The following is a 72,089-nucleotide window of genomic DNA, read 5'->3' as shown; positions in this document are numbered from 1 at the left end:
AAATTTATTTTGCAAAATCTTTCAACAGATCTTCATGAAATTTACAGCGTTGTTTTATTATATCATAAAGTTTTTCTGGGGGAAATAGGAAGGCCCTTAGTGCAGCTTAAATGGTTGAAAAACATAAAATGCGAATACTTGCTTTTTTTATTGTTTTTTCGCAATTATTGCTATTTTGCAACAAGGATGATAATTTTTAAAATTCTTAACTAATGCTATATTGTAGGAAATTTAATTACACAACTTTTATGTTAGTGCAACTTTTCTGGGAAATGAACACTTTTAGAGTTATAATCAAAAGACGAAAAAAAATCGAATTTTTGCTTCATTTTTTGATATTTTGATTATTTAAACAATGTTCTGGGCCTTTTTGAGTGAAAGGATAACTCAAATATTATTATATGAGTTATTTTCAAGCAATTTCTACAAAAAATATAAGTAACCTTTCAACATCCAAATGTACAAATATTTTTACAGATGCGCCATGGTCTAAATATGGAACTTTCGAAAAAAATGCTATAAATCACAACAGAACATAGTTTAAAATATATATATCAAAGAAAAAAAGTTGTTTTTGTCTTTAGTTTTTCCCCTAAAAACCATTAAAATCGAGAGAAAATTAAAAATTGTAGCAGTCAGCTAAAAACGTAACCTCATTGGTCGTGACGCCATATCATTACAATGTTTGAGGTCCTTGGCATTAATTCATTACGTCTGATATTCGCAGTTTTATAAATCTTTAGATACTTGCTGTGAACTATATTTATAGGTATTTCATAATATTTGAGTGTTTTGTTAAAACAATTTTTGTAAAATGACCGAAGAGGGTTTTTCTAAAGGGCAGTATGGTAACTTACCCATTATGAACATAAATCTTTAGTATTATGATAGTTTATTTTAATTTTGTAGTAAAATTAGTTCCAGAAAAATATTGTAGAGGTAAATGTTCAATATGTAATGTACATCTACCAAAATATACCAAAAGTTATATTTTCTTCTTGTTCAAAATACAATTAATTTATTAAAAAAAGCTATTAAGCAGACAACAGACATTAAATACTTGCAATGGTTATATTTGTGCTGGTGGAAACATCAGCTGTGTAAATGATACAGAGGATCGAACCAAGTACTCTCCTTTGGAGTACGCCAGACCTTATTTGGTGTAGAGTTGTGTGTTTGTCTTGATACTTTACATGAAAGTGTCTATTTTGAAGGTAAAATTTGAGGATAAGGAAAATGTTGTTCGGTAAACTTTTTCTAATTTTGTATAATATTTCATCGTGCTAAACTTTGTGAAGGCTTGGGCGATGTGTTCAAAGGCAGCAGAGCAGTATTCTTCATTTTCAAAGGATTTATATAAATATCTATTTTTTATAACTTAGTGCACTTGTTCGATGGGGCATGTTTCGCTCTAAATCAAAACTAATGCTTAGGAATTAATTGATTTGATTTCAGAACTGGTTTTATATTTTCTCTAAAAGTAATTTTTCTAGTAATTTTGCCATAGCAATTGCTTATAGGCTGTAGGATGTTGTTTGCTACAAGTTTTCTTAGATTAGAGATTAGCATAATTTGTGCTACCTTCCACAAAATCAAAAAGTTCGTTGACCTTAGAGTACGGTCAGACAAGCGATAATTTACAGCGTTTTAAGAGCAGTAAAATGAAGCGCGAAAAATGGGTCCCGTCCCATCCTATGTTGCTATGTTGCGGCGCGATATTTTACAGCTCAGTCCGGTCATCCACTACACTCACCGTGGGACCTATTTTTGCCGCTTTATTTTACTGCTCTTACAGCGCTGTAAATTGTCGCTTGTCTTCCCATAGCCTAAAACATCATTGTATATTTGTGTCAAATAAATACCTCAGTCCCTTTTACGAAAGTTCTTTCAGAATTGTAGCACTAATTATTAAGTCCTGCAAATTTTTTTGGGTTCAACATAGTATAGATCTTGGATAGTGGATAGACTAATTTAAATAGTGGATATACTTGCCAAGGGTGCTACTACAACAGGGGAAACGATAGAAGAACCATTAATGCTAGTCACTGATCTACAACAATGGTTTAAGGAAAAACAAATGGAGCAATGGCAACAGGAATATGATACATCTCTTAAAGGTATAAGATTTCATGATATCCAACCAAAAATTTATAGAAAACCGTGGTTTAGCGATACTACAAATCGGCACTACATTAAAACCTTAAATAGAGCAAGGAAAAAACATGGTTTATATCCAGTCCACAAAAATAAACTAGGGTTGGCCACTTATCAAAACTGCACTTAAGGGGAGTTGGGTACATTAGAGCATATGACTTTCGATTGCGCAAACTTCCAGGTGCTGAATCAACAGTTGTACAAGAATCTAAAAAGAGTAGGTGTTACTCTCCCCACCAATTTAAATTCCATTCTATGTACACGAAATATAAATTTGTATAAAAATGTTTTTAATTACTTAGAAAATATATAAATTAATATTAAAAAGAATATAAAAAAAATCCAAAAATATATATATAAAAAAAATAAAAAAACAAAAAAAAAATCACAAAAAAAGCAAAAAAAAAATCACAAAGAAGGCCTAAACCTCCGAGGTGTTAAATCGGGTTTAGGTCTTAGCGCTAAAAAAAAATATTTTAATATCCATTAGTGGTCTAGTATAAGTATTTAGTAATAGTATTTAATATTAGTATATATTTTTAATGTAATGTATGTAATATTTGTATGTATTTATTAGAAAATATAATGTATATCAGTTAAAATTAGGAAATTGTGACTATGAAAAAGATAATATAAAAAAAATTGAGCAGGACAATTGGTTCAAACCAAGGTCATACATCTAAACACAGACACACACACATAGTATAGATCTTATGACATGGTTACTGGTAAAAGTTTGAATAGGTAGTTCCAGCTGTTATGAAATCCAATATTTTTATTATTTACAAATTTTTTGTCGATAAATTTAAATTAAAACTACACACTATAATGAAATGGAAGTTAGGTTATAATTTAGCTATGGCTAATCTTTTTCCTATGTATAATAATATATTTTTTCTAGGACAATTTGTGGAATAAATCTGAAGCCCTGGATAATCTAGTGAAAATGCTTAAACAACCTGGTACCTGTGAAAACTTAGAACCGGGACCGGCCGCATTATTATTTGAAGCTTTGTTTGCCTGCCAAAATTTTGACAAACTTCACTTTTTAGCTGATGTGAGTATTAAACTTAACTCGTTCTCTGAACGAACTGAACAATCTGTTGTTTCGTTTTTCAACGAAATGTTTATTTATTTATATTAGTGTTCCTCCTATCTGAATATGCAAGAAAATTTTTCGTTGGAATTTTACCGCGCTGGACAGGCGAGAAGTGAGATGCAACCTTTGGATCTCCCTCGGCTTTCTTTGCTCCAACAATTCGTTGGTTTGCAAATTTTAGAAACCACGAATGTGTTTTCTGAAAATTGGTCCCAATAAAGTTTTATTTTTAATATTATTTTAATTTTATTAAAAAGAAAACTTTCGCTTGTAAAAGTAAACTCTTATCACTTCCAAATATACTTTTTTGTTAATGTTTGCGTTGGTATTACTGACAACAAAGTACAAAAATCCACAAGGAAGAATTTCCTGTAGCAGGCTGTATACTATTAATTACAAAAATTGAAGAAAAATCTTCCGTGTAAAAGGTATATTTATTTTAAAAAACCCCAAAAAGGGCTACAAATACAAAACATAACGTTTTCGCAGGAAGGTGAAAGCCAACTGGCTCTGAGAAAGACAGAGAATTCGACTCAACAACCCACGTGCATCGTGGAAACTTAAATAATGCCTTAGGGTATCCTTATTAATTTCATCAATCGTCAAGATTTAGCATATAACATTTTAACCCATGTATTTTTGGTGGCTTAGCATGTAGAGCTTGCAAAGAACACTGATGATGCTCTCTTTAGAGCGAAAACGTTCTGTTTTGTATTTGTAGCCCTTTTTTGGGGTTTTTTAAATAAATATACAGTGGAACCTCGATAACTCAGATTAATCGGGACCGCGGCCGGTCCAGGTTATCGAAAATCCGGGTTAGCCGAAGAATATGGTAAATTTCATAAAATACGGTATACTTATAGATAAACTCCGTTATAATTGAAATAACATGAAATATATATGCACAGTACACATCGAAATTACTAAAAACACGCAAACACCAACCTAATCAAACGGAAGCGAACAATACAAGACTGCACTACACACAATACAGTCACAATCGGAACGATATTATGTTATTTAAGAACAGTGATCTTACTTTTGTTTAAGTCTAAGACCATTGTTTAAAAAAGAATTTTTTAAATATTCTTTTTAGTCTTTTTTAAACAATGCTAAGACAGTTTGAAATAAATACTTAAAGGAAACAGGTGCCTATTGTTTCCGATTTCCGAGGCAATGAATGTCGCTCTGCCATGAGTCATTTTTACTATTGCACAGTTCAAATTACACAAATACACATTATCTCTCAAATATTATATTACAAAATATGTACATTTTTATGGTTAAAATGGTTAAAAGGTTATCAGGTTATCGGGGGCTGACTTATCGGGGTTCCACTGTACCTTTTACGCAGAAGATTTTTTTTTCAATTTTTGTAAGTATAAAAAGGCTCATATGAATTTGAATGAAAATGAAATGTCTAGCTCAAATTATTTGGACCATTTTCAATGGGAAGGTTAGGAAAAGTGTATGAACGTAATAGGAAATTTTTAGATATAAATTGTCACTCAGCAATAATAGGAAGTATACAAGTTAGCTGTGTTTACCCTAATATTGTAATATTACCTCCCTGTAAAATATATAAAATCGAAAAAGGTATTAGATGAAAAAAATAAAAAAAAGCAAAAATGTAATATTAAAATAAAGGAGAAAAACATGGTATTAAAAACAAGAAAAATGAGGTAAACAAAGGTAATAACAATTTAAAAAAAAATAAAGAGGGCCTAAACCTCCCAGGTGTAGAACCGGGTTTATGTCTGCGTGGTGACAAAAAATTAATATTTTAATATTTATTAGTGTTTATTGTATGATATTGTGTTTATTATCTATTGCAGCTGAATGGCTCAAGCAATCCAAAGCCATTACATAAATAAATAATTGGACCATGACCCAATCAGTGATAAATATTTTTAATTATCAAATAAAATTTTTTTCTGATAATTATATGATCAAGTCTGTATTTATTTAATGAATAATTTATGATGTTGGATGGGTGACTTAATTTAGTAACTTGTCAAAATGGTTCCCGGAAAGTGTTTATCTAGGTTTAGTGTTTATCTAGTAGAGTGTTTATCGGAAAGGGTTGTCTGCACATAAAATTACTCAAAATTTTAGCATTTCCCAAGGAAATGTGAGAAATATAATTTCATCTTAAATATTCAAACCTATACATACGTATCTCTTTAAGCCAAGAAATACCACACTACTTCTTACAAATAAACAAAATAAACAGTTTTTATGAGCAAAAAAGCATCGAAACTGGCTTCAAAATCAACAGGATTCAGTTATTTGGAGTGATGAATCTAAGTTTAAGGTATGTGCTGAAGATACCTTGGACAGCAAGAAAAACTAATGAAGAAATACTAAGGAGGGTCAACAAAGATAGAGAACTGCTAAAGACTGTTAAACATCGAAAAATGTCTTATCTGGGACATATAGTGAGGGGAAGTCGATATAAAATATTACAACTGATCCTTAAAGGCAAAATAGGGGGCCGTAGAGGTGTAGCAAGAAAGCAAGTTTCTTGGTTAAAAAACATTCGTGAATGGACTCAGATATCAAACGCAGGACAATCATTCAATATTGCAGAAGATCTTGAAGCCTTCGCAATGGTGATGGCCAACGTCGGATAATTCTGATATGGCACGTGAAGAAGAAGTTAGAGATACATGAAGTAGAGTAATTCGATCAGAGAAAGAATATCACAATTTCAATAATCAATAATATCACAAATAAGAATTGTTCTTGCCTCAAAGGGAAGGTTAAGTTCCCGGTATCTGTGATAGTCTGAGGATTTATGTCCCCTTAATGAGTTGGACATCTCCTTCTCATTGACGACACTGTCAATGATGATAAGCGATGTAAAACTACTGAAAAGTATTTTACAAGAAGAAATAGTGACTTCCATTAATAAAATTCAACTGTTATATGGGGGATTTGAGAGTCACACAGAGAAGAATGCAGTGGTCCATGTTAGGAATAACATGCGAGATAGAATAAAAACCGATGAGATCAGGAGAAGAACCAAGGTGACTGACGTCATTGAAATGATACCCAGACTAAAATGGAGGTGGGCATAACACATAGCCAGAATGACAGATGGCCGATGGACAAAGAGGTTATTGTAATGAAGATCAAGGGAAGAAAAGAGAAGCGTCAGTCGACCGCCGACAAGATGGAGCGACGATTTAATAAGGCTAAATAAAAACTGGATGAGGGCGGCGCAAGATAGATAGGGTTGGAAATAGAAGGAAGATGCCTATGTTCAACAGCGGACCTTTGAAGCTGGATGATAATGGGGGAATTATATTTCAACAAGATGACGAAGCCTGACATACAGCGAAATCCGAACATTATGATTGCAGAAAACGAATATTCGTTTTCGAGACTCTTTGGCATCTTCGAACTACACTAATTCGCAGAATTCCTTAATTAAAGGGTAAAGTTCAGGAAGCTTCAGGATAACTTTCAACCAGATGTGTGCCAAACATTAGTAGGTACTGTGCCACAAAGAATTGATGACCGTTTAAAACGTAAGGGTGACCATACAGAGTGGTAAAGCTGACTAAATATTTGACCCAAATTTTTTTGCCACACATTATTTTTGCCTTTTTGTTTATTTTTTAGTTAGTGTATTAGTATACCAAGAATTGGTGAGCCAATATTAACGCTCGTAGAATAACAAATAATTCTAACTTAAAAACATTTCTAGATAGATCATAGTGTTCTTAAAGTTATGATAAATATAATGCCTTCTGTGATTTGCTGTATATACATCTAATTAGCTATAAACATGAACTAGGTACTTCTTTTTATTTTTTTTTCTCTATTTTCGCAATTTTAATCCATAATGGCCAGGCATGTATTTTTAAATCATTTTGATAGGATTTTCTTGTGATTCTTATTAAATTATCTCCAATGTATACCAATGCTGGGTATAAAAAATAATGGAAATATTTGTCCCTTAACGAAAAATTATACACGATAATATAGTATATTGTAAGTGATTCCACTTTTCAGAAAATATAGACTGTAAACAATGATTGCCAAATAAAAAGCGTTGTCGTAGAAAACTTTTAATGTTGGTAAGATGATGTTGGTAAGATTACAGCTAATATATTTAATTTATGAGTTTACTTTCACGTAGAAATACATTAGTTTTTGAACTTAATACATAAATGCATTTGAACCCATACGTTAACCTAGTAAATTTCGTATATTTGTAAAAATAGAATTTTGTATATTTTTAAATAGAATATGAAAATGTGCGGGATCATTTTCATATACCAACTCTTAATTTATTAAAAAAATGTACTCGTATCTACCATCATTATCAAACATGCTTTGAATATTATAATTAAGGCTATCAGAGCAATAATAGTGGCCTAACCCACAACCCACAATTTTACCAAAACGCTTTTATTACATTAAAGTTTTCCCTTATATAAGTATTTTCAGATGCAGAGTGGCACAAGCATTGGTTGCTTACTGAATCTACTTTAACATCCTATACTAAATTTACAATCAAGATTCAGTAGAAAGAAAGAAACCAAGACACGTTAGATAGGTACTAGTAGAAGCACTCCCGAATCATAATTTACAAAGTATAATCTTTGGAAATCATTATTTAGGATCTAGAATGTATATATATTGTAATTAATGACTCGGGAGTGCTCCTAGTATCATTTAACTTGTCTTAGTTTGTTTATTTCTACTGCATCTTGAATAGACGGAGACACAGATCATTACTTAGTCAGAGCAAAAGTCAAATCCAGAATATCTAGCCACAAATACAACAAAACAACAATGAACTCACAATGGAACATGGGCGAAATGCAGAACACAGAGAAACATCAAAAATATATAGAACAACTTCAACAAACCTTGAACTCTGAAACAGTTTACAATGATATAGAAAAGCTGTGGGAAACGACTACCGAAATAATAACCAAGACAGCTAACAAGATCTTTGGAAGGAGTAGGCAGAAGAGGGCAAAAACATCGTATGAGGATGAATGTCGGAAACAGCTGAAAAAAAGACAAACAGTAAAGAAGGCATGGATACAACTACAAACAGACAAAAGTAAAAAGGAATACGACGACTGCCGAAAAGAAACTATGAAGAGAAATATGAAGCTATGGAGAGAAACCGACCCAAACCAGGCTCCAGAGAATTCTATAAAGCAATATCCACTGAGAAAAGAGGACATAGAACCAATTATATCCATACACTGAAAGACAGGTTATATGATAAATACAAGGCCATATGATAATATCGACGATAAAGAACTAACAGAAGAATGGAAAGGGTATTTCAGGGACCTTCTAAACATCATACAGAAAGAACAGCACAAAGAAGAGATCTATATAACAGCAGACATGCCCGTGGAAAATTCCTCTTTTGACGAAACCCGAGAGGCCTTAACTAAGCTGAAAAATCACAAAGCGCCGGGTACGGACGAGATACCAGCAGAATTTCTGAAATGTGGTGGAGAAACACAACATCGCCAAATCCACCAATTAATAACACAGATATAGTTAGAAGAAAGGATACCAGCAAGATGAAGGGAAAACATCATAGTGCCCATCCACAAAAAGGGGACAAAACAAAATGCGCGAATTACAGAGGAATTTCACTCTTAAACACGGCATATAAAATCCTCTCAAACATCATTCTTAGTAGACTAACCCCTTATGCTTAAAATGTCCTAGGAGAATATCAAGCCGGTTTTAGGGCAAACAGATCCACAATAGATCAACTATTCACGCTGAGACAGCTTCTAGAAAAGGGATGGGACTATAACAGACCCATACACAATCTCTTCATAGCTTACGACAGGCATATGACAGCGTAGAAAGAAGCCAAGTATGGAATGCCATGGCGGAGTTCTCAATACCAAAGAAACTCATTCGGATGACTAAAGTCTGTATGGAGGGTGAAATATCAAAAGTACGTGTAAATAATAAACTGTATGGCAGCTTCGAACTCAACAGTGGACTCAAACAGGGTGATGCGTTATCTCCATTACTTTTTAACCTTGTATTAGGTTCCGGGGAGAAAATCAAGAGGACGATCACCAACTAGATGGTCTGACCAAATAAAGCATTCAGCTGGAAACTCATTCTGCGAAGCTCTTAGAGTAGCTGAAGATGAACCAATGGAGAAACATTGTTAGGAATATTGGAAGAAATCACGATCCTCAGTAATGGGGAAACGACAAAAGAGAGAGATTAGGGAAAGCCATGAGGTCGGCCGAAATAAAAAGAGAACTGCTATTGGTTCAAAGTCCCAAGTTATTACTAGCATACGCAGATGGCATTGATCTCGTTGGAGACTCCATCCTATCCAAAAAAGCCATTTTCAACAAGGTGGAAGAAGCAACAAGCGAAGTAGGGCTGAGGATTAATGAAGAGAAGACGAAATATATGTGTATAAATAGAACGACACGAAGAGAGAGGATAGGACAAAATGTGACGGTCAACACCTTCAATTTCGAAAGATTACAACGTTTTAAGTATCTGGGAGCCGTAATCACAGCTGAAAACGATGTTAATGAAGAAATAAAAGACAGAATCCAATCAGCAAATCGCTGTCTATTCGCACAAGATAAGCTTATAAAATCAAAAAATCTTACAAGAAGTTCCAAGATCAAAATCTATAAATCCATCGTCAGACCTGTACTAACATATGGTTGCGAAACGTGGACCGTGACCAAATCAAACAAAGAAAAGCTCAGACGTTTTGAACGAAAAATACTTATAAAAATTTTCGGACCTCACCACGACATTAACACAAACCAGTATAGGATTAGAACCAACTTCGTGACATCGATATTGTCCAAGAAATTAGATCACAGCGACTAAGATGGGCAGGCCACATGCACAGAGTTCATAACGAGAGACTTGTAAGACTTGTATGGGAGCAGATTCCTACGCAGAAGACCACTCGGACGTCCCAGAATGCGATGGAGAGATAACATCCAAGCAGATCTCCGAAAAATGAACATCCCATTTGACACTAGGTTGATGGAACATCAGAAAAATTGGAAGAAATTTATACAGTTAGCCAGGACCCATCCAGGGTTGTAGCGCTACGTGATGATGATGATGATGATCCTGATTGTAAATTTAGTATAGTTTAATTGTGTTGATGAGTTTGTACTATCTACGGGTGCATTTATCATAATTCGTGATGAATTCACATGTACCCTGTTTCAACACAGCACAGATTTTCCTGCTATAACACATTTTAATCATACAAAAATTATTTTTTTATTAATTTTTTAGGATGCTCTAACTTTAATGGTAAAAAATATCAGACCTGAAGTTCTCGAGCAATGTCTTGGACGAATAAGTTTGGGTATATGTAAAATAGGTGCACCTTCAGGGATAAATCTCTCAATGGAAATAATGAAAAAATGTCCACCCAAACGATTTTTGTCTGAAGTTATAGATAGATGTTTCGCCCATAAAACAAGAGAAGGTAAGTTATCACAGTTTGAAAGTATTTTGAAAAATTGGTTCATAATAATATGTAGTATGCCACACTGATCTAACCTGACGCCGGTATATTTTGAGATTTTCGCGATTCTTACCAAATCTCTCTTTCATATACATAAAGAATGTATTAACCACAGACCAATCCCACGCTACTGCTAACTCAATCACACTATTTCCTTCATCTCCATGAACTCTTCCTCTTAACGGCATTTCTCTACCAGTAAGCCCATTTAAATCACCTCCAAAAAAGTACTTTTCGTCTACAGGAATTTTGAGCATCCGCAATTAAGGGCACTTCAGAATTATTTATTTTCCTGTTCTTTACATCCTACCTGAGGGGCGTGGGTACATAATATGCTATTTACGTTTTTGCCTGCATTATTTATTACTTTTCTTACTCATTATCCTTTCACTTCTGCTTACTCTTGCAAAATGTTCCTTCCACTCGTTGTTCAAAATAATACCCACTCCATTTCTGAAAAACAAAAACAAAACAAAAGAACCGTATATCGCACCAAACTATTTTCTATTTTATTTAGGTAGTAATTTGGGTACCTGTCAAAACAACGTTCAGTAATTGATATCATGCTTGTTTGGTTTTACGCTATACTCGGTGCAGAGTACAAAATGATAGCGGTTTACATGGGTAAACTGCTGATTCTTTAGTTGAATAGATTCGTAGCATCATCCGATGGCATTAATACGCGTCAGAATCACAGTTAACTTTAATCGTTATCGACACTCACTTCATCTTTCCTCGTTCTTCTTCTTCTTTAGGTGCCGTGTCTGTATTCAGACGTTGGCCGTCATCATGTTTACAATTTCCTGAAAACTCTCTCTATCGGCTGCTGCGCGAAATAATTCTTCTACTGTGCAGCCACACCATTGTCTAATATTACGCAGCCATGAAAGTTTCTTTCGACCAATCCATCTCTTTCCCTCCACTTTTCCTTGTATTAAAAGGCGAAGCAGATGATATTTAGGTCCTCGAATTATATGGCCGAAGTATTCTGTTTTTCTCCTCTTTATGATGCTTATGAACAGAGGTTCTAAATTCATCATTTAAAGAACATCTTTATTGGAAGTTTACGAAACCCACGATATTTTTAGGATTCGTCGATAGCACCACAATTCGAATGCTTCTATTTAGTTTAGCATTGTGATTTTTAACGTCCATGTCTCACAACCATACAATAGGATAGACCACACATAACATTTCAGGACCTTCTTTCGAATATTCATCGACAGGTTTCTGTTATATAAAACTGGTTTCCAGGTCATAAAAGCCTTCGGTGATATTTCGATCCTAGTTATTATCTCTTCATCAGAGTCACAATTTACATTTAACCGGCTGCAAAGGTACTTGAAATGATTCACCCGTTCTAACTCCTCTCCATCAAGAGAAAGCCGACCTTGATCTATATTAATCTTTCCAACTACCATCCACTTTGTTTTTGAAATGTTAATTTTACGGCCTCTCCGATAACTTGCTTTACTGACTAGATTTAGTAGTGTCTGAAGATCTTGTAAATTCTCAGCGAGAATGGCTTTATCGTCAGCGTATCTAATATTGTTGATTACTTCTCCGCCTAGCCTTACTCCCTCTTGTCTGTCATCCAAAGCCTCCCTAAAGAGTTCTTCAGAGTACAGATTAAAAAGGGTGGGTGATAAAACACAACCTTGTCGTACTCCACGTTTTATCGGTAGTTTTTCAGTACGACTGTCTCCAATTTGGATAGAGGCTACTTGATTGTAATATAAGTATTTCAGCAGTCTTATATCGTAGTGGTCAAGTCCTGCTGCCTGCAGGCAATCGAAAAGTGTATCATGTTGTACTCGGTCGAATGCCTTCTCGAAGTCGATGAAACCAACATACACGTTCTTTCGGAATTCAGAACTTTTTTGTAAGAGAACGCGCATAAAAAATAGTGCTTCTCTAGTTCCTAAGACCATTTCTAAATCCAAATTGCTTATTACCCATTCTAGTTTCGCACAGAAGGAATACTCGGTTTTGTATAATACGTAAAAGTATCTTAAGTGTGTGACTCATCAAACTGATTAGTCTAAAATCGCTACATTTGGTGGGCCTGCTTTTCTTTGGTAATGTTATAAGCAGTGACTCCAACCAATCATCTAGTATTTTTCCTTCGTTGTAAATTTTGTTGAAGACAGTAGTCAACTATGTAATGTTTTCCTCATCTTAAAGTTTAAGTAGCTCAACAAGGATTTGATCTGGTCCAGGTGCTTTACTGTGTTTGGCTTGTTGTATTGCTTTTATGACTTCCGACTTCAGTATACTGGGACCTCTGTCTAATTGGTTGTCACAGGTAGAAGCATCGTCAAAAAGGTCACTGATGTGTCTCTCCCATTCTTTGCACTGTTGTTCGTGATCACAAATTTTTCCGTCTCGGTTTTCAGTACTTGAGCACTTTTCTGTTTTCTAATTCCGGAGATATATTTAAGTTTCTTGTGGAGGTTGAAACTGTCATGCTTTTTTTGAGGTCTTCTATTTCTTTACATGAATTCTCGAGCCAGGATTCTTTGGCCTGTTTAATTTTTCTTTTTATAAGTTTGTTGGTTTTACGGTACATATTTGATAATATTTCTATTTTTGTATTTTCGTCGAACTTCCATCAGGTAATCAGGTCTAGTAGGTCTGGATCCCGCATAAGAAAAAAAGTTGATTAATAGCAAACTGAAAATTTGTTCATAGCTTAACGGTGTCTAGTCGGACAAACTTTGATATATGGGAACACTGGAACAGGGGAAGTTTTAATGGTGGAACAGGTTAAAAATTTGGAACGTCAGACTATGAAAACTGGAGATGTATTTTGTCGGATAGAGCTTCCAATTGATTCGTTGCCCTTTCATTAAACTCTCATGCAAAAATCAGACTGGTGTGTATCACCAACTGGGCATTTTAATGAGTGGAACACGAAGAATCAAAAGACAGAAATCATCTTGGTTAGTAATAACAGTCTGATTTTTTCATAAGAGTATAATGAAAGGGTTACAAATCAATTGGAAGTTCTGTCGGACAAAATACATCTGACGTTTCCGTAGTCTGACGTTCGAAATTTTAACCTGTTTGACAATTAAAACTTCCCCTGTTCCAGTGTTCCAATATATAAAAGTTTGTCTGACTAGACACCCTTAAGCTATTAACAAATTTTCAGCTTGCTATTAATCAACTTTTTTTTGTTACGCGGGATGCAGAGCTATAGAATTTCTTGGTTCATCCAGTCATTTTTTGCCAACATTGTAGGTGTTTTTAGATTCCCTTACATCCTCTAAAATCGAGTTTTGAATATCGTACCAACATTCGTTAATAGTTCTGTTTTCGTTTGGTATATTTGATATTCTTGCATTTTACTATTTATCTGCTGTGATATGTGTTCGCGCGTTTGGGGGTTTTCAACGTGGTCGAATATCTTACTTGGCTTAGTTGGCTTTGTTAGTTTCTTTAATTTGATTTGTATTTTGGAGCAGAGTAAATTATGATTCGAGTTTATATCGGCGAAGGGGTAAGTTTTTACATCTCTAATATTGTTCCGAAATCGGTGGTTTATTAGGATGTAGTCTATTTGATTCCGCAATATTCTACCTTGATGTCCATCTTGAGGGGATTTCCACGTGTAAAGACGCCTTTCTGGAGAAGTTGAAACCCGGTATTTGTAATGACGAAGTCATTTTCTTGGCAGAAGTCTATTACACGCTCACCTCTTTGATTTCTCTCTCCCAAGCCAAACTTTCCGGTGATGTTTTGTGTCATCTTTTGTCCAACTTTAGCGTTAAAGTATCCCATAATTATTGTTGTTTCGTGTTTCTTTGTTGTTTTTAGCACTTCTTCTATTTGATGGTAGATTCTTCAATTTTCTGTTCATCTGCATCTGTACTGGGAGCATAAACTTGGATGATATTTATATTTACAGGTTCAGCATTTAGCTGTATTAAAATTACTCTGTCTGACATTGGGATGACGTTAGTCACATATTTACTATTTTGCTGTTTCATAATTATTGCTACTCCGTTTCGATGTATATGGTCTTGATTTCCAGAAAAATAAACGGCGTATCCGTTTGCTAAGAAATTTCCTGTGTTTGGCCATCTTGTTTCACTCACCCCCATGATAGTAATGTTTAGTCTGTCCATTTCAGAGAGTAGATTTCTCAGCTTACCGGCTTCATATAAAGTTGTTACATTCCATGTAGTTATTTTATACGGATTCTTCATTTTCATCTTATGGATGGTGATGTTTTGTTCACAGGGATTTCGCTGGCCAGCGACCTTTCCTCATTAGAGGTCGCTAAAGGCACACGTTGGTAGAATATTTAAATATATCTACCACCTAGTCGGTGCATTTTGATTTAGCTAAGTCTTCTTACAAAGCCTCTTTAATAACGGATAAACCTAGAAACACGTGTCAGAGATGGTAAGAGACTTGAATTGAATCAAAACGAAACCGTATATTTTTATTTGGTTTCACGCTATACTCGGTGCAGAGTACAAAATGATAGCGGTTTAGATAAGTAAACTGCTAATGCTTTAGTGCAGCGTTTCCCAACCAGTGGGTCGTGACCCACTAGTGGGTCGCGGGTGGATTTCAGGTGGGTCGCGGCGTGGCTCTTACAATAGCTGAGTAGCGTACAATGACCGTGCACAATCTGTCAAGTGTCAAGTGAGCCAGTCCGACCGGTTTTCTCCCAGACTTCAGTTCTTGTTCTCAGAGTGCAATCTACTGGCGATGACTTTAAAGTGCCTCCAGTATTTTCAAACGTGAAGAAAATATTGTTCTGAATACCTTCAATATGGATTCACGTTCATAGGTACGGAAGAAAAACCTATATCCCAATGCGTACTTTGTTTCGAAACCTTGGCTAACGAAAGTATGAACCCTTCAAAACATCAGATGCACATTTCAACTAAACATCCAGAAACCTTGAACAAACCTTTGATGTTTCTTCAAAGTATGAAAAAAAATAACTGATTTCGACTCGGTCGAATATGGAGACCGTGGCGTCGGATTCAAGATAATAAAAAAATTACCATGGTCTCTTTGCTAGCAAAAAATAGCGATCCGCTCATAGCAGGTGATGACCGTATTTTGCCCGTGGCAGAAATAACTTCGTCACTTCTGCTTGATGAAAAAGCATGTCAACAGATATGTAAAATAACCCTATCCAACACTACATTAAAACGTCGAATTGAGGAAATATCTGCTATGAAAGAAACTGACTCTTATTCTTTACAATTAGACGAAAGTACAGATATTGCTGACAAATTTAATTTGTTATGCTTTGTAAGGTTTAATTTCAATGGAACAGATGAAGAAAAAATGTTATTTTACCACACACTGAACACCACTATAACTATCCAAGACATTTTCGATTTCTCGGATAGTTTTATTCGCGAAAATGGAATTAATTGGTCCAATTCTGTCGGATTTCAAAGTAAAGTCAAGGAAGTAGCTCCGATAGTTGAGTGTACCCACTGCAGCATCCATACAGAGGTATTGGCTCTTAAGGAAATGAATCCAGACCTCAAAAGCAAACGCACTTTTGATTATGCCCTAAAGATTATGAACTTAGTAAAAGTACAATCCAAATACTCTCGGATGTTCACTGTAATGTGAAAAGGGAAAAGACCATAAGAAGTTATTTCTCCATTGTGAAGTGCGTTGGTTGTCACGTGGACATGTATTTTCATCGGTGAGGGATGGGTTGCGAATATGAGAAAGCATCAGAAGGTGGGTCGCCAGACATAAAAGGTTGGGAACCACTGCTTTAGTGGAATAGATTCCTAGCATCTCTTGATGGCATAGATATGTCTCAGGTTCACAGTTTACTTTAATCGTTATCGACACTCACTTCATATTTCCTCGTTAGAGGTCGCTAAAGGCACACGTTGGTAGAATATTTAAATATATTTTTTAACCCGTCGAAGCATTTTGATTCAGCTCAGTCTCCTTACAAAGCCTCTTTGATAACGGGTAAACCTAAAAACACGTGTGAGAGGATGGTAACAGACTCGAATTGGACTAAAACGAAATCGTTTATTTTTATTTTTATTATCCAAAACACATAACACGAATAAATACATAAAATACGTTGTTTGCAAGGTCAGTGGAGGATCTACGGGGAGGGAAAAAGGGGAAATTTCTCCCCTAACAAGGTCCAAAATTAAAGAAAAAATTGTTGAAACGTAAAAATATATTGGCTAACATGAAATTTAAGCCACAGACAGACAAATTAAACCAAATAAACATGCTAGTTAGGAAAATCAAGGAAACTTAATGCATATAAGTTATCATTTATGTCGTTTAAGTACTTTGCCTTTATCTTTTTTATGTCTTTTGGTTGGTGTTTCATTGAAAGTCCCCCCCCCTTCCAAGACAAGTGTCTAAATCCGCCACTGTGCAAGGTAAAAAAATGGATGAACAATAAATCAAAAGATTGAAACTTTATTATTATGATTTTGAAAATGGCTTCCGATTTAAAATCCAAAAAGTTAAATAGATATTACGTTTTCTTCTTATTATTTATTATGCGTATAATAAGCAAAAAGTTTTCAACATCTAAATGATACGGATAAACAGCCCTATAAATAATATATTGATTTTCATGAGGATATCTCCTTAAACTGATTTGGAGAACTTGAATGATCGATCTACCTATTTTAAACTTTTTCTATTTTAAATTTTTTATTATCATACGTATAGTACAAATGTATAAAAAATGATTATATATTATTTAGGTGCCCTGCAAGTATTAATGGCTTCAGCGAGACTTCTTCCCAGAAGTGATTTAGAAATCGTTAAAATGACGGAGTTTTCTTCAGCGACTTTAAGAGATCGAAGGCGAAAAGTTAGACATGCAGCACTCGAAACTCTAGCATCACTAGCTCAACTTTGTTCGAATACTGAAGTTTTAGATATTGTCGAACGGGTCACAAAAGCTGCCCCGGATCATTTGTATCTTGTGAGAGTGGTAAGAACAAGGTAAGTAAAAAAGTAAGTAGTTTTAATTTTATTAGATACCTTTAGTGGGATCAAATTATTCAGATCACGCTTAGACAAATAGTTATCCGAAAATTAAAAAAATACTACATAATATATAATGTTATATTGTCGCTGGTGTACCTACATAATGACCAGGATGAACTAATAACGAACCCTAGCGATATACTTAATACCTGGAAAATGTACACAGTTAATTTGTTCAACGATCTTCTTCTTCATCGTATTCAGATGTTGGCCGTCATCATGTTTACAAGTTCCTGAAACCTCTCTCTATCGCCTGCTGTACGAAATAAATCTTCTACCGTGGAACCACACCATTGCCTAATATTACGCAACCATGAGAGTTTCTTTCGACCAATCCATCCCTTTCCCTCCACTTTTCCTTGTATTATAAGGCCAAATAGATGGTATTTAGGTCCTCTAATCACGTTCAACGATCACAAGACACAAAAGCTACAACAACCGAGAGACCATTTGTATGGCCCAAGTATTTTCAAAAGGTGAGGTGGTATACGCTATCAAACTATTCAAATGTACAAAGCCCCAGGACCAGATTTGATGATATACAGTGGAATCTCGATAAGTCGGATTAATCGGGACCGCGGCCGATCCGGGTTATCGAAAATCCGGGTTAGCCGGAGACTATGGTAAAAATTAATAAAATGCGGTATACTTCCAGATAAACTCCATTATAATTCCAAAAACATGAAATACATATGCACAATACATCTAAATTACTTACAATATACTGTATTGTTCGTTTATTGGTAAAAAACTCGATCAAATTGAAAAAAAGTTTTTTTTGTCTGATAAAAATCGGTTCGGGTTATCCGGACATCCGGGTTATCGGAGGCCGACTTATCGGGGTTCCACTGTATATGCAAAAACATCCAGTTACTTAATGAAGAAAATCTAGACGTTATTGTGAAGCTCTTTAACCAGATCTAGGATACGGGCCAGATTCCAAAAGATTGCCTTCGCTTTACATTATTAATTTATCACCCTACCCAAAACAGCACGTGCGAACTTCAACAAGGACCATCATCTAAAAAGCCTAATGAGCCACTTTTTATAACTTTTCTTGAGAAAACTACATACATACATACTACACAACATAGCTCATAGGCTTAGTCTTGTCGCCAGTGGGGGTACAACGGCCTCCTTAATTCTGATGGACTTACCCAAGTTTTTTTTATGTATTTTGACCCGTAGAACACAAATTTTTTGGGTAACAGTCGATCCGGATGTCGATAAGATTGTTATAAACAAAGAACTTGAGGAATCACATAACAGCTATTTTTCGCAAAACAAAACAATTTTTTGCATTTTTTGGGTCATTCTAGGCAAAAAATGTTTTTGCAAGTTTTTTCGTAGGATGCATAGTTTTCGACATAAACGCGGTTGAACTTTCAACAAAAAAATTGCAATATTTGAACCCGAATAACTTTTGAATGAAAAATAAAATAGCAATTCTGCTTACCGCATTTGAAAGTTATAGTCCAATTTTGTCGGTTTCGAATACTTTCGTTGCTAAAAATTAATTTTTTTATTGTTAAACAAAGCTATGAACACATAGTGATTGAATGATGTTTTCAATGCATTTCTTATTTGAAATCGAACGAGTAGGCGCGCATACAGACAATTTCTACGTAGATTACGTAAATTAAAACGCTTGCATTGGGCACGGGAGACACTATGTATTTATGGCTTTTTTTAACAAATAAAAACTTAATTTTTAGCAATGCAAATAATCCAAACCGATAGAATTTGACTTGAACTTTCAAATGCAATAAGCAGAATTGCTATTTTATAGAATTGCTATTTTATTTTTTAGTCAAAAGTTATTCGGGTTCAAAAATTGCACTTTTTCGATTTTTTGAAAGTTTTCCGCGTTTATCTCGAAAACTATGCATCCTACGAAAAAACTTGTAAGACCATTTTTTGCTGAGAATCACCCAACAAATACAAAAAAATGTTTTGTTTTGCGAAAAATCGCCGTTATGTAATTCCTCAAGTTCTTTGTTTATAACAATCTTATCGACATCCGGATCAACTGTTACCCAAAAAATTCGTGTTCTACGGGTCAAAATACATAAAAAACTTGGGTAAGTCCATCTGAATTAAGGAGGCCGTTGTACCCCCCCTGGCGACAGAACTAGCTATTGATTATGTTCAAAATAAGAGAGCTAAAAGGAACTACAACGTTAACGGGATTTTTTTGTCTCATATGGTCAATGGACCTCTAAATTTGAAAAACCGTGGAGTGCTACAATTTAAACGGGTGCGTTTTTGAGAAAGGGGTGAATTAATCCCTAGGCACAGGGTGAATTTGGGTGAGTTCTATGCACTTTTGGTACAAACACGTCTACAGGAAAATTATTCCAGGTTAAAATTTACTATCGAAATATCTCATTTTAAAGTCAAAAATATTTGTTTTACAAAAATATATTCAAAAAAATCAAGAAAAATACACGAAAGAAAGCAAGTCTATAGACTACAATGTTCTGACTGTGACGCTACTTACATAGGAAGAACTTGCAGATCACTTCTTGCTTCCCGCTCTATTGAACACACCAAAAGAGAGAACACCTCTACCTTTTCTCAACATCTTAAACACAAAAATCATACTTTGAATATACCAGATGATGTCACTCTACTTCACAACATCCCACAGAAAGACTTCTTGAAATTAGACCTTTACGAGGACCTAGAAATAATCAAAGAAAAACAAGAAAATCCGAATTGTGTCAACCGACATGTTTCATTTAATCGTGACTTCCAACCACTCAATCGACAACTTTTTTCTTAACACATTTACAATATTACTTCACTTTGCTTCTACTGCTTAGTTCCGATTCACACTTATAATTCATCTGGTACAAGCCACAATAATCCCTTTTCATCTTCAGCCATCAAACCACTTTTATTTATCCATAACATACATATAAATTACTGATATCATCATCCACAGACATACACATTATATAAATTTTCATCTACATATAACCCATCATCATATTTCTAAATATCACTATTCTCACCCTAGCTCTTCAACCTGTCATTACCAACATATAACACTTATCTATAGTAAAACCAAATCAAAATCCCAATTTTCTTTCTAGGTCCCGTTCATGTTCCTTTCTCATTACCTTCCTCACAGACGTTTCATATCCCCAGCCCCAATTGCCATCATCTTACGACGGTTTTGGTTTTTGGACCCTTAGTGTTCCGGGCAGCCTGCGAAATCTTCAAGAATTGGCGCCTAAGTTTGAGCTTGTGCTTTCCAATGATACATCCCCCTAGATTATTTAATACATTTTTGCACCTCAGTCACCCCCATTGTGATTCCTTTAAATTTACACAAATCCCAACAGCTGTCAATAAGTTAAATAAATTCGATAACTTTACACTAACAAAAAATTGCTTTTTTAAATCTTAGGTTTTTTGACAAAAAGATTTTATTACTGATTTCAGTTATCGAATATGTATTAACATTTGTGTAATGTGGGTTGCCTATCCATCTCCACTAACAGTATACGCAAATACATTTTTAACAACATTTAGTTTATTGAATTTCAAATGATAATTTTCACAATGGAGTGTGTTGTTACATAATTTCTAATTTTAACAAGTTGTAAACCATAGTCTTTAAATATGACAGGTTAATTTTTCATCTTCCTGTGAAACTGTCATTTCTGTCTTGTCATCGTTCTGAGGTCTTCACCTATTTCATTGTCATTTGCTACCAGACTTTCACCATGTACTCAAGTCACACCACAGCTCAGATATTACCTGGGGCATAATATTAAAATAGTTTAAACATCCATGCTTTAATTGGCATTTTTAACTGATGTTTCCTTGACGGACCACTTATACAGGGCTTTGACCCACATATTTTTATTAAACTATATCTTGGTGGTTAGCATGTAAACTTCACGTGAGTATAACCGACAGCTTTTTTTAACCATAGTCAAAATTTTAATCTTTGCATTATTTTATCAGGTTATATTCATTTTAGGTAAGCGCTGATGATGACTGGTAAACCAGTCGAAAACTAGTTTGGATTGTGATGTAGCCCTTTTTAGGGATTTTAAATATATACCTTTTATAAAGGATTTACTAATTTTTTTTAACTATATCTTGCTTAAAACTTGTCATACAGCCTTCTACAATAGACCATTTTAAAGGTAATTCAATTTTATTCCTATTAAATGTAACATTAGAAAATAGTTACAGAACAATGTTTGTGAAGTAACAAGGGAAAATGGGCCAAAATCGCTGTGAGTGGCGAACTTTGAAAAATCATATTTTGGAAACTATAAATCATGGAGACTTCTGCCAAATGTCATTTTAAAGAGAATGGATGGAAGTTTTTTTCAGAGAAGCAATGTCTACACCTATATCCTGATGGAAAAAAGTTATGGGGCAAAAAATAAAATTGCTATCTTTCGTGTTTTTTCTTGCTTTTATTTTGAATACATTTTTGTAAAAAAAATATTTTTGACTTTAAAATATAATGTTTCGATAGTAAATTTAACCTGGAACAATTTTCCTCTAGACTCTAGACGTATGGGTACCGAAAGTGCATAGAACTCACCCTAATTCGTCCTGTGCCTAGGGACTAATTCACCCCCTTATAAAAAACTTCTTCTTCTTTACGTGCCATCTCCGCAACGAAGGTTGGCAATCATCATTGCTATTCTCACTTTTGACACTACAGCCCGAAAGAGTTCAGTTGAGCTGCATCCAAACCATTCTCTGAGATTTCTCAGCCATTACATTTTTCTCTTACCTGTGCAGCGCCTTCCTTGAATCTTTCCCTGCATAATTAATTTTAGGAGTTCATATCTGTCACCACGTGTTATATGACCCAAGTATTGAAGTTTTCTTATTTTGATGGAATCCAGTATCTCCCTGCTGTTCCGTATTCTCCTTAGTACTTCTAAAAAACGCAGCCCTTTAAATAGTAGCACTCCGCGGGTTTTTCATATCTAGAGGTCCATTGACTATAATGGCGGTTATTAAATGATATAACTGCTGCAAGTGCAGCTATGGGTTTGAAAATAAATATCAAGAAAGCAAAAACAATGATTATAGGTAGAAAACATTACCCTCACGCACAATATGTCGTTGGAGAACAAATCGAAAAAGTTAGGTAGTTTAGATACTTGGGTTCTCTGCTGAACGACGGTTGGGACCCTGAGACTGAAATAAATATCAGAGTAGAACAAGCCAGAAATACTTTTTTGAGGCTTCATAAATTTATGACCGATCGCAAGTTGGGCTTCAACCTGAGATAAGAGATGCTAAAGTGTTAAATTTGGCCTATTCTCTTGTACGGAATGGCAGCATGGATATAAAAGGCCAGCTCCATTAACAAACTTAAAGTCTGATATTTTGTACCTGCGCCGAATACTTAGAATATTTAGAAAATTAGAATATCATTGACGGACAGAGTCAGAAATGAGAAAATATTAAGAAGTGCGGGCTTCTAGGATAGAAAACTTTTTGATTATGTAAACAGTAAGAAGACTGCATACGTAGAGCACAAATTAAGAGGATAACGATACACTTTTCAGCAACTGGTACTCAAAGGAAAGATAGAGGGTAAGATAGGTCTAAGACGTAAAAAATGTCATGACTGCCTAATATACGCCAATGCAGCTACCGCCACTGCGGTTACAGTTCCGGCGGAGCGCCTCTTTACTACAGAGCGCCTCCACCTCGACAGAGTTCCAATTCATTCCATTGCATATCTGACGTTTGAGTTCTTCCCGGTTCAGTACACCGAGAGGGACTGATTTCATGATTCTCCTTTCTCTTCTTAAGTAGCCTCTCGGCTGCCCTACTTGAATGCCTGGGAGTAGAAGTGGAAATGAGTGGGGTTGCACCGGTATTGAAATGCGTACGGTTGTCTTCAGACGAGCTGTTGAATGCCGACCGGAAGGATATCGTTACACGATGTTGAATTTTTTTACTAATATTCCTGACTTATTTGAGAGGGAGGGAAAGTCAATTATTATTATCGAAGTTGTCACAGCACTTGTTTAACAAAAATCAGAATGGCTCCTCTCACATCCAAATGTAAGCGTTTTTCACAGATCCGCCCTGGTCTACTATATAGCCACTCTTATGTTTGATGTGGTATATCTCAATAAAAACATTCTAATCTGGCTCCATTTTAATAAATTTTCTCTTCAATTTCCATGCGTAATATTATACTACCTAATTAAGGGTTCTAAATGAACGCTTAGGTAAAATATTACGTTATTCGGTAATAAAATTTGACACCAATGCTTTATTACCTTTGACCAAAAATGCAACCACGTGGTGTAATTATAAAGAGGCAAGGGTAAAATTGGTGTCAAAAAATTCATTATCCGCTAAGGGGTTCATGCTGATGTATCTATTGAGGTCAAGCAACCTCTGGCTCGTTATTTAATTGCTTTGCGACACGGAATATTGTTGAGTCGTATATTAAATAAAGTTTTTCTTTCTAAATTATTGTGCGTGGCAGTAGTAGCTTTCTTAGAAAAAAGAAAACCTGCTCTTATTATTTTGTTTTATCTTTTATCTCTTATATGCTGTAAAAATTTTTCGACGGTAACAAAACAGCTTAACTATTGAAATTGTTTTATAAGGATGAAAATATGTTTCGGGACGCAAACTAAGAAAGCCCTCGGCGATTTCTGGAAGATGGATTATAATACAGGTTTGCAATAAAAAAGTTAATAACAAAAGTGGATTTGAGAAAAACCAGGAAAAAAAGTATTTACATATTTCACCGCTAAATGGCATAATTAAACGAAAAATAAGAATGAACAATTTTAAAAGTTCTTTTTCTGTTTGAGTAGACATGTCTCTGTCTGTTTTCAAATGTGCTTTCATTTAAGGAACCGTCTCTCGCCGTCTTTACGACTCTATTTTTTGTCATGCCGCTTATATGATCATTCCATTTTACTATTCTCTTTCTTACCTAGTCGTTAATGTTCTCCAATTTGTATCTTCGTCGTATATCTGTACTTCTAGCTCTGTCCCATAGTGTCTTGCCATCGATTTTTCTAAGGGTTCTCATCTCTACTGTTTCTAGAATTTTTTTGTTCTCTCTGTGACAGGTCGTGTTTCTCCCGCATATGTCATTATTGGTCTTATGTGTTTTGTAAATTTTGCCTTCTATTTCTTTCCTGATATTTTGTTACCTATTGTTTCATTCAGGCATTCTGCAGCTCTGATCAATTCACTTGCTCTTCCACATTTGTTTCGAGCTTTCCGTAGTGTAATGCCTAGATATTTAAACACCATGACTTGCTCTATTATCTGTACCTCCAGCTTCAATTTAGAGACTAGTGGATTTGCTGTAATAACTACGAATTTTGTCTTTTTTGGGGAAATTAACGTGTTAAATATTCTGGCAGATCTATTGGTGTAGTGTATGTTGTAAATCATCGTCACTTTACGATATTAGTATTGCATCGTCTGCATAGTAGATTATTAAGTTGTTTTTGTCCCATTTGGTATCCTTTCTTCATTATTACTTTTTTATTCTTTTATTCATGATCAGGTTAAACAATAGAGGGCTCAGATATTCTCCCTGTCGCATTACCAGCTTCACTTGGGTTAGTTAGTTCTTCTTTTACTTTTACTTTTACGTTTATTGTGTTGTTCTAGTAGATATTTTATGTGGTTTACTGTAAAGAGGCCGAAATCATTAGACCGAAAGCAGTAGACCGAACAGTAGGAGACCGAAAAGCATTAGGTACATAATACAGGGTACTCAAACAGGATTGTAATCTGAGCAAGGGTAACATCAACCTCCCTTCACCTTTTATCCAGGCTTAGGACTGGCAAAACAAGCATTTATAAAATTGAAGACACTGCTTACAAACAAAGACCTTCAGTTGCCTCTCAGATTGGTGGCTTTAAGATGCTACATATTTTCTATATTGCTATACGGAATGGAAGCTTGGACATTGAAGAGATAACGCATAAGAAGAATAGAAGCGTTCGAAATGTGGTGTTACAGAAGAATATTGAAAATTCAGTGGGTTCAAAGGATTACCAAAGTTGAAGTGCTACGACGTTTAAATAAGGAGTTAGAAATTATTGAAGAGTATAAAAACTAAAAAACTGGAATATTTGGGTCACATTACCAGATGAGAAAAATACGAGTTGCTGAGAATTAATATACAAGGAAGGATCCAAGGAAGAAGAAGCATAGGAAGAAGACGCATCTCTTGGCTGAGGAACCTTAGAGAATGGTTTAACTGTAGTTCATTACAACTGTTCAGAGCAGCAGCCAACAAATTGACCATAGCCATTATGATATCCAACCTCCTATAGGAGACGGAACTTTAAGAAGAAGAAGGACTGGCAGCACAAAGTACTGGCGAGTTTAGAGGTTGGTTTTTTGCTTTGTTTTTTGTTAATTTTTTTTTCTTTATCTTTTACTTGTAGTAAAAGAGACAATACAAATGTAATAACAACTAAATATTATTTGGATAGTTATTAGAAACAGCTAAAATGGTATTAAAGTTACTCTATCCTTAATTTATTTTTACCTTCACTAATTTGTTTAACGGATGAAAATTATTTCATATCAGACTGTACAGAGTAACAATTTACACAGTCTATATATTATAAAATTATACAAAAAAACAGATATACAAAAACTTAGCATAATTTAATGCAATCTTTTTTAATTTATGTACCATTTCGGTCTAATGCTGTTCGGTCTAGTGAGATTTCGGTAAAGTGCTTTTCAGTCCAATGAATTAGGTCTACTGCTTTCGGTCTAATGATTTCGGTCTAATTGTCGTGTACCATTTTATGTAGATACCAAATAGGAAAATTTATGTTATGCCACCATTTGTCGACTAGATGAAAAACAGAGATGTCCCATATTTTTGTAGTAGGTAGTTCAGTTTGGTTGTCAGATGTTCATTTGAGAATAAATTTTTCAGCCAAAAATAGTCATCTTAAATATAGCTAAAAGATTCTGGAGGTGTAGATTTAAGCGCACCTAGAATTTTTTAAATTATACAAAACCAAAAAGTGTGGAAAGAAGAAGATATATTATTGTCTAAAACATATATTTTTAACGAATTTTTTCAATTGTTATTTTGTTTGTAATTATAGGCTGGTTTGAAAATTAAGTATTTCTGTTCCCATTCATGGAAGATATTTTTATTTTTAGGTGATACGAAATTTGATTTTAATACCACTTGTTGTATTTGAATATTTTACCGACGATCGCTAGTAGGGATCACATTGTTTTGAGCTGCACGTGCAATAGCAACATGTTTGAAAATACATCTAGTTAGTTTGACACCACCTTCTCTAACTGCTAAACCGCTTGTTTTTGCGACACATTCATTCACCACTTTTTCCGCTTCAGCTCTATCGTCAAAAACCAACTTTAAGTCGTCAATAATAGCATCCTTCTTAATTTTCCCTTTTTTGTCTTGGTATTTGATTTTTTTATTTAGGCATATAGTGTAAGAAGCTAAATTAGGATCATCTATCTCTTCACCTACAAATAAAACGGCTTATTACTTTAAATGATAACAAATAATCAAGGGACTAAATTTAGGCATACACAAAGAATATTTTGAATCGTTTGAACCGTAGATGAACCGTAGTCCAAGAGGCAGCGCTGAAAAATCTCTCTGAATTTACTAAAGCTACTTTTTTCACAGTTGATTACTGTGAGGGTGTAGAGAAACATACTGCGGTCGGTCAAGCGAAACGTAGAACAGGTGCTACTGATAGCTTATCAAAGTTGCTTACCTGTGGAGGTAATACAATCCATTTACTAAGGCTGAAAATCAGTACACACATTCTAAATTGAATATAAATAAAAGTTATTATAGTCGGTCAGCTGTATGACGGGACAGAGCTGGCTGGTTGGCCCCAATGAATGTACAGGGATATTCACTATATTTTGACCCCCCTGTAAACGGCTTTATTTACAGAATTAGAAAAAATGTAAGATACAAAATTATTCGATTTTTAAATTATGATTTTTTGACATATATATCGTACTAGTAACGTCATCCATCTGGGTGTGATGACGTAATCGACTATTTTTTTAAATAAGAATATGGATCGTGTGCTAGCTCATTTGAAAGGCTATTCAATTTTCTATTCAGTAAAATCAACATTAAGATCATTATTTGTACAGGGTGTCCAAATTTTTTTTAATTATTAATTAATTGACACAAAACAATAATGTATGTAATTTATTTAATTCAAAATATCTTCTACTGCTGTTAGAAAACAGAAATAAAAGTTTATTGCACAAATTAATAAACATTGCTTTTTGCTTTTTCGCGCCACGTAACATTCATATCAGATCTTTTGTAGCTGGAATATTTTATGCGCCACTCATTTTTACGGCGTTTAGCGGTTTTTTATTCTTGTATCAGGAGTTTTTCAAAGTTATTTATAAATTAAATGTATGAAGTTGAATGCAATGTTCCTCTATTACACGTCAAGCTTTATAAGTGGTCACCTTTGTTGCATTATTTCCCAAATCATCTAGTGTCCATCGAATGTACACTAGATTTTTTTCTATTCGAAATAGATTGAAAAAAAAATATATTGAGATGGCCGGTAAATGAAGTCGGATTGCCCGTTGCCAGATCAAATTTAGCGTCGTAACCACTACAACTCATAAACCATTTGGGGAATAATCGTTAATTGGATTATACTTTTGTATCTTAATAATTTCTCTAAACGGCTTAATCGATTTTGATCAGTAAACATGAGTTTGAAACGTATTGACCAGTAGTATCTGATGGATCTAAGGTCAAGTATGATAACTGAAGCTATTAGGTACAGGAATTATTTAGCTTTCGAAACCGTTTTTCCCACAGAAAATAGATTTTATCATATTTATGAAGCCTATAACCTAAAAATTTGAATTTTCCCGGATATGAGGTATACATCGTTAGATTCGTCTTGAGTCCTTATACAAACGCTAAGTTATTGGCACAATTCGTACGTTGAAATGTTGAGTAATTGTCGAAAAACCAAAATTTTCAAAGTTTAGTTTTTCAGTTTTTCGGCTATACTGAGCCGTGTGTATGTCTGATCCTGACGGCTTGGACACCATTTGAAAGCTTAAGTCAACACTATTGATTTGATATATTTGCGGTTCTCATGCCTCTTCTTGATCCGAATATATATACCCCCAAAAAATATGCCGTTTTGTACCTACAAAGTCCTATAGCTGGCTTATGGGTGGTCAAAAGTCACAAACTACACCGGTTCTAAATCGGCCCTGACCCCCTCTTTAAATACAGAGAAAAAATATCAAATCGGTTTAACTTTCAAACACACATACATACATATCCACAAACATTTTCCCTTTTTTAAATAAAAATTGAGTCACATTTCTAATCTCTATAACTTTTGAATGGTATAACCGATTTTCAAAATTAGACATGCGTTGGAAAGGTGATGATCAGTTCTATTAGAAACCGCAAAGGTTGGACTTAAATTATCGAAGTTTTTGGGAGTTTTGGGGACCAGAACGAAAAACAGACCCTAAATAGGAAGGGCCGTAAAATCGACACCCTTGGACCAAAATGGATGGTTGACATATGAATGGGTGAGTCTTTTTCTGAACTTGAAGATGGGAGTTGGCACAATTTTCAATTCAGTCAGATTTAGAAAATTGAAAATTTCGTGTATATAATAGTGTCGCGTGTAGGGGGGTGTATTTCTGCGCCATTGGCGAGAACTGCCGTTATCTGGTAATCTTTCCGATATAAACCTAACAGCTTCGATAACTAATAAATCGAAAACTATTAATTTTATCAAAAAAATGTATAATGAACATTTTTTGTTTATAATTAATATTTTTACCAGCATTTGCGGTCAAAATATAAAAAAAAAAAATTCCACCCTCGAGATGAGGTGGCAACTACCCCCTTGGTAAAAGCGTCTTTCGGCATCATATAGATTTTGATCCTTGGACTATCCACTACTTATTGTCAAATTTTTAAACAAATCTATCCATTCTGTAAAAATTGCGAAGTGAAAAATTTCAGTTCATGGACTAATTATACTTTTGGAGCTTTATAATTTCTGAACGGCTTACCTGATGTTGATCACTAAACATGAATTTGAAACGTATTGACAAGTAGTATCTGATGCATCCAAGATCAAGTATGATAACTGAACGTAATACAGGAATTATTGAGCTTGAAAAACCGTTTTTCCCATAAGAAATAGATTTGATCATACTTATGAACCCTATAACTTAAAAATTCGAATTTTCCCAGATATAAGGTCTACACCGTTAGACGCGTCCTGAGTCCTTCTACAAACGCTCAGTTATTGGCGCAATTCGTAGGTTGAAATTTTGAGTAATTGTCGAAAAACCAAAATTTTCAAAGTTTAATTTTTCAGTTTTTTGGCTATGGTGAGCAGTGCGTATGTCTCAGCTTGATCGCTTAAGGGCCATTTGAAAGCTTAACTCAACCCTATTAATTTGGTGTATTTGCGGTTTTCCTGTCTTTTCTTGAACCTAAGATATATACGCCCAAAAAATATGCTATTTTGTATTTACTTAGTCCTCTAGCTAACTTACGGGTAGTCAGAAGTCAAAAATTAGACCGGTTCTGAATCGGCCCTCATACCCTCTTGAAACACAGAAAAAAAAATTCAGATCGGTTTAACTTTTCCACATACATACTGATGTGATCTTGTTTATTGATATGAGATAATATTCTTATATGTCATTTAATTTAATCAATGCATTTATAATAATCTAATTAATTTACCAGATCACATATCAATATGTTTTCAATCTCAGGGCTTTTTATAAAATTAATTACTTACTTACGTGGCTTCTAAGTATTTCTCAATGGTTCCTAATCGGGATAGGAAAGAAAAGAGTAAAATAATACACATATATGGGTTACAATTATAATCAAAATATGGTTTATTTTATTTAAATGGCAATCACTGCTTAATATTTGCTATATCTTATTATTCTTAAACATAACATTTCCACATGGGAATCTTATTTCCTTTTGGTTTCCAATTGAAAGTTTTTATTAACATTTCTATTAGGATTTATTAGCAACAATTCTATTTAAGTTTGATGAAGCTTTTCTGATATTATTGATTATGTTCTTCAACTTTAAATGTGGTATTTAATACGAAAAACCCATACATTCATGTCCAAACAAATGAGTCTGACCTTTTTCTGGTGAACTGAGAATGTCTTCACACAAGACCCGTTTCCTGCTATCCTTGGCTGCGATCAAAACCTCGTCCTGGCTTCCAGTAATGTTCTCCTTTGAAAACTAGCTCGTATAGCTCCCGTTCCTGCTTCTGTCGTGATGCCGTGTTTCTACCTTTTTCGAAACTTCAATCAGCTACCGGGACACTCTTGGCTCAAGGAGGTTCTTTACTCTCGACCTGGCCTACCTCTCGTTCCACGATAGATACTCCACACTCACGGAACTATACCGGCTTTCTCACTCTCCGTACACTACCGTCTACTACTGGACTTCACTTCTCGACAGCTCAAAACATTCTGATCTCTATTTGTCACTCATTCCCCTACTTTCTAAATATCCCTTCCAGAGTCACAAATCAACCTTCCACCACCAACTCTCATTCGCAGTATTTCTCAAAACCAATTTTTAAACTTTCTAAATATGCTTAATGGATTTCAAAAAAAAATAGTTAATTCCCATTCTAAAATTACTTTCTACTATTTACAAAAATTAATGACCTATTATCTACTTCAACTGAGTCTTATTTAGCATAGGCTAATGATCGAACCTTCCGCGAACAACGATAATGACCTATTATCTCTTTCAACTGAGTCTTATTTAGCATAGGCTAATGATCGAACCTTCCGCGAACAACGATAATGGTACGCGCCATTCACTTTGTTTATTCTCGGCGCATTGTCCCGAGTTCCGTAAGCTTTTTCTAATCACTTCTTAAAATTAAATATAACAATTTGTTGTATACAGGTTGTTCTAAATTTATATGCCCGTGGTTGAGAAAATTGAAAATATTTTATATTAAATTGAATTCTGTTTATAATTATCAAAATTTAATTTTCATATCAAATAGAAATATAACAAATCCCCGCCTTGTATTCGATAAAATTTATCTGCATTTTTAAATAAATTTTCTCGAGGCAAAACCAACTCCCTGTATATTTCCTTACTTTAATCTACGTCTTATATCCTAACTTACTATCTACTTCATGTGTCTGTCTTTTATTCGTGATATTTGTATACATCGTGAATATTATAAATTCCTCGGATCTTTTCCGAGTTCCTGTGCCTCAACTCATAACTATTTATCCCATTTTCATTATTCACGATGTACGGGCCTTCGAAAACAGGCATCAACTTTGCGCAAATGCCCCCAGGAAGATTTGATACTCGTAATGCCCTCACGAGTACTTTTCCACCCTTTTGGAAAGTCACTGGTCTTCTTTTTCTATTTTGTTCCTGTCTTTGGATATATTTTTCGTTGCTTCGCCGTAATCTTCTCTGTACGGTTTCAATCACCTGTTGATATTCTTTTGGCTCTTGGTCTTCCCATGGCCTTATCGGCAGTACACCCTTCATGATGTATTCTGGGGTCTCTTTTGTTACTGTGCTCGGAATTGTATTTAGATACCTTTCTATTTCCGCCATTTTCCTGTCCCAGTGGCGATGTTGACCATCTGTTGCAATGCGAAGAAATTTCGTCACTTCCTGTATGAATCGTTCCGAAGGATTACTCTGTGGATGCCTGATGCTGACAAAATTTGTCTCTATTCCTCGTTCTCGAAGTTGTCCCTTGAAACGATCATTTCGGAAATACGTTGCATTGTCCAGTAGAATCTTTTTTGGTGTTCCTACTATGGCTATAAAATTGTCGATTTTTCTTAATATTTCTTCCCCCTTTGTGGTGCGGCAACTATATAATTTTACGTATTTTGAAAACACATCCACCATTACCAGAATATGTGTGTTCCTTTTAGTGGTCATAATTAGATCGCTTAACATATCTATTGCTACAATGTCTAGTTTGTTTCGGGCTTCAATATTTTTGGCAACATTTTCGTTTTTGAAATTCCGACTCTTATATTTTTGACATACATCGCACTGGGTAATTTCCTTTGCAATGCGGTAATCCTGTCGGCTGATGTAATTTTCCCTAAAAACGAGCCAAACTTTTCTGCTACCGATATGCCCATTGTCCTCATGTAATTTCTTTATTATCTTTTCGGCCAATGTCTGTGTCACTAAATATAGTTCCTTTCCGTCTATTCTCTTCGGCCAATGTCTGTGTCACTAAATATAGTTCCTTTCCGTCTATTCTCTTAAAATATATGTTATTTTCTACTTCCGCTCTTCTTTTCTCTCTTTCCTCTAGGTCTTCCTGGTTTGTCCTTATCTCATTTAACGAATATATCCCTTCTTCTTGTATTAATCTATTTAGTCCCACCTGTAGAGTAATTGTTTCCTTTTTTCCGGTGTCCTCATCCCGTGTTAGAGCGTCGGCTATTATGTTGTCTTTTCCTTTTATATATCGGAACTCAAAATCATACTCCTGTAATAATAGAATGCCTCTATGTATTCTATTATTTACTAATCTATTCTTCATGATATGTACTAAAGCTGCATGGTCTGTTTCGATTATGAATTTTGCTCCCAATAAGTAAAACCTCAATTTGTTTACGCAGTATAATACACTGGCAAACTCCAATTCTGTAACACTATATTTTCTCTCATGTGTTTTAGTCACTCGAGATATAAAACATATCGGCACTTCTTGGTCGTTTTGTATTTGAGACAGAACTCCTGCAAATTTTTGTATGGACGCATCAGTTCGGAGTATAAAAGGTAAATTGTAAATGGGGTGGTATATTTTCGTTCCTTTTGCGAATTCTCGTTTTAATGTTTCGAAAGCTTCCTCCTGTTCTTCTTTCCAATTCCATTTTATTCCTTTTTTAAGCAATTTTATCAGAGGGATTTCCTTTTGGCTCAAATCGGGAATCAGATTTTTAAAATAATTAATCGTGCCAAGAAAACCTCTCAATGTTTTCAAATTCGTTGGTCTTGGGTATTCATCTATGAGCTTGACTCTGTCTTCGGCTAATCTTACTGTTTTGGTGTCCAATTGAAAACCCAAATAAATGACTTCTTTTTGAAAAAATTGACATTTTTCAATGTTTAATTTCAATCCCGCTGTGTCCAATTCTTCCAGAATTATTTCTATGTGTTCCAGATGACTCTGAGTATCTTGTGAAAAAATTAATAAATCATCGATATAATGAACTATGAAATCTTCATGGCGATTCAAAATGGTATGTAGAGCTCGGACGAGTGCAGCACAAGCACTCTGCAATCCAAATGGCACTACCTTAAACCGGTAGACAATACCATCAATAGAAAAAGCGGTGTAGTTTCTACACTTTTCAGCTAACGGTATCAACCAAAAACTGTGTTTTAAGTCAATTTTTGAAAATATGTGTGACCCGGTGATTCTTCCAAAAATGGCCTCGATGTTTAGAGGTGATTCGTATTGTGATACAGTGTGCTGGTTGATATTCCTGGCATCTAAACATAATCTCAATTCTCCATTGCTTTTCTTTACTATCACAATCGGGTTAACATACGGTGAATCACATCTTTCGATGATTTGATCTTCCAACATTTTATTTATTTCTTCTTTCACCTCTTGTCGATACTTGTATGGAATCGGATAAGTCTTTGATCGAAAATTTCCCAAGTTTTTCACCTCAAATGAATGTTCGTACTTTTTAGCCACTCTGTTTTCCTCATTGATCAAATTTTCGTATTTTCTTAACATCAACCGCAATTCTTCTTCTTTCCCTTCTCCACATATCAATTTTCTGTCTTTTTTTTCAGATTCTTCACACATGTTTACCGTGCATTCTGCATCCTCGTTTGCATATACCTCCTCTTCAAATACTACTGTTTCAAACATATTCTTTTCACTTTCATTTTTTAGCTTTATTTCTTCTTCTCCTGAGCTCGTCTCTTCTTTTGAGGAATCCCAGGTTTCCTTTGTTTCTGATACTCTCAAATTTTCTTCTTCTGGGCTCAACTCTTCTTTTGAGGAGCCACAGGTTTCATTTTCTTTTATCTTTTTCTGACCTTTTCTCCTTTTTTTTCTTTGTCCTTGCTTCGCTGCCAAATTCATTTCCACTGTTTGTTCTTTACCTGATTCGTCCGTATTTTGTTTCTCATGTTCCTTGTCCTGTTCTTTTTCTTTTTCTTCTGTTAGTTTCATCGTATTATTTTTAAAATATATCACTACATGTTTTTCTGCCAATTCGTCAACTCCTACTATCATGTCATGTGACATGTTTGGCATTATTACACATTGTAGTGCATACATATTCTTACCCAGTCGTACCATTACTCGTATGCCTTCATTTATAGTTGCCAATGTCCGTTTGTTTGCGCCCACTAAATTTACCCTAGGTATTTTGTAAATTAAATTTGTTAAGTTAACTTCTTCTATTAGTTTTCTGTTGACCAATGTTATTTCAGATCCAGTGTCTATCATAATTTTAATTGGTTTCTCGTTGATAAATCCATCCACAAATTTTAAATTAACTCCATTTTTCTTTTCGTTGTTTCCTGCCAATTTAATAAACTCCTTGGGGTGACAAAAGATTCCTGTTTGATTTTTGGTTTTTAGTGAGCGCCGTCGTGAAAAGACGCCGGTTGCTCATCGTTGTTTATATTTTCGTCATAATGTCTCTCTCCGTCATATTCATCTGTCTGGGTATTATTTACTTCTCTTCTATTTTCTCTTGGTCTGTCGGATCTGTTTCGGTTTTCTCGATATCCCTGTTCATTTTGTCTACCATTATTTCTGTTTTCTTGATTTGAGCGTGTGGTGTTTCTATTCTGGTATTCTCGATTTCTGTCCTCATTCCATTTCCTATTTCTTTGTTCATAATTTCCTCTTCCGTTGTCTCTATTTTCGTTTTCCCTTCTGGGATTAAAATCTCGTTTTGTATAGTCCCTCCTATTTTGATTTCTATCTCTATAATCTTGTGTTTCTCGGGGCCTGTAATCTTCTCGCGACCTTCTTGATTTTCTTTCTCTTAGACGTGATTCTCTTATTTGTAGGAATTGGCATAAACTATCTATGTCTTTGTAATTTTGCAATGTGATATGGTCTTCCAGCGTTTCCTCGAAATGTCTTGCAATCAGTTCGACTAATTGTTCCGATGAGTAATTATATTGTAAATGTTTTGCATTATTGTAAATTTGCAAAGCATATGTCCTTTCTGATACACCCATCCTATCATTGTATTTCCCATTTTGAAATTCCTTGTTAATTTCCAATTGTTGGACCTTTCCCCAGAAATAATTCAAAAATTTTTGTTCAAATTGTTGCCAATTGCCGAATTCTTCTTCTTTACTATCGAACCATAGGCTTGCTTCATATTTGAGATGGTTTCTGATAGTTTCTTTTGCTGTTTCGAAATTTCCGATGTGTTGTATTTTCTTTTTCAGGCTATTTATGAACGGCACTGGGTGTAATCTTCTTACATCCCCGCCAAACCTTATCTTCACGTCATCTGTGCTATGTATAACCATTTCTCTTCTTTCTCCTACATTTTGTTGCGTCCGGTTTTCGGTGACTTGTTTTTCTATTTCTGTGATTCTTTTTTCCACTTCTTCTCTATCTACTTGAGTAGCATTTTCCAACTTATTTTCCAAATTTTCTAGTTCCTTTTTCTGGCCATTCGTTAACTCCTTTATTTTATCTTGAATTTTCATTTCATACTTTTCTATGCGTTCCTCCATTTTCTTGTTGTTCTCTTCTATGGCTTGTTTTGTTTCCTTCTGATTTTCTTGCATTATTCTTTTTGTTTCATCCATTTTTTGATCCAATTTTTGTTGTGTTTCATCCATTTTTTGTTGTGTTTCATCCATTTTTTGTTGTGTTTCATCCATTTTTTGTTGTGTTTCATCCATTTTTTGATCCACTTTATCCATTTTCTTTGATGTTTCTTCCTGATTTTTATCCATTGTCCTTTTTGCTTCATCCATTGCTTGTTTTGTTTCTCTTTGATTGTCATCCAGTTTTTGTTGTGTTTCATCCATTTTCTGTTCCATTCTTTGTGACTGGAGTTGCATCATTTGTAATAATTTATCTATTCCTGATAATTCTTGCTGTTCTGATGCCATGATTGTCGTGTCTAAAATATCTTCTTGGTCTGAATTATTCTCTTGATTTGAATGTTCTTTTTGTTTTTTGTTGTCTTTGCTTTGGCTTCTTGTCACAGACATTTGTTTTCAAGAAGTACTGTCCCCGCCAAATATGAAATTTTACTAGTATGTTACCAAGACGACTTTTTCTCACCCAAATATTATAAATTGTCAATAAATATATCAAATGTAAATATCGTAAAAATAAAATATTAAATCAGTTATGTAAAATTTGTACCTAAAGAGATCTAAAATTTTATGTTATCAAATGTAAGTATCTCACTTTTTTCCACAGGCATATAAATTTTCAAATACCGGCTTTACTCTTTCTATCCTTCAAATTTGCCACTAGAAATACTTTACAATGCTTTCCACGTTGGACGACAGTTGATGTGATCTTGATTATTGATATGAGATAATATTCTTATATGTCATTTAATTTAATCAATGCATTTATAATAATCTAATTAATTTACCAGATCACATATCAATATGTTTTCAATCTCAGGGCTTTTTATAAAATTAATTACTTACTTACGTGGCTTCTAAGTATTTCTCAATGGTTCCTAATCGGGATAGGAAAGAAAAGAGTAAAATAATACACATATATGGGTTACAATTATAATCAAAATATGGTTTATTTTATTTAAATGGCAATCACTGCTTAATATTTGCTATATCTTATTATTCTTAAACATAACATTTCCACATGGGAATCTTATTTCCTTTTGGTTTCCAATTGAAAGTTTTTATTAACATTTCTATTAGGATTTATTAGCAACAATTCTATTTAAGTTTGATGAAGCTTTTCTGATATTATTGATTATGTTCTTCAATTTTAAATGTGGTATTTAATACGAAAAACCCATACATTCATGTCCAAACAAATGAGACTGACCTTTTTCTGGTGAACTGAGAATGTCTTCACACAAGACCCGTTTCCTGCTATCCTTGGCTGCGATCAAAACCTCGTCCTGGCTTCCAGTAATGTTCTCCTTTGAAAACTAGCTCGTATAGCTCCCGTTCCTGCTTCTGTCGTGATGCCGTGTTTCTACCTTTTTCGAAACTTCAATCAGCTACCGGGACACTCTTGGCTCAAGGAGGTTCTTTACTCTCGACCTGGCCTACCTCTCGTTCCACGATAGATACTCCACACTCACGGAACTATACCGGCTTTCTCACTCTCCGTACACTACCGTCTACTACTGGACTTCACTTCTCGATAGCTCAAAACATTCTGATCTCTCCCTTCCACCACCAACTCTCATTCGCAGTATTTCTCAAAACCAATTTTTAAACTTTCTAAATATGCTTAATGGATTTCAAAAAAAAATAGTTAATTCCCATTCTAAAATTACTTTCTACTATTTACAAAAATTAATGACCTATTATCTACTTCAACTGAGTCTTATTTAGCATAGGCTAATGATCGAACCTTCCGCGAACAACGATAATGACCTATTATCTCTTTCAACTGAATCTTATTTAGCATAGGCTAATGATCGAACCTTCCGCGAACAACGATAATGGTACGCGCCATTCACTTTGTTTATTCTCGGCGCATTGTCCCGAGTTCCGTAATCTTTTTCTAATCACTTCTTAAAATTAAATATAACAATTTGTTGTATACAGGTTGTTCTAAATTTATATGCCCGTGGTTGAGAAAATTGAAAATATTTTATATTAAATTGAATTCTGTTTATAATTATCAAAATTTAATTTTCATATCAAATAGAAATATAACAATACATACAAACAAACATACATATCCACAAACATTTTCCATTTTTTAAATAAAAATTGAGTCATATTTCTGAGCTCGATAACTTTTGGATGGTACAACCGATTTTCAAAACTAAACATGCGTTGGAAAGGTAATGATCTATGCTATCAGAAGCCACAAAGGTCGGGCTTAAATTTTTGAAATTTTTGGGAGTTTTGGGGACGAGAACGAAAAACAGGCTTTAAGTGGAAAGGGCCGTAAATTCCACACCCTTGGACCAAAATGGAGAAGTAACATATGGATGGACGAGTCTTTTCGTAGACTTTAAGACGGGATGTGGCCCAATTTTCCATTCAGTCAGGTTTAGAAAATCGAAAATTTCGTGTATATATAGTGTCGCTTGTAGGGGTGTTGTGCGCCACTGGTGAGAACTACCGTTCTCTGTGGATACATTTTAACGCTTATTTATAAAACACCCTGTATTTTGCAGAATGGTCAAAAACAGTAAATTGTTATTTTGATTTAACAATGTTTACATTAATAATTTGACTTTTATTTGACAGTTGACAGTTATATTGTACCTACTTTTTAGTTTTAGTTCTAATAAATTTTGTTGGTTAGTTACATAAATAAATTAAGTAAAAATGAAAAAATTACTTGTTATTTGAGGAAGGTGGAAAAATCATTATGTATAACATGGGAGTAAAGTGCCTTTTCCTCACTTGAATGATTACTTTCCTCCGCTACGCATCCGGCAGTAAACTTCATTCGCGGGAGGAAAAGTAGCACTTTCCTCCCTTGTTATACAAATATCTATTATTTATATTCAATTTAGAATGTGTGTACTGATTTTCATTCTTAGTAAATGTAGTCTCTGCATTACCTCCGCAGGTAAGCAACTTTGACAAGCTATCAGTACCACCTGTTATACGTTTCGCTTGACCGACCGCAGTATGTTTTTTTTACACAATCACAGTAATCAACTGTGATTAAACTAGCTTTAGTAAATTCAGACAGTCTATTAGCTATGACAAAGATCAGGAGTGGCTGATGCAGTAGAGAAAATAGCAACACTGAAACGGAACTGGGCAGGTCACATGGCTCGAATGAGTATAATTATACGACAGATATTATATCGACAGATAAAAGATGAACAAAGCGGATACTAGAATGGATACCAAGAGATGATGTTTACCGAAGCATCCACCAACACGTTGGACTGATGATCTAAAACGTTGTCATAGGAATTGGATGCAAGGGGCACAAGACCGAAACATATGGAAAATTATAAGGGAAATCTATGTCCAGCAGTGGACAAGCGAAGATTGAATAATGAAAGAATATTTTTATAGGATCCCATCATCTTGTGTTGTGAAATCAATGACACATCTAATTTACACGAAGTATCATTATCTAAACGTTAAATGGGATGCACATGTCAATTTAGGTACAAGAAATAAATGAAAAACTTACACTATAAAAACGCATACTATAATATGCTACGCATCGTTAGGTCTCCGAAAAGGTAAATAAATGATGCCTAAATGATGGTATAAATAAGGAGTATTACCAGAGAACGGCAGTTCTTGCCAGTGGCTCACAACCCCCCTACACGCGACACTATATTATATACACGAAATTTTCGAGTTTCTAAATCTGACTGAATTAAAAATTGGGCCAACTCCTATCCTAAAGTTCAGGAAAAGACTCACCCATCCATTTTGGTCCAAGGCTGTGGCATTTACGGCCCTTCCTATTTAGGGTCTGTTTTTCGTTCTCGTCCCCAAAACTCTCAAAAATTTCGAAAATTTAAGTCCGACCTTTACGGTCTCTGATAGTACTGATCAATACCTTTCCAACGCATGTCTAATTTTGAAAATCGATTATACCATTCAAAAGTTACCGACCTCCGAAATATTACTCAATTTTTATTTAAAAAGGGGAAAATGTTTGTGGATATGCATGTGTGTGGAAAAGTTAGACCGATCTGAATTTTTTTTCTGTGTTTCAAGAAGGGATTAGGACTGATTAAGAACCGGTGTAGTTTGTGACTTTTGATCACCCATAAGCCAGCTATAGGACTTGGAAGGTACAAAACGGCATATTTTTTTGGGGGTATATATCTTCGGTTCAAGAAGAGACCGGAGAAACGCAAATTCACCAAATCCATAGGGTTGAGTTAAGCTTTCAAATAGTGTTTAAGCCGTCAGGATCAGACAAACACATGGCTCAGTATAGCCGAAAAACTGAAAAAATAAACTTTTGAAAATTTTGGTTTTTTGACAATTACTCAAAATTTCAACCTACGAATTGCGCCAATAACTGAGCGTTTGTAGAAGACTCTTGTCTAGACGAATCTAGCGGTGTATATCTCATTTCCGGGAAAATTCGAATTTTTAAATTATAGGCTTCATAATTATGATCAAATCTATTTTCTATGGGAAAAACGGTTTTTCAAGCTCAGTAATTCCTGTAATAGCTTCATTTATCATACTTGACCTTAGATGCATCAGATATTACTTGTTAATAGGTTTCAAACTCATGTTTAGTGATCAAAATCGGTTGAGCCGTTCAGAAGTTATTAAGCTACAAACGTGTAATCTAATTAACGATTATTCCCGAAATGGTTTATGTAGTTGTAGTGATTACGACGCTAAATTTGATCTAACAGCGGGCAATCGGAGTTCATTTACCGGCCATCCCAATATTTTTTCAATCTATTTCGAATAGAAAAAAAATCTAGTGTACATTCGATGGACACTAGATCATTTGGGAGATAACGCGATAAAGGAAACCATTTATAAAGCTTAACGTGTAATCGAGAAACATTGCATTCAACTTTATACATTTAATTTATAAATAACTTTGAAAAACTCCTGATACAAGAATAAAAATCCGCTAAACGCCGTAAAACTGAGTGGCACATACAATATTCCAGCTACAGAAGATATTATATAAATATTACGTGGCGTGAAAATGTATTTTCATTTTGATGCAAAACAAAATTCTAGTTTTATTATAAAAGATTTTTCAAAGGTAATGCCACGAGTCCTCTAAATTTTATCGATAAAATTTTTTGTTTTCACGAAAACTTCTTTATTTGATAAAATTACGAAAACAAACCGAATGATAAAATCATGAGTCCGAAGGACGAGTGATTTTATCCATTTCGGTTTGTTTGAGTGATTTTACCCTAAATAAAGAAGTTTAAGTATGAAAACGAAAAAATTTATCAAGCAAAATTTAGAGGAGGAGTGGTATTTGAAAAGATTATTTTGTGAACCAATATGTATTATTAGTAAATACGGGCATCTGTGAAATATTTTTAAGACAACTAGGATCAATGTCTTAAGGGGTCATATACGTTTCTCGGCTTCAAAAAATCGATTTAATTTTTTTTACTTATTTTAAAAGGTACATCCCTTAGAAACATTTTAAGACCAGAACGAGTTCGATATTCGAATTATTGACGAAGTTACAGCTGCTTTAAACGGAACTAGTCGGGTCGCTCCGCAGGTCTTGCAAAACTTTAAACACATTTTTCTCGAAATAGCATTTTTCATAACGGTGGGCATGATAACTGCTTAACCGTTCATCCGATTAACTTCATTTTTGGCACACATATTCTAAATTAGATTCACTATCGTGCGACGAGAGCTTTTTTGAATAAATTTAAACATTTTCGAATAGCAATAAAAAAACAGACAATTTTTTTGGTGAAAATTACGACTTTTTTTTTTAAATTTCGACCATTTCCGTAATTAATTTTTTTTCTTAAATTGCTCTCGTCACACGAGAACTATGACTCTAAAAAATGATAACAAATAAACATTTTTTGTTTCAAATAAACATTACGAGCGGAATCATGCCCACCGTTTGACCTGAAAAAAACACACGTTCTACGCTACTAGACGCGGCCGCCATGTTATTAATTATTTTTTTAACTTTTAACATATGTTTTATACTCCTTAAAGGCCGATTCTCATTAGACGTGCAAGGAATTGGCAAGGCAACGGCAAGGCACACACTCGGCACGGGCAAGGTTTTCACAGCCAATTCACACTGAGACAGGCTTGCCCCGGGATAGTTGCTTTGTGTGCTTTTTGTAGTGAACAATGTTTAAAACGTCCATGCTAACAAAAATTGCTCTATTATTAAACGAAGAAACAGAAAATGAAAACAAATATTACAGATACAGAAAAAGACGTTTTTGGGTGCATAAAATGCTAAAACAACGCAATGAAGAAGGAGAATTTGCAACGTTACACCCCGAACTTTTAGACGATCAGACAAAATTTTTGAAATATTACCGAATGACAATGGACGAATTTAGTAACTTATTGGCGCATATTGAGGGACCTCTTCAAAAACAAAATACTTCTTTCCGGGAATCCATTTCACCGATGCAAAAACTCGCAGTCTGCTTAAGGTATGTACCTACTGAAACTATTTACGTGCCGTATTTTGTCTCCACCATATTAAATTTTAATTTAGAATTGAAGAGGTATACTTATAATGATGAATTATTATAAACTGCTCGTCAAAAATTAGGGATATAAAAAATTATGCTGATTTTCCTAGTTGATTTATTCGCGAACAGACGGATTCCGCTATTTTTTTTAATATTTTAGATTTTTCTTTAGTATTTATATAGTTTTGCAAAGGTTTACTCAAACTTATTTTTTGTACTTATACCGGGTGGAAGAAAAGAAATATGTTTCTTATGTTAAGTTTGAGACACCCTGTAGGGAGGACGAGGTACAAATTTGTGAGTATACATGACAATCGTATTGTAGTCTTATGTTTTGTGAACATGTTGTTTGAATGTCCCTGATATCTTTAGAAACAAAAAAATAGACGGGTTGGTAATATAACATGTGTTTTACCCGAAACAACAGTTTGAGACACTTTGTAGGGAGGAAAAGGCACAAAGGTGAGTATACGTCGACATTATGTTGTAGTCTCACATTTTCTGAATATTTTAGTTTTTAATTTCTCTGATATCTTTAATAACAAAATAACTAGACGGTATTACTCTTTACTGTGTGTTTCTATGTTTAACATATGGGACTCATGTCGTCAGTTAAAACACATATTAAAGAGTAATACCGTCTAGTTTCTTTGTTATTAAAGATATCAAAAAAATTAAAAAAAAAATTAAATATTCACAAAATATGAGACTACAACATAACATCGAGGTCTACTGTAGGTATACTCGCCTTTGAGCCTTTTCCTCCTTTCAAGGTGTCTCAAATTTTTGATTCGGTTAAAACGCATGTTACAATTACAAATCCGTCTATTTTTTGTTTATAAAGATACCAGGGACATTCAAAAAACAAAATGTTCACAAAACATAAGACTACGATACGATTCCGAAGTATACTAAAATTTGTATCTCGTCGTTCCTACAGGGGGTCACAAATTTAACATAAGAAAAACATTTCTTTTCTTCCACCGGGTATAAGTACAAAAAAAGTTTGAGTAAACCTTTGCATGACTGTGTAAATACGTAAGCAAAATCTAAAATAATAAAAAAATACCGGAATCGGTTAACCTGTTCACGAAAAAATCAAGTATGAAAATTTAGCATACTTTTCTATATCCCCAACTTTTGACGAGCAGTTTATTTGGGTTTATTATAGTTTTTAATTTGTATCCATTTGGATGCAAATCGATTCCATTTGACCAAGATAAAGAAGCATGGAAGAAGGAGGAGGAGGCCTATCTCCAAGGATGGATGTTTAGAGTTGATTAGATAGATAGATACGTTTTTAATCACTTCCACACATTTTAAAAAATACTTTTATTTTTTTTTTAATATTTAAATGTTTTTATATTTTCAAAATAAACTATATTCTATAAGTAACATATAAAAAATTCTCGAGGTATCTACCATTAAAAAAAAAACTAAAAAAATATACTATATTCTAACTTACTACGTTGTACTAAAATAACTACGATTGCAGATTGCTTGCCGGTACGAGATTCACACTGTAGTGATCTTCACGGCACATGCTAGGCAAAGATTGTTTCGAAAAGAACGTCGCATGCAAAGCCCGTCACTTACCGGTGCCTTGCACGCATAGTGTGAATTACATCCCGTGCAGTGCATAAGATTTTATGTAAAATGTATTTTGCCGAGCCGATGCCTTGCCCATGCCGAGCACTTGCCTTGCGTTATAATGAGAATCAGCCTTAAGAGTCCACCTTTAAAATAAAAAAAAATGAAACCAATTAGCCCAATAGTTTTCGTACAATTTATCATTATATTTAGACTACTTTTTAAGCTCGAGAAACGTATATGACCCCTAAGTAGGTTATATATAAATTATTTTATGATTTAAAAATGAACCAATTTATTTATTATATTGTTAATACATAAAAAACTGTTTAAATCGAAAATGAACAATTATTAAAAACACAATTTTTATAACTAATATGAGATTTTCCAATGTCGTTCGTAACGTCTAATCTGTCGTCACTTTCAGTATCATTAATTACAGTCGCAGTTGATGTACTGGCAATGCACTCAGTTGTAGTAGTTGTTCTAAGTTTATTTGGTATGTACGTATTATGTGAAATTTAGGGTACCTTAAGTTTTATCAGGAAAGAGACTGTTTTATCAAGGAAGAGGCTGTTTTATCAGTATTTGACAGGTGAAAAAAATAATCCATATTATTTGCTTTTGAAGTAAACGCGCCACAAAAGAGTTTCAAAATTCAAACTGTATCAAAGTTACTCTTTTGTGGCGCGTTTTACTTCAAACTGAGCAAGTATTATGAAAAAATATATTAAAATAAAACTAGAATTTTGTTTTGCATCAAAATGAAAATACATTTTCGCGCCACGTAATATTTATATCAGATCTTTTGTAGCTGGAATATTGTATGTGCCACTCATTTTTACGGCGTTTGGCGGTTTTTTATTCTTTTATTATTTACAAATAAAGTATTGGAGAATCTAAAAATTGTGCTAAAATAGCAATTTGGTCAGTGGCGTAGAATTTGGGAAGGGTCAACCATTCACTTTAGTAGGGTGTATAGTACCTACACTTTAGGTAGGGTGTATATTACCTACAAGTATGATAAGGGTATGTCAAACAGTTTTAAAGTACTAGGTAAGTATAAATATTTGTTAATAGCTATGGCTGTTCAGTGAAATGGTCACATTTTATTTAAGTGGTTTCTGTTAAATCTTAATATTTTAAGATCTAGAATCTACAACTCAGAGATTCGAGATTCTTAATGAATCATGACGATGAATGACATGCAGATGAATGTATAAATAATGTATAAATATAATAAATACGCTAATATAGCAAAAATTGATATTTCTGTTTTTATAAGTAGAAACTATAACTAAGTATAACTTATTAAAAACTTAAATCTTACCATGACTAAACTTAGAAAGAACTTCCTCATCAACCTGATTGGCGGGATCAGATAAGCATTCTTGGTGAAACTTTTTAAATTGCTTTAAACGTTTAAGGAAAGCTCGTTTTTTCTGCTCTCGTTTCTTTTCATATTTATATAGGCATTTGAATAGTTTTAATGCAGTAAGATTTGCTGGATCATTTTCATCTCTAGTCCCACATATATTAACTATTATATTAATTTTAGCTTCAGTTTCCTCGCCTTCTAAGTTTTTCCTAACAGTTTCCGTTTTTATACTTCCGTCCGTAGATTGAAGGTTTAACTTCAGGCTCATACAAAAGGTGTGTGCTCTTAAACCAGCAGTGTCAATCTTTTTTCCTTTGCGCGCCTTTTTAAGAGTTTTTTTATCAACAAAAGTTTTTGGATCAGCTTGGCATTGTTCAAAGGCAAGCTTAACCTGTTGTTGTAAAGCATTTTGATTCTGATCATCCTGACGATCGTTTTCGTGAACACATTTGTATAATTTAATAGCCGTTTCCTCTGCCACTGGATCCGATATTTCTGAACATTTTCTTGTTAATTCATTAGCCCTTGTTTTATCGCTTACCTTGTTTTCTAGATATTTTTTAAATCCGTCTTTATTGACGGTACCATCCACATTCTGTATCTCAAATTTTTTATTCATACAGAAAATATAGTTTTTTATTTTAGATGTGTCTACTTCTTCTCCCTTTTTAAACTTCTCCATATCACTTTCATTTACCCTGGTTGACTCATCAGACTGGCAAAATTTGTGAGCTTTGCTTCTTTTTATTGAACGCTTATGTCTATGAACATGGATATGAGTATGGTTGTTGTTATGTACATGGGCTGGCTTATGTAAACATCTATATAATGTAATAGCACTTTCTTCTGCTGATTCTTCGGGCAATCTACGGCTGCATCTATGTGCTATTATATTAATTTTGCCTGTTCCAACCATTATTTCACGAAGATTATTTTTGATGGCCTCTGTGTTGATCTTTCCATTTTCGTCTTGAATTCCCAGTTTGATATTAGTACAAAGATAATGTAGTCCTAAGTTGGTAGCAGTGGTCGGCTCATGATTTCTGAACCTCTCTAATTCCGCCTCATCCACATAAGTTGTTTTATCGTTTTGGCATTCTTGTTCTAGTCGTTTAACCTTTTCTTTGAATGCAGCTGCATCTGGTGCAACCTATAATATAAAATAATTTTAATAATCATTTTAATAATTGTGTATACTCTATACATTAGAAGTAATTTATCAGATATTCACATTTTGTCGATGTGTTACTTCTACATTATAATAGTTGTTATATCCATTTCTTTATACCTAAAATTTAACGATATTCCAGGATAATATTAGCCCGATCAAAGAACAATCTGACCCAAAAAAAAGGAAGGATGAAAATTTGGGAATAGGTAGTTGAAATTGTCTTTTATTATATAAGAAAAATTTTACAATTCTATATCCCCTCCATTTTACAGAAATGGAGGGGTATACGCCCTTCTCGGGGGTGAAAAATATACATTCTAAATAAGTCCGGAATTGGATAAAATGACTAATTCTAAGAAACTTCTGTTCTATAGAGTTTCTTCACCAAGTTAATACTTTTGAGTTATTTGTGAGTGAATACGTTCATTTTTAACAAAGAAAACCATGTTTTTGGACGTTTTTTTTCAAATAACTCAAAAAGTAAGTATTTCTTTGTCAAATTTCAAATTGAATATTATTTCAACGAGGAATAAACAAAAAACGGAGCACTGTTCGGGGAAAACTTATTACAACTTTTTTAAAGTGTTTAAAAGAAGGTTTATATTTGCTTTTTAAAGAAACTTCGAACATTAAAAGTAAGTGAGTTACGCTCAAAATATTGTTGGTCCCTTTTATTTTTTGGTAAAAAATCGCGAAAATCATCCCCTAGTTAGCATCCAAATAAAATTAATCGTTACCGCTTCACACGTTACTTTACTTATGTACTGTTTATAATGATCTATAACTTTCATTGCTTCAAAGTGCTCCTTTTTGAAAAAAATTGGTTTTAAAATAAAAAAAATTAATTTTGAAAAACTTCCAATTTTTGTTCAAAATAACTGAAAATTTATTAGTAATACCAAAAATCTCAAAGAGTAATAATAGCTATTTGTATAACAAGGGAGGAAAGTGCTACTTTTCCTCCCGAGAATGAAGTTTACTGCCCGACGCGTAGCGGAGGGCAGTAATCATTCAAGGGAGGAAAAGGCACTTTACTCCCATGTTATACATATGGTTTTTCCACCTTCCTCAAATTAATAACAAGTCATTTTTCATTTTTGCTTAATTTATTTATGTAACTAACCAACACAATTTATTAAAACTAAAACTAACAAGTAGGTACAATATAACTGTCAACTGTCAAATATAAGTCAAATTATTAATGTAAACATTGTTAAATCAAAATAACAATTTACTGTTTTTACCATTCTGCAAAATACTGGGTGTTTTATAAATAAACGTTAAAATGTATAGATACTTACGTAATAGAAAATAGATATTGTACAGGGCGTCAATAAGTTATATTTCATGAATGACGTCACTTTTACTTTTCCTCCCTAGGGAGGAAAAATATTTTCCTCCCTAGGGAGGAAAAGTACAACTTTGCTCCCTACAATCAGGTCCGGAAAAGTATACTTTCGGTAGAGGTAGGTGGAAAAATTATTGTTTTGATTTTCTGAATATTTTGGATTTCTTCATATTAATAAAAATCTAGACATTTTTAAAATGTCTATAGGCCCCAAGTCGACTCAGCCTGAATAAAATGAGTACCTTGCGCGGTAATTCAAGCAGAGCTGCTTTATCTTATACGACTGGTTGAAAACGAAAGTAAAATATTTGGTCTGCAGTCTGCAATTAAACATGTCAAAGACAAAGACTAGGACATAACCACAATTGATGGTTTTGAGGTGGTGAGCTCATACTTATATCTGGGATCATTAATCACAAACACAGGATCACTACAGAAAGAAATAAAACGTAGATGTGATCTAGCAAAAGTCGCCACAGAAAAAATGACCACAATATGGAAGGACTGTCAAATTTCACGTGCGTTAAAGATGAGGTTGATCAACTGCTTAATATTCCAAATACTGACCTACGGATGAGAGTCTTGGACCCTGAGAAATTCGGAAAGAAGAAAGATAGACGCCTCTGAAATGTTCTGTTGGAGAGGAATGCTACAAATTCCTTGGAAAAACCATAGGACAAATAATTCCATTTCAAGAGAGTCAAAAGTTAGCCAACGACTCTCCAGTAAAGTCCATCTCCAACAATTAAAATACTTTGGACTTGTTATGAGAGAAAACACTAAAAACATGGATATTTAACAGAATAAATAACAGAGGAAGTAAGTATCGAGAACAATCTCAACAACAGACTAGAGTGAACTATTTCTAACACTACTCCATGCACTAATTACAGGATTCCTCAAAAAAAAAAGAGATATCTAGAAAAGTGAAGGTGCCAAAATATGAAACAATATAATTATTCCAACGTTTACATACCGAGCAGACAACTGTATTTTAAACAAAAGATACTAGAGCAGGATCCAAGTAGCAGATATGAAATGCCTCAGAAGAACGATGAGATAAGAAGGCTAGATAGACTCAAAAGTGAAGAAATACGAAACATACTTAAAAGTAAATTGTCACTTGACAAAGCGAACGAGTTAAAATTAGCATGGTTCGAGTTAGCATATTACATGAGTGGACAGTGACAGGCAAGTGAAAAGAATGTGGGAATCTGAACCAATACAAAAACAGAAGAGGCAGACCAATAAAATAGTGGAATAGCAACATAGAAAAATATTCAAAAATAAGGGCAAATTTTGGCAAGAAGCAACACAAATGGCGAAAAACAGAAAAGAATGGAGAAAATTCATCAAAACAGACGCACCATCTCTCTCGACACCTAACGCTAGAAGAGGAACAATTGGACCCAGTTCTGCAGAAGGCGACCAACCCACATTATAGCAAAAATTGAGCTAATGTCATTTTTCGACTGCTTTCAACCCATTCTTCATTTTGCAGAAGACGACCAACTGCTATCCTTTTATAGGAGAAAACGATCATCATTGACAATGTTTATTTTATAATCACGAATTATTTATTTACAGAAAACATCCAAACCACATGGTTAATAAATAAAATGTTCATATATCTATCAACTTATTGCAGAACACATCCAACCCACATGGTCGCCTGCTGCTATTCGTTTACCTTTTGACCAAGTGGGTTGGATGCATGCTGTAAGTATCACCAAATACAAACAAATCTTTTATTCCAACTTTAATTTGCAAACTAAAGGGTCGTTTTCACGCTACGCCTTATTGTACGTTTTGTGTGTCATGTAAAACGTACAACAAAACGTACGTTTTGTCAAGTATACAGATACATATTAACGTTTTTCAAACAATGTGTTCAATCTTCGCGACAAATCAATCGCGCGACTACAAATCGCAAGTGGAGTCCGGCGCTTATGCTTTTCCCATCACGTCTTCGATCTGACCTTGGATTTTATTTCGATTCATTTCATTTCTTGTTATACACTGGACAAAACGTACGTTTTGTCGTACGTTTTGCATAACACACAAAACGTACAATAAGACGTAGCGTGAAAACGACGCTTAAGATGCTAAAGAGGGATACATGCAACGTATGCGACAATTTAAAATGGAAATTAATAATGAAGAAAATAACGAGAAGAAACAGGAACTAACTGAAAATCACAGACGGCATCTTGATGAGGCTAAAACGGCACAATCCTTGAGAAGAGAAGATTTTAAAGAGGCAAAAGAATTGAATGACCATGAGTGCCTCACTTTTGATTTGGAGAAAACTCTACCACTTCCAAGGATTCCAACTAACAACGTTTTCTATAAGAGACTTTGGGTCTAACAATGCTGGGGTTCATAGTGGATCAGAAAATCATGGATACTGTAACGTATGGGCTGAAGGAGTAGCTGGTAGAGGAGCACAAGAAGTGGGATCTTGTTTAATAAGCCACACACAAGTTTGTCATCTGACGTATAACATTTGATCTTGTGGAGCGATTGGTGTGTGGAGGGCAGAACCGCAACATCAAAATTACTTTAATAATAAAATATATTTTGTATTCATCCCATCATCTTGAAGATATTACTATACTTTTTTTATGTTCTGGTCATAGTTTTTTGCCGAACGACTCGGATTTCGTTGATATCGAATTGGCTTTAAAATTCCAGCAACGAATGTATTGGCCGTCAAATTATATAAACGTCATGAAAGAGTGCAGAAAGAAAAATCCACTTGTGGTCAATGAACTGACTTCGAAAGACTTTTTTTGGTACATCATCCATAGAAAGCAATATAACCAACAGAAGTAGGTATCTGTTGATAATGAAAAAATTAGCTGGCTTACTATCTAGATAAGATCTATCAAGCTAACAAAAAATGAACCTTTTTCATTATTCCTTCAGCAGAACAATTATGATAGTCCCTTTTGATTAAATAGGTTAATATAAAAAAGATAACGAGAGGGCGACAACTTCAAAGTCAATGTGATTTATTTTTAAATTTGGTCGAACTGTGGCCTCAAGGGAAACCAATAGCAGAACCGAAGCTTGCGAATTTGAGGGATACCATCTCTTGCTAGCAGATTGTTTAGGTTTTTATCAAAAATTAACCAGGAATGCAAGCATAGAACAAGATGTTTATTGTTTTAATACGAATAATTTAGATTTGTGGATTTAAGAAATTAAAATTTTTAATATTGTTGTTATAGGCTATTGATTATGTACTATAGAAAGGAACTACAACGTTAACGGGGTTTTATTATTTCATATGGTCCATGAATCTCTATATATGAAAAAACCGCGGAGTGCTACCATTTAAAGGGGTGCGTTTTCGAGAAATGGCTGAATTAGTCCCTGGGCACACGTTACATTAGGGTGAGTTCTATGCACTTTTGGTACAAACACGTCTACATAAAAATTGTTCCTGGTTAAATTTACTATCTGAATATAACTTTTTAAAGTCAAAGATACTTTTTTTTACAAAAATATATTCAAAAGAAAAAGCACAAAGAAACCCAAAAGAAAGAAATTTTGTTTTTTGTCCCATAACTTTTGTCCACGGGGATATAGGTATAGACATTGCTTCACAGAAAAAAAACTTATGTATTTTCTCTTTAAAATGATGTTTGGTAGAGGTCATCAGGATTTACAGTTTTCGAAATATGATTTTTCAAAGTTCGCCACTCACAGCAATTTTGGGCAATTTTCCTCGTTATTTCGCAAATATTGTTCTGTAACTTTTTTCTACGTAACTTTAGGCATATGCAATGGTACATTTAAGAGGAATAGAAATAATTACCTTTAAAATGTTCTACTGTATAATGTTGTACGACTTCTTTTAAAGAGGTTATCTTTTTCAAGATTTTATACTTTTAATGAGTTTTTATATTTTTTACGATTATTTTTTAAATTTCCCATTATACCTTTTTTTTTCTACATTTAGGTATATATTATATAATAAAAAGAAAGCTTATTCTGTTTTCTTTAAAATGGTGTATTATAAAAAATTCTAGGATTATTTTTGAATAAGATATTATGCTTTTTCAAAATGTAATAAGTACGATTTTTGATTTTAGGATTATTTTTTAAATTTTTCATTATAACTTTTTTATGTGATTGTGTGTTATGATTGAATCTTAGTTTTTATAGGTAACAATTTGGATCCACTTTACTCGGCCAGGCAAACTTCAAAATATGGATTAATTCCAATATTTACTGTCAAAGCTACTGCACCACAAGCTTTGCTTGAAAACATAGCATGTAAATGTACCAAAGGATGTACAAAAAACTGCGGCTGTAGGAAGATAGGAATTAGTTGTTGAATATTCTTCAAAGGATGCATGTGCATGGGCACTAATTTTGGGAGCTCTAAGATAACTGAGGTGTCAGAAGAAGATATTGAAGCTAATGATAACGAAGAGATGGACTTTCATTTTGAAAATTTTTTAAATGTCAACGTTTAAATAATTTTAAGTAAAGTGATGCTTTCTAAGACTAATGTTTAAGTAATTTTTGTAAAAGAAAGCCCTCTTTATTGAGCAATATATAGTATATTCATGTACAAGAAAAAAAAGTTATAATGAGAAATTTAAAAAATAATCGTCAAATAAAAAATCGTTGCAAGTACTTATTACATTTTGAAAAATAATATCTTATTCAAAAATAATCCTAGAATTTTTTGTAATACACCATTTTAAAATAAACGAAATAATCTTTTTTTATTATAATATAATACTATATATACCTAAATGTAGAAGAAATAATTATAATATGAAATTTCAAAAATAATCGTAAAAAATGTAAAAAATAATATTTTTTTATATTAGGTATCATATAATATGTATATAATATATAATATAATATTATATTATATAAACTATATATAATATAATACTATATAATATAAAATATATTATATGATAATATTATTTTATTTTTATATTATATTTAAAAAAATCGTTAAAAGTATAAAACCTCGAAAAACCATAATCTCTTTAAAAAAAATCGCACGATGTTATACAGTAGACCATTTTAAAGGTAATTAATTTCTATTCCTATTACGTGTACCATGGTGTATACCTAAAGTTACGTAGAAAAAAGTTACAGAACAATATTTGCGAAATAACAAGGAAAATTGCCCAAAATTGCTGTGAGTGGTGAAATTTAAAAAATCATATTCCGAAAACTATAAATCCTAGTTACCTCTACTAAACAACATTTTAAAGAAGAAATATGTAGGTTTTTTCTCTGTAAAGCAATGTCTATACCTATATCCTCGTGGACAAAAGTTATGGCACAAAAAACAAAATTTCTTTCTTTTGGGTTTCTTTGTGCTTTTTCTTTTGAATATATTTTTGTAAAAAAAAGTATCGTTGACTTCAAAAAGTGATATTTAGATAGAAAATTTAACCAGGAACAATTTTTATGTAGACATGTTTGTACCAAAAGTGCATATAACTCACCCTAATGTAACGTGTTCCCAGGGACTAATTCACCCATTTCTCAAAAACGCACCCCTTTAAATGGTAGCACTCCGCGGTTTTTTCATATATAGATGTCCATTGACCATATGAAATAATAAAACCCCGTTAACGTTGTAGTTCCTTTTAGCTATCTTATTTTGAATATATTCAATAGCCTATTATTACCGTGTAATATGTACATTATATCAATAAACACTTGCCCTTTTTTGTAATTTAGTCGAAATAATGTTAATAAACAAATTTGAATAACCTCGATTTTTAATTTTGCAGGAAGCATCCAACCCCAAAAAATCAACACAGTATTAAAAAAAAAAAAATTTTGAAAATTATGTTTCTTGCGGTCTATTTCAACACAGCCTGCGGTGTAAAATTTAATTTATGAAATATTAATAGTTTAAATAAAAACAATTCACTGTTCATAAAAAAGTATTTAATTTTTTGAAGAATTCTCTTTTCGTGGGTTGGGCGCTTTCTGCAGAACTGGGTCCAATTATGTATGTACGTTATTGAGCAAAATTTAAGATAGAAGCGGGCCCGATCGCAAGAAACGTACATGATCCAGAGACATAAGAAACTAACATGACATACCTGCTATTAGCACAATAATCAGAAGCGCGAAAACAGCGTGAAAGAACAGGCTACAAAGCGTGTATCGTCAAAAGAAGAATAAGTGTCCTTCTAACAAACAAAATAAGCCATTTTTGTATCTACGATACACAAGGAACGTGACTGCCTATTGTTTCTTCTGGTTTGATATTAAGGTGATACAGTAGCGATCAACAGGTAGCCAAAACGCGTTCCAAGATTGCGGCTGTAATTTTGAATATTTTTTCGAGATATTTGGCACACGTATTCGTAATATAATAAAGAATGGCGGTACAGAGCCCAATTTGAAAAATATATTAATATGTGAAAATTACTCTGTAATTAAATACAATATTAAAAAAACGAGCCTGTACCGCCATTAAGAAGAACAAAAATATACACTTTCTTCAAATAAACTTTTTTATCCGATGCCTAGATTCTGTGTCATTTTGGAACTACTAATGAAATAAATAATTTTAGTAGTTCCAAAAAGACACAAAATCTAGGCATCGGATAAAAAAGTTTATTTGAAGAAAGTGTATTTTGTTGTTCTTCTTAATGGCGGTACAGGCTGGTTTTTTTAATATTGTATTTAATTACAGAGTAATTTCCACATATTAATATATTTTTCAAATTGGGCTCTGTACCGCCATTCTTTGTTATATTACGAATACGTGTGCCAAATATCTCGAAAAAATATTCAAAATTACAGCCGCAATCTTGGAACGCGTTTTCGCTACCTGTTGATCGCTACTGTTTCCTCTTAAGATATTTCTAAAAAATATTTCAATGTTTTCATTGATAACAGGAATGAAACCGCACCTTAGTGGTGATACTAAAAAATTCTATGTTTGTATTATACACAAACGAAATTTTATATTAATAAATTTGCAAATAAACTTACTACACCAAAAAGAAGAAGAAAACATACACAATACACCAACTTCATAATTACAATAAATTTTGCTTTTAGTATAAAATATTATAAATATAACCTATTATGTAGTTAAGTTATCTATGGTCAACCTCAGTCAACCTTTAACGAACTGATTAATGATTAATCAGTTGTAGATATTGTTAACAAAATATACAAACCTACATAAAATGCATGAAATAATAATCTGTTTTCATTTTAGCTGGAGATATTCCAAAATTCAAATGATAATTTGCGTTACAAAACTATATTTTTGGATTTTGTTTATTCTAGTTCAGACAAGACAATTAATTTATTAACTTTAACACGTTTCCTGCCAACAAAAGCAGGCAGGCTTGGTAGATTGCGCTTTCTTTTAGGAAGTTAACTACAAGCTAGAAGTTAACTACAAGCTATCTCGTCCTTTATTTACTTTAATCCAGGTGGTCTTTATCAAAAATCAGACCATAACCGACACTTTCCACAGTAGTCTATTTTTTTTGCTGGAATCACTTCAGGATGTACCGTGTACCAATAATCACGATAAAAAACTGAAAAAACCGAAAATTCTTGCTTTTTGCGCCCAATATGATCGTGTATAAGTCGGAAGATATTGCTCCTACAAAAAAATTATACAAGTATAAGAGTCAATGGGGTTTTTATTACCGAAAAAATCAAACAAGATAGAAACAAATTAGAATAACACATCAAAAAGTTCTACTTCAAAAGTGAGTGCTTAACTTTTTATTAAACAAATGAATTGCGAAATTAGTTGTTTTTTTAAATACCGACGAAAATATAAATTTTAGAAAAAAATCTGACTTACCATTGAAAACTTCAGAAAATGTTACACAACAAACCTTGCATGAAGATTTTTCTAAAATTAAATCTACAGCTTCTATAATTTTTTATTTATAACGCTTAAGTCACCCCTCTCACAAACATTGGGCCACTGTATAACAGCGTTATGAAGAAAAAAAACAGCGGTAAAAGAAGTTATGGACATAAGTACGGTGTGGGCGGAACGTGAGACTTTTCTAGCATGCATTTTGTTTAAAAATGATTTAAAAACAAGTAATTGGACTTCGTAAGTCCTAGATTTTCACACAAAGTAATCGAAAGTAGAACTGGCAGTCGTCGATATTTGAACTCTTCGTGTAACTTTGAGTCGATTGATATACGATATTACTAATTTTGAGTCATTTTGACTAAACTTTGGGTAATCATTGTTTAAACATAAATGATTTAAAAACCCGAACTAAAGATTCAAACTAAACTTTTCAATACTCTTCGGACGCGGTCGGACGGACAAACAGACATCCTATGTCCAATTTATTACCTTTAGTACCATCCTTGGATTATAAGTTTTCATTCGACACCTCATTTGTCATTCTACCTGGTATAGTGACGGAAGAGTTATATTCGCGGTCGGACGGACAGACAGACAGTCTAGGTCAAATTTGTCACCTTACTACCATCCTTCGATTAAAAGCCTTCATTTGACACCTCATTTGTAATTCTACCTGGTATAATGACAGCGGAGTTATATTCGCGGTCGGACGGACAAACGGACAGACAGCCTAGGTCATATTTCTCACCTTTAGTACCATACTTGGATTATAAGCTTTCATTTGACACCTCATTTGTTATTCTACCTGGTATAATGGACGGAGAAGTTATATTCGCGGTCGGACGGACATACGGACAGACAGCCTAGGTCAAATGTCTCACCTTTAGTACGATCCTTGGATTATAAGCTTTCATTTGACACCCCATTTGTCATTCTATCTGGTATAATGACGGAGGAGTTCTGTTCACAGACAGACAGACAGACGGACAGACGGACGTGGATAATTCAAAGTTCTCTCATTTTTCAATAAATTTTGCTTTTAGTATAAAATATTATAAAAAAACATATTATGTAAATAGTTATCTATGGTCAACCTTTGTCAACCTTTAACGAACTGATATAACGATTAATCAGTTGTAGATCTTGTTAACAAAATATACACACCTACGTAAAATATATGAAATAATATATCTGGTTTATTTTAAATTACGCCAGTCAATGGGAGCAAGAATAAGATATTAAAAATAAAACGGGATAATGCCCGAAGGTTGGCTGTATACCATCTAGTTAAATAAAATTAACATGAAGTAAAACTCCCTAGTGTAGTTGGTATATTTAATAAAAATTCTAAAAAATTTTTAAAAATCCAAACGGATTACGTTCAAAACGTTTTCGGACTTATCAGTCCATCATCAGTGAACCTAAAAGTAAGTAATCTCACTTAGTAAAATTGAAAAAGGGTGAAATTTTGAATGTTAAAAATTGAAAAGTGTGGTTACGATTACTTACTCTCTGTCCTTGCTAAATAGCCACAATGCCAAACACTGGTCAAGATGTATGTTCTAACTACATGGTGAAATCTGTTAAACAATTTGGCTTACATTGGATGCCAACGGATTAGTACTAGGTACATGATGCTCTACTCCATTAATTAAGAGATTTTTTATTATGAATAGGTCTACATTGAACTACGTTTAGTCTGTCAATGATTTAGAAGGAAGTTGAAATACTTCAAATGTCAGTAACATTGACATCCAGGAGAGGGAATTTTTAAGGTATTAACCAAGGTCAAGATCCAATGTGGTTACGGAAATTTAAGTTTAAGACTGTGTTGGAATTTTAATTTTTAATATTAGAATTTAAATTTACTATTTTTTTAAAAATATTACAACCATTACTATAAACTTGACTATAAAATTAAATTTGACCGAAATTATTGTCATAATATGGTAATGAAAACAAAATGTAAGATAGAATTATTGGTTAATGAAAGTTAATAATTTTTTGGGCCTAAAATAGCCTTGGGGGTGAAAGTTAAAACGATGAAGTGATACAAAAGTTGTTTAGTGTGTATAGAAATATAAATTTGTTAACTGTAATGTTGGTTGTTTTGTACAAGTGAGATTACTTACTTTTAGGTTCACTGATGATGGACTGATAAGTCCGAAAACGTTTTGAACGTAATCCGTTTGGATTTTTAAAAATTTTTTAGAATTTTTATTAAATATACCAACTACACTAGGGAGTTTTACTTCATGTTAATTTTATTTAATAAGATATTAATATTACCTCCGAATTCTATCCTACTGCATGGATTTTAATGAAATTTTAGGAATAGGATCTACTTATCTCCTAATTAAAAGTCTACCCTATGCCGACGTGCGCTTTTATCTTGAGGGTGATTCCCACCCCTTCTCGGGGGTGGAAAATTTTTTGGTTAAAATAACCACGGAGCGGCTAGAGAACCAAATTTTAAGCAAAAACTGTTCTATAATTTTTTTTTTAAAATCCGATACTTTTTGAGTTATTCGTGGTCCAATAATTGGCCATTTTGATTTAAACATAATACCTTTACGAACAGTTTTTTGAGAATACCTTAAAAATGATGCATCTAACTAAAAAACGATACAAAATATTTTTGTAGCTTATCAAAAAACAAAGAGATTTGTTCCTTCATAATTCTTCTAGTTATAATACAAAAAGAGATATGGTAGGTGAAAAGAGTTTGTTTTTTTAATGCATGCTCAAATCGGTGTGTTCATTTTGAAATAACAGAGAAACCGTCGATTGTAGGTGTATAATGCTACCAATGCCTTTTGTAGTGCATGAAAAAACCTTTAAAATGAGCAATATTAAAGGTCAATTACATTCAAACTAAGCGAGATATGCTGCAAAAAATTTTATTACTAATGTATTTTAAGAAAAAATGAGAATTATATTTAACCCTTCATCCGCCAGAATTTAAATTCATCGTTTTCCTTTTACAATACCTTCTACTATAGTGTTATTTCTATGTTAAAAAGTTGGACGGGTTTAAAATAAATTGTTTTTGAAAAAAAATAAGATCAAATTATAGAGCGCATTTTTAAATTTTCTTAAGAATCTTCCTTTTTCTCCATGTAACTTGAAAATGATAAGAGATATGGTAATAAAAAATAAAAACAAAATTTTTATCTTAAAAAAACCTACATTTTTTGCGGGATCTTTTTTTCGTATCTCTTATCATTTTCGAGTTATATGGAGAAAAAGGAAGATTTTTAAGAAAATTTAAAAATGCGTTCTATAATTTGATTTTATTTCATTCAAAAACCATTTTTATTTTAAACCATTACAGCTTTTTGAACATAAAAATAACACTATAATAAAAAGTATTGTAGAAGGAAAACGGTACATTTAAATTCTGATGGATGAGGGGTTAAATATACTTCACATTTTTTCTTAAAATACATTAGTCATCAAAGTTTTTACAGCATATCTCGCTTAGTTTAAATGTAATCTACATTTAATATTGCTCATTTTAAAGGTCTTTTCCAGCACTACAAAAGGTATTGGTAGCATTATACAGCTAAAATCAACCGTTTCTCTCTTATTTCAAGTTGAATACACCGATTTGAGCATGCACAAAAAAAACAAAATCTTCTAACCTACCATAATAATATTATCTCTTTTTGTATTATAAGTAGAAGATTTATAAAGGAACGAGTCTCTTTGCTTTTTTATGAGCTACAAGAATATTTTAAATAGTTATTTTCCTAACTAGTGCGGAAAGTGATACTTTCACGCACGAGACTGTCGTAGAACAATATTTTTCTAGGGCCGTACGTTTGGAAAAAAGCCACAAAAAATAGAGTTATATCAATTTTTAATTAGAAGTGAAAATACACAAATTAATTCTTTGACAAGGTTGTCAAAACCAAACTTTCAATATAATGGGTTACCACGACGACGATATTGGTTTCCATGACGACTACTCAAAACCATTGTTATGGTCTACTGATTTGACTTTTGAATATTATGTCAAAATAATTTTATTTCATCGAATTATCAGTAGTAATTGCACAAGAGCTCTAAAATTCTATATTAATTTTAGAGATCGAGTGCAATTTGTTGCGATTATTTCATGAATAAAACTGTGCAAAACCAAAATTTTATTGTAATTTATTTATGTAAGTACAAATTAGTACAATTAAACACACAGTTGTTATAAATATTTGACGGTTGAAAGTCATCACTTTTATAATTTTTAAAACATTAATTGTCATGAATGTCACTGAATATATTTTTTCATAGCAACGAAGGGCATCTGACGTAATATATTTGACGACGGGAAATTATCAAAATTATCAGTTTCATTTTTATTTCTGTAGCTTTCTATTGGTCAGAATCTCCTATGAATGAAATAATCGCGCTACTTTCATTAAACATGAACACAATAAGATAAATTTAAAATAAATTAGTAAATCATATCTAAATATTAGTTTATTGCATGTATTATAATGCCATATTACAAGGTTTTTTACTTTTTCGCACGCCGTGTGGAAAAGTGCAACTTTCGGAAACGAAATGCATGCGTAAAAGTGGCTGTTTACGTACGGCCGTAGAATAGTATATTGTACAACAAGAGAGAGAAAAGACATATTTTTCACGAGCGCAGAAGTTTGAAGCGCACGAGCCGATGTACGAGGCGAGTGCCGCAAATCAAGCGAGGAAGAAATATGTCGTTTTCTCACTTGTTGTACACTGTACTTTTTCTATGAATGCGTTTTTGTCAAGAGTTCAAACTTCAAAATTAAATAATTTAGGTGCTTTTATGTAGACTATATGCCAAAATTGAAATAAAATACCTACATATTATACACATATGTAGGTATTTAATATTCTTAATATTTATATACTTTTATTTAATTAAAATTATAGTTACCAGTTATATTTGAACAGTTTTGAAAGGTAATTCCTGGTAAGTTTTGATTTGACACATTTTATTTGACAAAAATATTTGTGTTTGTATTGTGCATGTTACCATGGAAACCGCGATTCTACGTATGGAACCCGTGAGAAAAAATGTTTCTCACTGCAATGGCCGACTTTTTTCACAGCCTGAGAAATTGTTCGTTTTGAATGTATGTAAGTAGTGAGAGAACTTGCACATTGTATAGCATCCATAGGAAAAATAGTTTTTCTATGGATGCTATACAATGTGCAACTTCTCTCACTACATACATACATTCAAAACGAACAATTTCTCAGGATGTGAGAAAAGTCGGCCATTGCAGTGAGAAATATTTTTTCTCACGGGTTCCATACGTAGCATCGCGGTTTCCATGGTAACATGCACAATACAAACACAAATATTTTTGTCAAATAAAATGTGTCACATCAAAACTTACCAGGAATTACCTTTCAAAATGTTCAAATATAACTATAATTTTAAATAAATAAAAGTATATAAATATTAAGAATATTAATTACCTACATATGTGTATAATATGTATTTTATTTAAATTCTGGCATATGATCTACATAAAAGCACCTAAATTATTTAATTTTGAAGTTTGAACTCTTGACAAAAACGCATCCATAGGAAAAATACAGTGTACAACACGTGAGAAAACGACATATGTCTCCCTCGCTTAATTTGCGGCACTCGCCTCGTACAACTTCTGCGCTCGTGAGAAATATGTCTTTTTTCTCTCTTGTTGTACAATATACTATTTTTTCGTTAGATGCATAGTTTTTAAGGTATTCGCAAAAAAGCATCCGAAAAGGTGTCATTTTTCACTGAAAATGGCCAATTTTCAACCACGAATAACTCAAAAAGTATTGAGTTTCCAAAAAAAATACAGAACAGTTTTTGTTTAGAATTAGGTTTTCTAGCCACTTCCGTGGTTATTTTAACCAAAAAATTTTCCACCCCCGAGAATGGGTGGGAACCACCCCCAAGATAAAAGCGCATCTCAGCATAGGGTAGACTTTGTTTTTGAGCTATTCTCTACTTATTGTGAAAATATCAAATAAATCGATGTAGTAGGATGGGATTCGGAGGCAAATACCCTCATTGACTCCCCTAAATTGGGTTATTCCAAAATTTAAATGATAATTTGCGTTACATAATTATATCTTTGGATTTTATTTGTTCTGGTTCAGACAAGACAATTAAATTCTTAACTTTAACACGTTGATTGCCAACTAAGAGTAAACTCGTAGATTGCGTTTTCTTTTAGGACGCCAACTACGAATTATTTCGTCCTGTATTTTGGTAATTTAGTTCAGGTGAAATATGTTAAATCTCACTAATCAACACTACGTATAAAATATTGGCTTCGATATTATTAAAAATATTAGTACCATACGCCGAAGAAATACTTGGTGAATACCAGTGTGGTTTCAGGCCTGGCAGATCGACTATTGATCAAATATTCACAATAAGACAAATGCTTGAAAAGTATTGGGAATATAATCAGGACGTTCATCATATCTTTATAGACTTCAAACAGGCTTATAATTCAATTAATCGTGCAACATTATGGAAGGCAATGATCGAGCTCGGCGTACCCAAGGAACTAGCTGCGGTAACACAAATGTGTGTAAGTAACTCCTTTGCACAAGTTAGAATAGGGGGAAAAATATCAAATGCTTTCTGCGTAAATTCTAGACTGAGACAGGGAGATCCGTTTTCCCCATTGTTGTTTAACCTGGCCTTAGAATATGTCATGCGAACAATTTATCCAAAAATCAAACCAGACATAACTGCTCGAGGAGCAAAAATCATACTCGCTTTTGCCGATGACGTAGACGCAGCAGCACAATCAACATTAAAAATTAAGGATATTTTCTCGAGCTTTGAAGAAGCTGCATTAAACATCGGTCTAAAAATAAATGAAGACAAAACAAAATACACGGTCGTTTCAAAACAAGAACGACGGCGAATAAGGCAAAATATTACCACATATAAACTATCATAACTTCGAAGTGGTTAAATAATTTAAATATTTAGGAGCAACAATCACAAATGACAACAAATTAGAGCGAGAAGTTGAAACGCGAATAATGGCAGGAAACAGATCTTTCTTTGCAATGAAACATCTAATGAAGTCAAAACTTCTCTCACGAGGTGCAAGAATTCAGATATATAATACGACCAGCAGTGACGAATGGAAGCGAAACATGGACGCTAACAAAAAGAGAAGTAAATAAATTGCTGGTGTGGGAACGTAAAATCCTTCGAATGATATATGGTCCTTGCAGAGACAGCGTGACAAACGAATGGAGGCGCAGATACAATAACGAGCTAGAGTCTCTATTCGGAAAAGAAAATCTAGTCAGAAGGTCTGTAGGGCGGCCTAGAAAAAGGTGGAAAGATGTAGTCAAAGAAGATTTAGAGAAAATGGGTGCGACAATGGGAATTAGTGGCACAGATCCGACAAACATGGAAGGAAATAGTAAACACGGCAAAGACTCACGAAGAGTTATAGCGCCATTGATGGTGATGATGAAATATGTTAAGAAGCAGACCAGAATGGACATTTTCTATATAGAAGTCTATTTTTTTTACTGAAATCACTTCAGGGTATTGAACCGGGAGATATTAACAGAACTTCAACCACGATTTTCTAAGTCCTGCCCTTTGCAATACTGGAAAGTTAGAAGAGGTACTTACAATTTATGGAAAAATCCACGGGTTTCCTGTGACATTTTTCTGTGAAAATTAGATTTTTCATGAGGAAAAAAATGGGGAGTTGCGATGAATTTCTGAGTCCTGCCATATCCATAGAAGACAGGATACTATCAATTTTATGAAGAAAATTTTTTGGGCAGGAGGGTTGCAAAAGGACTAAGGAAGTATATGGATATACGAACATGTAATGAAAATAATGAAATTTTCATAATTTTGTGAGTCCTGCCAACTTAATAAATTAAACATAATTATTTGAAAATGATCGAAAAAAATGTTGGCATGACGTCTCCTAATGTTTAACTGCACTTGTCTCTTGGAAAATTCTGTGGAAAATTTTCATTATGGTTCCGTGATTTTCTGAGTCATAAAATAAATTTTATTCTAAAATAAATAATTTAAGTAGACATTATTCAAAATGGCATGATGTTTAGTTACACCTTTTTTACTAAACATAGTTAAAAAATGTGTAAGGAAATTCGTGGAAAGTTACACGATTTTCTGAGTCATGCCATTTTGGACATATGTCAAGAATGTTAATATAAAGCTATTTACAAAGAGGCTGGATGGTTGTGTAGTTATTTCGCATACAAAAATAAAATTTTAAGTCAGTAAAATTATTGCACGTTGTTATACAAACATAATCATATTATCACCACAATTTTCTGAGTCATGCCTTGTCAGGTATGCTTAAAAAACACTAATCTAAAACCGTTTACAACGTGGCAGGATAACCGCAAAGATATTTAATACATAAAAATTAATTTTTATATCGTTAAAAGCATCGTACGGTATTAAATATTATTTTCCTGAGTAATGTCTCGGATTTTTACACACCTTTCAAATCTATACCAAACGGTAACATATTTATTTTAAGCGATTAGATCATATTTTTGTATCTAAGTAAACGTAATAAAAGTAATAGGAAGAAAATCAATAATTTTACAATTAATTGGTTATAGTAGGGATTGTACCTATTATACAGGGTGTCCAGAAAATCTTCTAACAATCTAAGCCCGGAGATTCCTCTAATAATTTTAAGAAAATTTAACTCAATTCACCTCGTCCGAAAATGCTTCCCAAGGAAGCTAGAGTTCTTTAAAGATGGCGTATTCTAATTAGTTTTTTTTAATAGCTCCTGAACACTTCTATTTAGAAAAACGAAAACTGGTACACCTATTTATCTTCCAGATATAAATCGATTCCATCATTTGTCAATTTTTAGTACCGGTCATAGGCGTCCGTTTAGGGTAGGGAAATGGATATTTTATCCCATAACTTTTCTGTGTCTAATTAAGCATTTTTGACACTGGAATAAAGGGGTATTCTTATACTAAAAGGTACTCTTGCTTTCAGTCGGTAGGATACGCAGTGTTCTAGAAAAATCGATTTGAAAAATTTTTCGGTTTTTGAATTTGAAAAAAAAAAGACTATTTAGGAAAACTATTTAGAAAAACGAAAACTGGTAGGTTTATTTCTCTTCTAGAGATGAATATTTTATCAATTGTGAATTTCTAGTATCGGTCATAGGCGTCCGTCTTGGGTAGATCAACGAAATCTCATAACTTGCTTTAATTTTTAAGCATTTTATAGTAGACAGTAGAGTATTAAATTATGAGGTATTCTAGTACTAAAAGTTACTCTTGCTTTAAGTCGGCAAATACACCGTTTTTTTTTATTTTTTTATTTTTTTTTTATTTTTCTTAAATTCAAAATACGAAAAATTTTGAAATTGATTTTTCTAGAAAACGGTGCATCCTACCGACTTACAGCAAGAGTACCGTTTAGTACTCCAATACTTGACAATTTAATAATATAGTGTCAAAAATGCGAATTGCGTTGAAGCAAGCGCTGAGGTCGGACGTGTTTATGTGGTTTCGGCGGTAAATAACTCGGATCCGGGCTTTACCACGCAAACCATTTAGATATGTGATGTAAATTGATTTAAAAATTGATTTAAAAGTGATTTAGGATTATTTAGTGTTGTGAATGTTGTTTGTGTACAAAGGACACAGAAGGATTTTGATTTAACATTTTGAGAGCGGTAAGTGATTTTAATTAGTATTGGTTTTATAAATTTGACCTAGTTGAAATCGGTGTCAAATTCCTCGTGCATAAACAATTTGAATTAAACCTTTACTGTAATTAAGTAGTTGTATTGCAAAACATTTATTTATTTTATAAAAAAAAATAAACAACATTCAGATAGAAATAGGAATACCAGTGAAATAACAATTAATTATCATAGTAATTGAAATTAAGATGACGGACAGCGGCAGCGACACTTATGTATCAGAGGATGGTAAAAGGAAAGGAAATGAATATGAGGAAATCTTTAATAAGAGCAGAAAAGTATATCGATCTCCCAATAAAAAGAATGCTGGAGATAGAGAGAATGAAATTACGGAACTGAAGAAAACGTTAATAACTGATAATAAAAAGAAAGATAAGGAACTAGAGGATATAAAAAACATGGTAGGTGAGTTGGTAGGAGAAATGAAAAAACTCAGAAAAGAGAATAGCGAGTACAAAGAAAAGATTAAACAAATAATTCAAGAAAATGAAAATTTAAAAAAGGAAATGATAAGTATGAAACAGAAAATGGATAAATTAGAGCTAACTTTAGAAATCTGTCAAAAAGAAAGAAAGAAAAATAATTTAATGATGAAGGGTTTGCTAATAAGTACGTATGATATGGAACAGCTTAAGAATGAAATAGGAAACTTTTTGAATAAAGAGCTATGAATAATGGCAGACTTAAATAAGTTACAAAATATCAACGACAATATGTGCATTATTGAGTTTAGTAAGTTTGAAGACAAACTAAGAGTACTAAAAGCAAAAAGTAATCATAGAAGTTATAGACAACACCGCGTATACATTGAATGCGATTTAACACTTAAAGAGATTGATATGCAGAAAAATCTTAGACATATAGCAGCAAAAGAAAAGGCAAATGGCAAAATAATAAAAATGGGTTATGGTTTTATCGTTATTGAAGACACCAAATGGAGATGGAACCATAGTACGAATAATATAGAAATAGTCGGATATAATGTAGCAGCAACTGGTTTAAAAAAACTACTAGTTATTGCAAATTCGAGGATGGATATGGATACGAACATGGCACAGATTATGGACATGAGAGAATATAACAAAATCGATGCAAGTCTTGACAAAAATATGCAAAAACTAAACCGTAAAAATACAGACAATGAAAGAACTATGAATACAAAAAATGAAAAACAAAATAAGTATTGGAAAATTGGGTTGTGGAATATACAAAGTCTAAATGGTAAAGAAGAGGAACTTATTGATGAGTTTGAAAACACAAGAATGGATTTTTTAGCATTAACTGAAACAAAGAGAAAAGGTAGTGGATGTATTAAAATGAGAAATGAGCACTACATGATTTTTGGAGGTGTTAATGAGTCAGAACGTGCTAGGGCAGGACTTGCCCTAATGGTTCACAGAAATGAGCATAAAAATATCATTAGATGGAAAAATATTTCGGAAAGACTCCTTAGAATAGATATCAGTAAAAACGAGAAGACAACAATTATTGTTGGGTATGGACCATCGGAAAATGAAGCCAAGGAACTCAAAGATAGCTTCTGGGAACAAATGCAGGACGAAATGAACCAAATAAATCATGTCATAATAGTAGGCGATTTTAATGGGCGAGTAGGGTCAAGCAATGAATATGACAACCCTATAGGACCATATAGAGAAATGGTCAGGAATAATAATGGACAAAGAGTCATCGAGTTTTGCATCATGAATGATATGCAAGTTAGTAACACATTTTTTCAACACAAGGGGATTCATAAATAGACACGAGTGATGGATTCGCGGAACGAAAAATCCGTTATTGACCTAGTATTAGTACAGAACAGATATAAAAATGAAATAGCGGACGTTCGTGTTAAAAGAGGCTATGAGATCAGCTCGGATCATTTTCTCGTTGAAACTAAAGTAAAGACAAGGAGAGAACAGACATTTAATATTAAAAATGAAGAAAATCGCTACGAACAACCAAGTATTAAAGTATACAAACTGCAGTCTGAAAATATTAGGAAAGAATACTGTCGTAAATTAAATCAAGAAATACGAAAAACAAATTGGAAAAATGAGGAGGATATAGAAATATTATGGAATATTTTTAAGGAGCTGGTGCATGCAACCGGGAGTAAAGTATGTGGTGTAACGAAAGGAAGATATCTGAAAGGTACAGCTTGGTGGAATAATGACATAAAATTGGAAGTTTCGAAGAAGAAAAAATTGTGGAAAAAGTATATAAGCAATAAAAGTGAAAGTAATTATCAAGAATATAAGGAACAGAGAATACTGGTTAAAAATAAAATTAAAGAAGCTAAGAATCATCAATGGGAAGAATTTGGAAATAAAATGGAAAGTGATAGTAAGGGTAATGCGAAGTTGCTTTATAGGACTTTAAAAAATCTAAGACAAAAGAAATCAAACGGAGTAACAGGTTTAGAGGACAAAGATGGTAACATATTATTAAAAAATGAAGAGATTACCGAAAGATGGCGAGAACATTTTATGGAGTTATTAATGGGAGACAACAACGAAATAGAGAATGATAGGGAGGAGTACAATTTAAATGAACAACAAGATGATGATGACATAACATACGAAGAATACAGGGAAGCAATTTTAAAATTAAAAAATGGCAAGGCTGCAGGACACGATAATATTAAGGCTGAGCTAATTAAATATATGGAAGGAGAAGGATTACAATTACTATGGAAGATCATAAGGAGCTGTTGGCATACCGGATGCAATGCCTAGAGATTGGACGCTTGCAACTATTCTACCATTGCACAAAAAAGGCGATAAACATAAGTGTTCTAACTATAGAGGAATATCACTGTTGGTAGTTGCTAGTAAAATCTACGAAATAATACTAGAGAAAAAGCTGCGAGAAAATATCGAGGCCACATTGGATGACAGCCAATGCGGCTTTAGGCCAGGACGAGGTACAACCGATCTCATATTCACGGTGAGACAGTTATCAGAAAAGCCCTAGAGCATAACAATAAGTTGTTTCTCTGTTTTGTGGACTTGGAAAAAGCATTTGATCGGGCGCCACGTAACAAGATCTGGGAAATATTAAACCGTAGAAATGTGAAACCGAAGTTAATCCAAGCAATAAAGAGTATATATAAATGTACACGTAATAATGTAAGAACGAACAATTGCTCATCTCTAGAATTCTACACAAGGACAGGTGTAACACAAGGTGGTGTTCTGAGTCCTTTGTTATGCAAAATAATGCAGGGCTAAGGTAAAAAGAACTAGGGTTGGGGTGTATAAACTTCAACAAGTTTACGTGTCAGAGTTGATATATGCCGATGACCTGGTAATTGTGGCAAAATCAGAAAAAGACTTACAAGTGAATGTGAATGTTTGGAATGAAGCCTTTAAGAAATTTGGGATGAAAATAAATATTGAAAAAACAGAAGCTTTAGTAATATCGAAAACACAAGAAAATATAAATGTTAAGTTAAATAATGAGACCATTTCACAAGTTGAGGACTTCAAGTATCTAGGATCAACAATGAATGGGCAAGGAAATATAGAACCAGAAATAAACAGCAGGGTAATGAGTGCAACAAAATTATACTATGCACTAAATAAAAGTTTTATTAGGAAGAAAGAAGTAAGCCTGAAAACAAAAATGAAAGTATTTCAAACCGTATACGAGCCGGTGCTACTCTACGGTAGTGAAACGTGGACAGTGAACGACAACATCTGTAGTAAAATTCAAGCATGCGAAATGCGATATTTACGTGCGGTATCCGGGGTGACCAGACGTGATCGTATAAGAAATGAAGACATACGTGAAAGGTGCGGTGTTGGAAGGACCTTAGACAGACTTGAAACTAAACAGTTATCGTGGTTCGGACATATGGCGAGAATGAGTGGAGGTAGAACTGTAAAGAGGGTATGGAAAGCGGCATCTGACAACAAACGACGAAGAGGCAGGCCAGCAAGAACGTGGAATGCAAATATTGGAAAGGCTTGCGACAAAAGGAATATTGATAAAATAGAAGATAAAAAGACGGACCAGTTTTTGTCTATCGAAATGGAAGCGTTCTGAAGATAAAAAAAATCTAATTACAAGGCGCCATCTTAAAAGAGCTCTAGCTCCCTTAGGAAACATTTTTGGATTATGTGAATTGTATTAAACTATCTTAAAATTATCTTAGGAATCTTAAAATTATATACAGGGTGTTCCATTTAAAAAACATAAGTTTGTGTCACTCTGTTAATACGGGTAGCCCTGTATATTAGAAAATATTTTTAAATTATTATCCTCTCTTTGCCCCACGTTTTACCTAAATAATCCTGCCTATTTGTAAATAGACTTATATTAAGATTCTTGAAACATATGCAAAATGGCATGACTCAGAACATCGTGGAATTTTTCACGAATTTTCTTACAAATCTAGGACTTCTGCCGTCTTACAAGAACCGTTTAACCTTCCTGCCGAGCACCGAAAAATTATTGATTGTATTTGAGTATTATAACTTTTTAAAGGCAGGACTCAGAAAATCACGGAATAAGGGTAAAAATTTTGGGCATAATTTTCCAAGGGACAAGTGTACTTAAAGAGTAGGAGAGGTCATGCCAACATTTTTTTATCATGTTGAAATAAATATGTTTAATTTATATAGTTGGCAGGACCCAGAAAATCATGAAAATTTCATTATTTTCCTTACATGCTTGCATACTCCGTTAGCCCGTTTGCAACCCTCCTGCCCAAAAAAATTCTTCATAAAATCCATAGTATCCTGTTATTCTACGGATATGGCAGGACTCAGAAATTCATCGCAAAACCCTATTTTTATTTTTTGGGAAAATCTAATTTTTACAGGAAAATGTCACAGGAAATTTGTGGATATTTCCACAAATTGTAAGTACCTCGTCTACCCTTCCACTGTTGCAAAGGGCAGGACTTAGAAAATCGTGGCTGAACTTCTGTATAATATCTCCCGGTCTATATTCCCTATATCAAATATCACGATATGCGCCTGTCGCAAACCTTACCCTCGTTTCACACGCTAAGAATTTGAACGTGCGATGGTTGGAACGCATGATGACATTTCAATAGTGGCTCGAGCAATCTTATGATACCTTTCCTATTACACGGCGGTTGGAATGTTCGGTGAAGTCGCCGCGTAATGTGAAAGTTACCATGGGATTACTTGAGCCACCATTTGAATAGTCATCGTGCGTTCCAACTCTCGCACGTTCAGATTCTTAGTTTGTGAAGCGAGGGCTCTGCTTAATTTTTTATTTAACAAAATCTGAAAAATATCAAAAATGTTTGTTCTTTGAGCCCATATTATCGCCTATAACTCGGAGATATTGCTCCGACAAAAGAATTATACAAGGCAGAATTTTGTTTTTCAATTTTACGTAAAATTTGACTAGCTAGAAATTGAGAACTTAATGTTTATTTTTGAAACAATAGGGGAAAAAATATAAAAAATTTAATTTTAAATTTTTTTTGAGCCATTGAAAATAACTTATAGCTTATTAATTATAATAATATGTATATAATAATATGTATAATAATATATATCCATAACCTATAATTCATATAATATGAATTATAGTTTTTTTCAAAAACAAAAACACTTGTCAAATTTATCCTTGAAATGAACTAATAATGGTACAACTTTTTGCTTAAAAAGTTACCTACTGCCCATTTTGTAAAGAAACCCGAGTCAGTTACTGTGTTACAAAAAATAGGTGCATTGTATATTCAAAGTCTCTATACCTCGTTTTTAAACTACGAGGAGTAATTCAAATTTACCGCCCTGTAATACTTGTTTGTAATTGGTCCAAAAACAGGC

General features: G+C 33.5%; 1 protein-coding gene across 1 annotated transcript; it reads right to left on the bottom strand.

Annotated features, from left to right (window-relative positions):
* Positions 1-26,843: 26,843 nt before the first annotated feature.
* LOC114341753 (uncharacterized) lies at positions 26,844-55,832 on the bottom strand. Its single transcript, XM_028292563.2, has 3 exons — positions 55,672-55,832; positions 46,109-47,306; positions 26,844-27,300 (listed from the first exon to the last, which is right to left on the bottom strand). Exons 1-3 carry the CDS (start codon positions 55,714-55,716, stop codon positions 27,011-27,013), a joined length of 1,533 nt encoding a protein of 510 aa, XP_028148364.1. The 5' UTR covers positions 55,717-55,832; the 3' UTR covers positions 26,844-27,010.
* Positions 55,833-72,089: the final 16,257 nt, after the last annotated feature.

The sequence above is a fragment of the Diabrotica virgifera genome, chromosome 5 (assembly GCF_917563875.1).
Source record: "Diabrotica virgifera virgifera chromosome 5, PGI_DIABVI_V3a".
In the NCBI taxonomy this organism is placed as follows: Eukaryota; Metazoa; Arthropoda; class Insecta; order Coleoptera; family Chrysomelidae; genus Diabrotica; species Diabrotica virgifera.
This window is presented reverse-complemented; position numbering and strand designations above follow the sequence as displayed.

Bases quoted from the DNA above. Each gene is read 5' to 3' on its own strand.
- LOC114341753 (XM_028292563.2), bottom strand. From the start codon at position 55,716: ATGAAGTTGGTGTATTGTGTATGTTTTCTTCTTCTTTTTGGTGTA. The intron at 47,307-55,671 runs GTAAGTTTATTT...TTTATATTATAG, and splicing joins TTCTTCTTCTTTTTGGTGTA to GTTGCACCAGATGCAGCTGC. The intron at 27,301-46,108 runs GTAAGATTTAAG...TTTTATTTGTAG, and splicing joins TCTTTCTAAGTTTAGTCATG to GTGAAGAGATAGATGATCCT.